The sequence below is a fragment of the Rhyacophila brunnea genome, unplaced genomic scaffold, assembly GCF_057557595.1.
Source record: "Rhyacophila brunnea isolate RB1 unplaced genomic scaffold, BYU_Rbru_1.0 scaffold_9, whole genome shotgun sequence".
In the NCBI taxonomy this organism is placed as follows: domain Eukaryota; kingdom Metazoa; phylum Arthropoda; class Insecta; order Trichoptera; family Rhyacophilidae; genus Rhyacophila; species Rhyacophila brunnea.
In genome coordinates this window covers 19,785,781-19,857,869 of record NW_028233361.1, presented here as the reverse complement: position 1 = coordinate 19,857,869, position 72,089 = coordinate 19,785,781, and the positions used below count along the sequence as shown (strand labels likewise).

The 72,089-nt window shown below is 34.5% G+C and overlaps 2 protein-coding genes across 2 annotated transcripts; one reads left to right on the top strand and one right to left on the bottom strand.

Moving 5' to 3' along the window:
- Positions 1-18,530: 18,530 nt before the first annotated feature.
- LOC147063369 (THUMP domain-containing protein 1 homolog) lies at positions 18,531-19,824 on the top strand. Its single transcript, XM_085959692.1, has one exon. The coding sequence runs from the start codon at positions 18,572-18,574 to the stop codon at positions 19,559-19,561; it is 990 nt and encodes a 329-aa protein (XP_085815818.1). The 5' UTR covers positions 18,531-18,571; the 3' UTR covers positions 19,562-19,824.
- A 14,459-nt stretch (positions 19,825-34,283) lies between these two features.
- On the bottom strand, positions 34,284-70,601 carry scny (ubiquitin specific peptidase 36). The gene is made up of 9 exons (XM_085960124.1): positions 70,129-70,601; positions 69,358-69,582; positions 67,702-67,852; positions 66,523-66,814; positions 59,038-59,202; positions 57,512-58,578; positions 48,193-48,331; positions 44,048-44,215; positions 34,284-37,195 (listed from the first exon to the last, which is right to left on the bottom strand). The coding sequence occupies exons 1-9, from the start codon at positions 70,394-70,396 to the stop codon at positions 36,995-36,997; spliced, it is 2,676 nt and encodes an 891-aa protein (XP_085816250.1). The 5' UTR covers positions 70,397-70,601; the 3' UTR covers positions 34,284-36,994.
- Between the last annotated feature and the right edge of the window lie 1,488 nt (positions 70,602-72,089).

The window sequence follows — 72,089 nt, the reverse complement described above, 5'->3', positions numbered from 1 at the left end:
TATTATTATCTATACAGTGCAAATGTATCGTATACGATGGCATCGCGGTAACGTGTCGGCTTATAATGTCATGGTTTGAATCTCAGGTCTGACAAATGAACATTATTGTTTTTCAATATATCTGTGGACCAAGGGTATTATGCACCTAATAGGTTAAGTAAGTGGCCAACGTATATTTCTCGTAAAAACAGAAATGTGTTAAAACAACCTCTACTCTGTTTAATGCCATATTATGGATCCACTTAGACTTAGAACATGGTGGTGTAATGTAATATATAAACGAGTTTGTGTATTTTTTGGTAAATATATTATTGAGATTAATTCAAGTACATATTATATTAATTACTTTATTATTGAAAATTTCAGGTAGCCAGATGCGTCACCAGATGTTACAATATTATTTATTGGTCGAGAAGAGACCTTTACAACTGACTGTTTTAAATTTATTCAATCTTGACTGTAGCTTTTTGTGGGGTCTCTTGTCTAGTACTATTATTTATAATGTAATATTTTTTCAAATGAAGGCGTACCCCTAAACAAGTGTCAAATTCGACTAAGACAAATAATTATTGGCCAACTTGACTTATATTTATTTAAGTTATCCCAATATGATAAATACCGATATAATAATATACACATTCAACTATGACAATTAAGACTTAATTAATACAATCAACAAGGAGGAGGCTGACAGGGCTCTGGCATGAGGGCTCGGCGTGGTGCGTCGACCACGTAAATGGGATTATTACATACACAAATTTACTCTAATAGTTAATAAAAAAAGTCGCTACTTTACTTCAGGGCTATGATTTGAGTTTTCCTATCTCCACCCGCCATGTATATGCAGCCGCGGTTTGTGCACGGCCACCTTCCATGACGCTATAAACGAGTCAGAATGAAAAGATTTTAGTGCCACACTTCCTTGTCCCGAAGCGATGCTGTACGGGACTGATGTAGCAACCATGCACCTTAGTGCTTAAAGAAAGAGTTTTAGAAAATAAAAATAATCTTGACTTGGCTCTGCCGTCATTTATCTCTAATGACATGAAGTGTCCTCTGTACCCGTGTACTGAAACTCTGCCGAAACAGAGGAGTCAGGAGTTGAAAGTGATGAATCTATGGAGGGTTCGGAATTATTCCGTCCTCCATATGACGCAGCAAATTTATCGAATGCCTCCAAGTTGGCCTTGGTTGATATCAAGTTGGCGTGGCCATCGGGCCTGTGGGTGAACGGACCCTGGCAAACAGCTCCACTCGGTCGGATCCATAAATGACATAATAATGACATAATAAATGTAATAATGTAATAATAATAAATGACAAATGTTTACATATTTTTTATTTTGTTATTATTATAATCCTGTAAAACAGATTACTTTCAAAGATGTTAAATGTAGTTTTAAACAATTTCAGAAAAATCCTTGAAAAAATCATGAACCCATTGTGATTCGTAGTCACTTTCGGGGATAGTGCTATTTTCAATTTTATTAAGTTATCGGTTCAAGTTTTCGAAATAGTTGTATTACAAATATGCATATTATTATATTTGAAAAATCGTTGTATCTAACGGTTGCGTGGGTACAGGTGTTCAATAACAAATGTTACTTTGTTAAATCTTGTCACTTATCTATTATTCATTGAATGAAAAATATTTAATTTAAAACAACATTAGTGCATAAGTACTTAAAATTAAAATTTGTAGATATTCTGATGCCGTCTACGAATCAAAGTTGTTACTACATTGATTCAAATTTACAAAAGATGGTTGCGAATATCCAAATAATTTAAAATAACACCTTTAATATTAGAAAATCTTTGTATTTATAACCTAATTAATAAATATAAATACTAGGAAAATTAATGGCAGTGGATTTAGAGTCTGTCTTCTATAAGCTGGCATGCAGTTCCCCCCCCCCCCCCCCCCCCCGCTTCATCATTCAGCACTACATTCCCTCTCGTTCTCTCTCATTGAAAACATGCAACAGTCGAACGCGATGGCACAATGCTCTCCGTCCGTGAACGACATGATGTCAACGTCAGCTTATAGAGTACAGACTCTAAGGTCCCACTATATACAAAGTTATATTCTGAGATTTTACAAATTATGTACATACATACGTTCTGGAATCAAAAATCAAGTAATGTAGTATAGAAAACCCCAGTCATAGTCATTCAATCACTTTGTTTGTATTATTCAGGGCCATATCTAGGGGCTGGCGAATATGGCGACCGCTCTGTGCGCCGAGTCGCTGCAGGAGCATTGAGGGCGCCAAAAAGATTCCAGGAATTTTAAGAAAACTCGTTCACTTCTTTTTGTAAATGATAAATTAAAATTAAGCGAAACTTTCTAATACGACATGGACAAATGGTAACCGCGATAGTTTCTATACCACCGATGTTCAAAGGCCGAAAGCTTAAATGTATTATTCTATGGCTTGATAACTATTTAAGATCTTGTGACTTATGGGCAGAGTTTTACCATAAACATATGAATTCTATATATTATTCAATTGAAATGATTTAAATGAATAAATAAATAATTATTATACTGTTATGAATCGCTTTTCATTACAAAGTTTTTAATAAAAACTACCGCTCCAGTTGTTCCGTGTGCTCGGCGACCGTCGCACGTCACCAAACGAGATAGCGAGTGTTTACAAATTAATAATAACCAGTTGTGCGCGCGGCGTAACAATAAATTATTGTTACAAAGTTGTTTACATTTAAGTGTCTCTGACTACAGGGGCGCTTATTAAAAATCAAAAATACAACGTTGCCAGCAATGGATCACCAAAAAGAAGCCCAACAAACAATGTCTTATGCATCAGTTGCTCAAAAAATGCAATTTCCGAAGAAGGAGCAAGCCATCGTTTTAGATGCTATCGAGGGCATCTCTATACGAGAATATACACTGTCAATCGGGAATAAGGTAGGTCCATGTCATATAAGATATGTATCTAGGATTTCCCAGGGAAGAATATGTATATACTTGAGTAGTGAAGAACAAGCAGATAAATTAACAGTAAATAAAGAAACAGTTAAAATTGGAAACCACGTACTAGAAATCAGGCCGCTGATCACCAAATCAAAGAGGATAATAATATCAAACGTGTGTCCTATAATCCCACACAGCGTTCTGGAATCAAAACTCAACGAATTAAACATAAAAACTACTTCACGTATTACAAGCATCAGAGCTGGTATTAACGAACCGGGCTATGCACATATTTTAAGTTTCCGGAGACAGGTTTATGTAAACCCAGAAGACACTATTAAACTGCCAGAGTCAATGCAAATAAATTTTGATAATACCCTGTACTGGATTTACTTCTCCACCGAAAAATTGACATGCTTTATATGCAAAGAAGAGGGCCATCTGGCCAAATATTGTAAAACAACTGGAAATAATGAACCTCACACTGTACAATTGCCTGACTCTCTCAATGTACCAAAAGTGTTAACCTCTCTTTCGTTAGAGAGAAAAAATACACTCCAGGAGGATGAACTAGCCGCAGATATAGAGTCGGACAACTCTATTATCAACAAGGATACGCCAATCGGTTCAAAAAGGCCGTTGACCAGTCCAACTGATATCAGCAGCGTAGAATTTGAATTTGAAGATACAGTGAAAAATAATGCAATCTCTCGCATTCCTGCACTCCAACAGACACCAAAAAAATCAAAAAAAGAAAGAAAAAAAGTATCCACTGAAGATACAAATGAACTTTTGTTACCTGCCAAGGAACATGTTGAAAGTAATCGTCATAGATTTCCAATCGATTATGAAACATTACTCAGTTTCCTTGTGAAAACACATGGAAATCCCAATACCGAAATGATTGCTAATGAATTTACTACTGATATAGAAGCTCTTAATAACATGCTAACAGAAATCTATAGTCATTTAAAAGAACGCAGCATTAAAAGTCGCATAACAAAGATCAAGAAAAGACTCAGTAATCCACAATTAAAAGTTTCCAGTGAAGATATTAGTTCGTTGGAAGGACAAGAGGAACAATAACATAATGCATAATTCCAGCAACAAAGTTAACCAATTTATTCAATCTGATATACGTATTGTTTTCTGGAATACAAGAAGCATTCTTAATAGACTAGAGGAGCTTAGAGTGATGCTAGATGAAATTGATATTTTTATAGGCGTTGAAACATGGTTAAACGACACCATTCCTCACATAGTTATTAGCTTCCCAGGTTTTATGGTGCTTCGGCGAGACAGGACGTACGCCAGAGGAGGAGGTATAATTTTCATTATTAGAAATACTATAGCTTACAAAGCTATTAACAACCTCATCATTCCGAACATATCCACTGAAGTTTTGGGCATTACACTGACTAACCTTAAAGATAAAATTAATATCATTGCAGTTTATAGGCCCCCGAGCAATAGCGGAAATAATACAAATCTGTCGCTTCAGGAATGCGACCAAGTTTTTAGTAATACTCTATTAGATGATAAAACCATATTGGTGGGAGACTTCAATGCCCACAATGTCGCGTGGAATTGCAATAGAAATGATATAAATGGTTCTAGAATCATCTATACTTTAGCTGATTACGACTTAATTTTAATAAACAATAATACTAAAACCCGTATTGATCTGCGACGAGGTACAAAATCAAATATTGATTTAGTTTTTTCTTCTCCTAATCTTCTACAACAGATTGTATTAAATATAGATGAAGACCCCCGGGGATCGGATCACTATCCAGTGCGTATTAATTTATCTGTACAAAAAGCAATTTATTTCAAAAAGACTTTCAAGTTGCAGACCAAAAAAACCAATTGGGTTAAATTTAAAAATACAATGGCTGAAAATATTAATGAATTCAAAACAGATTCTTTTCTCAGTTTAAGTTCAGTCTCGCAGTATAAATTCCTCATTAAAAAAATCACACAAGCAATCATAGATTGCACCCCAAAAAAAGGGAATAATCCCCAATTTCACCATAGCAATCCAGTAGAATGGTGGGATTCAGAGTGTGATAAGGTAAAGAGAAAAAGAAAAGCTGCCTTAAAAAAATGGGAATTTACCTTAGATTTTAAAGACTTAATTGAATACAAAAAGAATGCTGCCATAGCTAAAAAAAACTTTTAAAAAGAAAAAGAGTGACTGCTTTCGAAAATTTGCAGAGACCATCAATTTTAGCACAAACCTTAAGTATACATGGGAAAAAGCAAAAATTTTTAAAAACAAATGGATAAAAATTAGACCCGATAGTATTGAACAAAATATGCAAAATAAAGAGAAAATTGAAGCTGCTCTTGAAAGACTATGCCCACCGTGGGTTCCAAGTAACCCTAACATTTTCCCTGTTACCAAAAATAACACGCTATTCGACACTCACTTTAGTTTCATAGAATTCAGCATAGCATTAAATTCTCGTCAACATAATTCCGCACCTGGAACGGACGGGATAACGTATGAAGTCATTAATATGCTTCCCACTCCAATAAAACATATATTCCTTGACATTTTTAACCTCATGTTTCATAGCATGGAATTCCCTGACGAATGGAAAAGCATATTTATACATTTTATTAATAAACCTAATTCGGATAGCTTAAGACCTATTGCACTGACCTCATGTGTCTGCAAAATCTTAGAAATCATGGTCGCAAATAGATTTCGCTGGTGGCTGGAAAGAGAAAAAATTATCCCAGATACACAAACCGGATTCAGGAAAGGTTTTTCCTGTGCGGATAACCTAACAAATGTTGCAATGTATATTGAAAAATCTTTTAATGAAAAAAAACATACGCTAGGTATTTTTTTGGACGTGATTGGAGCCTTCAATAACGTTCAATCAGATATTCTCGTTGAAATATTGGCACAAATAGGGTGCCCCTTTAAACTCGTTAAATTCTGTTTTTTTCTTGTCTACGAGAGATTAATCTATACTAATTCAAACATAGATCTCCCGAGAACACTGTATAAAGGCGTTCCTCAAGGAGGAATTTTAAGTCCGCTGTTTTACATTATATACGTTAGCCACATTGTTCGCAATATACCGAAAGCTATAACAGTCTCCCAATTTGCAGACGATATATCTTTGTTCCTTAAAACTAAAGACCCCAATCAGGATAAAAATATAATGGAATGTGCACTAGAAACAATTAGAAATAATCTATTCAAACTGGGTTTGGATCTATCTCCGGAGAAAACGGTATTCGTACATTTCAACAAAAACAAAATACTGCCGGGAGAATTTCAAATTAAATTTAATGATATGATGATTAAATCAACTGAATCAGCCAAATTTCTAGGTATTTATTTTGACTTCAAGCTTTCTTTTGATAAACATGTCAATTACATTGCCCAGAAAGTCAATAGAGCCACCAACATTATAAAGTTCCTCAGAGGTACTTGGTGGGGATCACACCCTTCCACTCTAATAACTTTCTATAAAAGCTACATCAGATCCATAATGGACTATGGAAGCTATATTTACTTCCCAAAAAATAAAGGAGCAAAGCTACAGTTAGAACGACTACAGAACCAAGCTATCAGATTGGCTCTTGGCCTAAGAAAAAGTACACCTACTAACATACTACTTGCCGAAGCCAAGATAACATTACTAGAAGAAAGATCTAAATTTCTATGTAAAAACTTCTTGGTAAAATGTATGTCAAACCGTACTTCTAATACGAGATACAATGTCAACAGATTTCTACAAACAACTATAACGCGAGATCGTACTCCGAAGAGATTTCAAATTTTAAAAGAAAGTATCCAAGCTGTAAATTGTATTGATCATCTGATTTTAAAAAGAGACTTCTACAACTTTTTTAATTATACATATGAGGATATTATATATAACGTTTTAACTAATACAAAAATAGGAATGGAGCTATCGCACTCCGACTCTCCCGACTTATTATTCAAGTCCAAATTTAGCAATCAAAATGTAGTCCAAATTTTTACGGATGGAAGCAAAATTCCCGATTCACCTTCAGTAGGTGTAGCAGTGTTCTTCCCCCAATCCAACACGTCGGTTGCCAAAAGTGTCCACAGATTCACTTCCATCTATACAGCAGAGTGCTTAGCCTTATACGAAGCCACTAAAATTGCACTTAATTACAAAAATAAAAATATCAACATTTTCACTGACTCCTTAAGTCTGATTCACTCGCTCGAAAATCCAAATTTCAGCATCAAAACTAATGACTACATTCTTAATATTAGAACCAACATTTCCAAATTTAGCAATAGTAACGAACACGGTACAAATATACAGATATACTGGATTCCAGCACATAAAGGAATTAATGGCAATGAAATTGCGGATCAATTGGCAAAAAAATCTGTAAAATACCCATCAGAAAATATAAGAATTCCATACACAGATTTTAAAGCCCAGTTTAAACAAACAATGAGCAAAAATAACGGTAAATATTTAGAAAATCTTGGGAAAGAAAAGGGAACACACTACTATCAAAACTTTTATAGTAGATCTCCTAAAACTTGGTTTAGTAAACATTGTAAAATAAAGCGAGATGTAATAGTGACAATAGCTAGAAGCAGGTCAGGGCATTACAGTCTCAACGAATCATTGTACAAAATTAAAGTGGTAGATAGCCCTCAGTGTCAGTGTGGACATCCCACTCAAGATCTTAACCACATTGTCTGGCAATGTGATGCCTATGACCAGGAGAGAGAAGTGTTATTGAATAAGTTGGGGAAATGCAGGTTATACCCTCCTTTTACGATTAATTCGTTCCTGGCAAAACCAAATATTTCAGTTATGAAAATTGTACATGAATTTCTCCAAAAATGTAACGTAAATGTCTAGTGTATAGTGTAACAAAAATGTAATTCTGTATCATTAACAATGTAACTATTTATGCCTGTCGTTAAAAAAAAATGTATGTATACTTTTGTAAACCATTGTAAAGCAGAATAGCCTTCCATTCAGAGAAGAGCTCAATTGCTTCCAAATAAAGAAAAAAAAAAAAACTACCGCTCAGACCAGTCATGGTGATCTTGGCTGTGTTGTGTCTAAAAGCCGTAGCAAGGTCTTGGATCTCTTAGCTTATTTTTATTTTCAGGAATTCCATTGTTAGTGTTTTCGTGTGGCTTAATATCTACCCTTTTCCTGGGCTGGATGCCAAAAGACCTTGCTACGGCTTTGGTATCTATTTTTTTTAAACGGTATAAGTTTTCATCTGGACCAAAATGATGTTGTAGACACATATGGATCCCAGAAACCCACACAAGAAATTAAAATCGATTTCAAAGAAGTTGCAGGCAGTCAATCTGAGAGACCTTTTTTCCACCAACTGGGAAAAGGTTACAAGTTCTTCACGTACGAAACAACCTGTAAAATAAACAGAAAAATATTAACATTTATTATATGAGTATATTATTATAACTAATAATAATTCACAAAATTTGAGAAAAACCTTGAACAAAATATTGTGCTAGTAAAAAAAATAGTTTATTAAATTATTAGTAAGTGAAAGTACCTACGTTTGGACTATATTTATGGTAATCATGGTAAGTATTTGTCATTGGTACCTTGGATTAAAACCACAAAAGCCAGTCGCCAATTTTAACAAAATTTGTAAAGCGCTTCAATCGCATGACTTTCAGTTAATTTCATCGTAATTAGGTAGGGCGTATGTGGCTAATTTTAAAAAGCATATTGGCTGAATTTTGATGGATACAGGTTCGAGTCATGGAGTTTAATAAGTTTTCTCTGACGCTGTCTTAAGTATTATGAATAATTTTATTCATAATTGTATTATATTTTATTTATATCTGTTATAGCTTTAGTATTGTGACCGCACTATGTTTTTACAAAAAAATTAGAAATGTTAATCTAAACGTCATTAAAAGTCATTTATCCCTTATATAGGAGGGCAAAATTATACATTTGCACCTTTTATACTATACATTATTATTTTTCAACTCGATGATGTCAACAAGTGAGGGTACCAAAGTCGGTTACATCCACATTCTAATATTCTGATATATTCACAAAATTTCACCAAGCATATTTTCTTTTGTTAATACATTAGTTATTCGATAGATAGATGGCTAAATAAAATAACCTAAAAAAATAGATAATAAGTCAATCGAGAAACATAAAAAAAATGGCGTCCCTACGACGAATATAACCAACTTTGCAATCAACATTACGTTTATTTCTATTATACTAACAGTATTACATACGATGGAGAAGTGCTTAAAGAATCATAATCAATATATTTTTTTAATAATAAAAATGGAGGTAGAGTATACGCTTCATATTTTTGCACTCCAGCTCTAGGATGAAAAATATATTTTTTACATATTATTATAATTATAATCTTTTTATTTATTTATTACTACATATATTAACACAAGTGAATATCATGTGATGTAATTGTATGCGAGGTAATAAGGCAAAGTTTAAATATAGTATAAAATAAGGATGTAGTAAAAAGTGCAAAAAGGGTGCAAGTTATATAACGTATAATACTCTAACCGACTTTTAAATCCATAGTCTCTAGTAATACAGCAATTAATAATAATAACACGATAATTATTAAGGAATAAAAGGATACCAATATGTTATAGTGCAATAAAATCAATAAAAATACATTATTTCTAAAACTATAATTATACATGTCTTGCCTGTGCTTGTTCGGCCTACGTCTCTACAGCCTACGCTGCTACGGCCTACGACTTGGCGTAGAGGCAACACTACTAAGTCGACTACGGTTTACATAAAAGGCGTGTATAGGTATGATAGCAGATTTTAGGAAACTTATTATATAAATCAATTATGTTTAAGTAGATACATGTAATATAACAATTATAATTACTATCAAAATGGCTTACTTACTGATATATTTGTTAATTCGTAGTTTAGATAATGTGGCCTTTATTTTTTTTGCTGTATTAAATAATACTTCTGACATAGTTGTGAGCATAATTACACGAGTTGTAAAATGAATGCTCCAACAGATCGAACTGGAAGCTAGTGCATCCTGAAACATTTAAACAATAATTTAACACACCATATCTAACTTGCAATTCAGGGAAATGTTTCCATCTGCCTCCAACCTCTATTAAGAATAACGCATACAAATGTTGTCTAAAATATGTGTACTATAAAATATGGGCTTGAGAGATATTCTTCATGATCGTTCTCTCATGCTGAGGATCATAACCACCTTAAAATTCTGTCATCTTTTGAGCGATCAAGACTTTCCACCCTTCTCGATCCTCTGCTTCTTTCAGGGAAAAATAAATGTCGTCCCCAGTTAACTCATTCACTTGGTCGCTCTTACGCTCTTCCTCTACTTCATCTTCCCTGGAGGCCATTCAAAACCGCTAGTCTCTCCGTGTTGCTCGGTTCGCGCCGAACAATATGTCAAAAAAAACTGCAGAATGTATCTCAGACAAAAGGTACTTAACTTAAAATTGCACTTAACACATAAATTTGTGCACTAAGCCATCGAATAACAATATCTTTATATAAAAATACTATAGTTAGGTACCGTTATATAGTATATAATAATATATATACCTCGATTTACGACCAAAACACGTTCCTGTTAACCGTAAAGCAATACAATTTCCACGGATCCAATTTTAGAAAAAATATAGAAAATTTCAAGGCATTTTATTCGTTTTAAAATCACTTTCCATTACGAAAATAAATTCGTTCTTCGGGAATCAATTTGACGTAGTGTGTCCATTCCTTTCTCGAATAACAAAGCGGTTTTCGCAAACACTTCGAGGTTACTTTATCGATTTTGTTGGTGCATGTTTTCATTAGTAGGTAATTGTTATTGCTCTGCATCCAGTAAAGATATTATGTTTACCTATTTGTATTACATACATATAGCTTACATGCACAATATGTCGAAAAGTTTTTTTGGTACAAGTAAATAGAAACTGCGTCATAATTTTGAAAAGCCGTTATAGTGAAAATCCCAAGGCCAACTTTAGACAGACTGGGGCACAAAATTTACGAGTTGCGATTGTAGTGCTGGTTTTTGATTATTTTCGAATGCAGTGAGGTAAGCAGTATACAGTAAATGAAGATTTTGGATTGTATATTTCATTAAAATCAATTAACACGTATTGCTACGTATTTCAATATGAAATAATCATCATTTTCTGCAAATATTGTTTACCATATTGCACTCAAAGTATTAATGATAATTTAGCACCTGACTATAAACAGGGCCTTGTGAAAAACCGTATAATTGGCGGCCATATGATGAGGTATACCTAAGTACTACTTACTCTTCCAATTTCATCAATGACTCCTCGACGTTGAAGGATGTTCATTTGAATGTAGGCGTTTGTTCCTGACAGAGTTGAAACAAAGCAGCAAGTTGCTGTGAGAAGCATCTGAAAATGACTATTGTTCTTGATATTATAATAAAATGAAGGTCATTTTTATATGTATATTACTTACTTACCTCAATCTATCACATTCATAGTTCAGCATCGGATTGAGACCTGCTGCAGTAGGTGCGTAGATTGTAATACCGCTTCAGGGTGAAGGGGAGTCGATTATGGCAGAATCCGGTAATATCCAGAATACTTCCGTGTCCGAGCTTTGTAAAACGACTATTCGTAGTTACATATGTTGTCAAAAACTGACGAAGCAGCTACAAACTCAATTATTACGGTCGTTCCAGTGTACCCCTAAAATTCGGCGGAGATCGATTCTCAAAGCTCAAGAGTAGAGACTTTTGTACTACGTCTCACAGTCATACAGAGGCATAAAAAATAGCTTACAAAATACAGCATTAACCTTCACGCAACTTATAAACTAGCGATTTTTAGAAGCGCCCTACGTCGCTAAACACCGTACAGCTGGAGTTTCTTTCTTACGGTTCCATGACAAACCAGAACATGACAAAACAGAACAGTGACAAACAGAACAACGATAATTAATATAACTATGACTTTTCAGGTAAAATATAAATTTAATATTGACATTGTCCTATCTCTATTATGTTGATAGATTTTTAATAGCACAGATTTTCAATACGCCGTAATAAATCAAATTATATATAGTGTTGCCGTATAGTATATAGTGTTGCCGGCAAGCTTAGGATATCTCACCTAACCTAACCTAACCTAAATAGATTCCACAAAAATTAATGTTTCATTTTTCTCCTGGCTGTTCTGTTTTGTCACTGTTCTGTTTAGTCATCGTTCTATAGTCCGTGTATAACATCCGTATGGGCGTGGCACTTCTCAAAAAGGCCAGTTTATAAGGGCTCTAAGATGGTTAAATAGATTTACAAAATTACCTGTATACCATGTGTTGAATTAATAATGTCGATGCTATCCACAATCTTATCGAACGCCAACATTAATCGCGATGTGGTGTCAGGACTATTTTGCCAGAAGCTTATAGACTTCCGCGCATAAATTTTAATGAGATTTGAATTGGATATATTCTTAAATAAAATGTGATTATTTTCAAAATCAACCACCAAAGATTCAATACTTTGTATTGTACTTCCTGAACAAATTAACTGTTCAATTACAACTTCAATTTGTAAAACAGATATCGAAATTTCAATGCTGTATTGCAGAATTAATACATCCATTACTAATAAAGTGTAGTGGTTTAGAAACAGCACATTATTTCCACTGCCAAACCAAACGTTAGCATCTGATATTATAATATAAACGGATGATACTAAAGCAAGTATGGATGCCAATATGTAGAATTTGTACAATTTACTGTAAAGTCTCACATCAAGATAAAGCAATTTATTGATGTCATTAAAGACAGTAAACAGTTTATGATGTAATTTTTCGTTGTATGTTATAGACAAAAATATTGAACAAAAGGCTACCAAAAACAGACATAAGCTAACTAAAATATCCGTTATAGCAATCGAAGCATTCAATGATTTTATATAACCGTCCAAATTACTAGCGGTTCCATGTACAAAGGCGGAAACTAAAATTAGTAAAACACAAACTGAAAATATTTTATGAAACTTTTGATTTGTAGAATTTTCACTGTTACTACTATTTATGTTATGAATTCCAAATAATCCGATATATACATACAACGGCTTAAGGACATTATACATGGTACTGAGTTTATTAATAAATTAAAATTTTGATGTAATGTATACGTTCGGTCAGACAAAACTAATATCTAATTAAAATTAGTAAGCTCTGTTACGAAGACATCGCAAATATTGATTGTCTATGTTAGTTGTAGGTAAATACGAACTGGTTGTCACAGTTTAATAATACCTTTATGTTAAGTGAATGATTTACATAAGTACATAGTACATATTATTGTAGTACATACACTGCTAGTAATATACTAATAGATTATTAAGTAAGCATGTTGCAAAATCATTTACAGACTGTTTCATAATATGATAATATTGTAGTTCAATGTTTATTATCTATACATAGGTATTAAAAATATACTCACATGCCAAGGGGCTACAATACATTAAATTTAGAAATTTATTATTCATAGGGCAGAATTTACCATGCGGATAAAGACGATACATCCTAGCTAGACAGTGGTGAGCTGGGGACATCCAGAACCGACACACCGAAAGATTTTGAGATTCAATAAAATAATTCAGATAAAATTAAAAAAAAAATACCATAAATCACACCCTTTTACTTAAGTAGGTACTTACTGATAGTGTTGACACATAATAATATAATTGGTTTATTTTTTTGTGTACAAGTACGTTTCTATTTCAATCGTTTTATTGTGGGCCCTTTTGATGTTATTTGTATAGATTTTGTAATGCTTTGCTTAATATAAAAAATAACACCTTCGAAAAGACTTCGAAAGGAAGAAAATAATAACCGTACAGACTAATAAGATAAGAAAGTAATAATAAGATGACATTGTTTAACCAGCGCTCATTTTAAATGCAAGAACTTTGAATTCAACAATATGTTAATTTATATTTTGAATGTTTTTAGATAGGTAGTAGCGTATTGATACTTTTTTATACTTAATATCTATTAATTTGCTTATTTTATTTTCTGTCGGTCTTAGGTAAATCTACAATAACTATGCACTTCGTGTCAATAAAAAAACCATAGAAAGGTTAGGGTCTTAGAAAATCATTAAATCCGTGGGTCGCTTGCATGGGCCCAATAGATTTATCGAATGCCTATCCACCATTCCCCATATACATATTTAGATAACCTACATACGTGAAAGGTTATAATGTTTTAGTAGTCAACGTTTTGTAATCCAGATGGCTAAAAACCAAAAAAAAAAAATCATAATATTATGTTACATATTGTAACAGAACAATAATATTTTGTAATAACAATAATTAAATTTTAGTTTATTTTAAACATAAAGACGGGTGTTTTTTTCGAGCAACCTGTATTTACCTCTATTCCGTGTGATATTAATTATTTAACAATCCGAGCATTATGATAAACAGTTAAGTAGGTACTGCTACCTCGTACATTTCACCACATTTTTTTTGATACATCTTTCCCGTTATTTCTTAACTCGCCGGGAGTAAGGAAGGGTTCACAATAAATAACTCAGCGTACGTTAAAACTGTTATATTTAAATATAAAATAACTTCACAATAACTTAAATTTAATACAATAGCTTTATCTTTTAACATTATTATCTTTACTAGCAACTTAACAACTCCTTCTTAACATAACGTCATCTCGCTCGAAAGGTCTTTTTTCTACTGCTTTTTTTTTTTGATTTTTTTTATCCTGTTTGCTCCTGTCCTTGGAGCGTCGACAGGCTATGCGACATATCGTATGAGGTATCTCAACCAATCCCGATCGACCTGTATACATCACGCGATGTATCTAACCCTTTAAGGTTGACTGACTAATATTAATATAATTAATACTACTTATGTAATATTATTATTATATTTGAATGGTAGCTAGGAGGAGGGTTACTTACTTATTCAAGACCAGCTGACTAATAGACTGGAGGGCGATGATCCGGTCTTTTCGTACCCTAGAGGGGCCGTTTGCTGAAGGCAGACAGTTCTGTCGGTATTAGTACGTAGTTGGTAGTCACCTTCATACACACATAATAAAATGATTAATCAATAACAAATTTTATTGTCGTATTAATTTATTTTAAATGTATAAAATATATATAATGCCTAATGAACAGATATAACAGAACCTACCTACTTATTTCATGTAATAAAGCAAAGGTTTTTAAAAATTACTTTTTCCTAAAGCTTTTCCAAATTTTCACGTCGGCATGATGTGACTTAGATTAGTATTTCTCAAACTGGGGGGCGCGGCCCACCAGGGGGTCGTGGAGCTCCTGCCAGGGAACCGCGAAATATTTCAGTATTTGAAAAAACCAAAATCATAACGTGATCACTGGACGATACCTGATACAAATCAGTCACAATCTCGAGGTTGAATTTTTACACGATCACAATACTTTATCCGATATGGATAAGAATTGTAGAACTTAGTAAGTAATGAACTTCGCCCTTTCTTCTTTCCCTTTAATCAGATCTTTCTTCCCACTTTCGTGATGAATCGTTTCATATTTTGGCGGATTAGTAAATGAATTGAATCTTTCTCTTCAGGGAAAAGATATCAACATTTTAATTCTGAATATCAAACTTCAAGCTTTCTAAAAAAACTTTCTTCGTGGTCAAAAGGTATTACAATATGCACTGACATGTTTTCATGCTTGAATGAGAGTACTATGTACCCACAAATGAAAATATCACTCTCGACTTCAATTAAAAGTGTTATATCTACTTGATCACATTGCCGAATCACAACGATTTTTCAACATAAATATTTTCCAAACTTAAATGAATACCAAAAGTACAATTGCATAAGAACACCATTTGCTAAATCCTTAAAATATGAACATATTACGTAAGCAGCTGAAGAAGAATATTTGGTTGATATTAGATCAAATAAATTCCATGAAGTCGAATTTAATAAAAGCATCTTGCAGAATTTTGGATAGACAGCAAGAATATCCGTCAATGGCAAAAGCATCATTTGCGACAACATACCTACCTACGCGAGACAGCATTTTCATCATTACTGATAATAAAGAAATAAACACAGGTCGTGTCTTTCAATGAGCAAACCCTACGAATTAGCATTTCAAACACTGTACCGGATATTGATTTACTATGTAAAAATATGCAATCACCTCCCATTAAATAGTTTTTGTATGGTGTAGCTGTAATAAATTCGAAATTTTTTTTTAAATTTTGCTTTACAAGCAAGTACTTAAATGAAAATAAAATGTTCTATTATTTTTAATAAAAATGTACTTAATGATAAATAAAGTAATGTTGTTCACTAAAGACTAAATTTTTTGGGGAGAGGAGCCTTGGATTTATTTTTTTCTGATTTAGGGGGCCGTGATATGAAAAGTTTGAAAAGCACTGACTTCGATGACAATCGAATGTAAATTGATAAAATCATAATCGATAAGTAATATTAAAAATTAGTAAGTAGAGTGCGAAAACTTTATGGTGATGGGCGGCGGCTTGGAGAGCTAGACCCCCTTCTCTCGCGTTTCAGTATTCGTTCCCCTCACCTTGAACGTATTTTTGACGTTTCTTATAAGTGCGCGGTATCAGACGTGTTAATAATGGCAAAAGTTTTGAAAAGTGACAGCAGGAAGTTTATGAGTCATGTTATCTCCTACTGTTAAGAAGAAAAACGACAAAATAGCCTCATTCGGCTCTTCAACATCGTTATCGAAAGAGTTGCCGCGATGACAGGGACAGCTACTGCAGTGCTGCTAAGTCAAAATTTAAAATTTCAGTAGATTTTGACAAAAAATTCAGATTTCATAAAATAGCAGTAGATTTTGGAAAATGTAGTATATTAGATAAGTATAATTAAAGACTAATAAGGATAAAAATAGCTAATAATATTAATGTATTGTAAACAATGATGATATTAATGGGTAAAATGGCGCTCTTGGGTAGAGTTACAATGCTTTCTTCGTCAATTTAGAAGTGTAACACATTAAAAAAGATCGTGCGTAAATCATTTCAAGTTTCAGTTAATCAGTAAACTTACAATTACGGAGAAACACAACTATCAGTAGATTTCTTGAATTTCGAAAAAAAATCAAAAATTCAGTGTTGGCAAAAAATATCAGTAGATCTACTGAAATTTCAGTAGACATTTTTCGAACTTGATATTATGTGAAAATAATACGATTGTGACGTTGTAAAAGAAAATATTTTACGAAATAAAAATATTTATCGAACATCTGCGTATACTTTCCTCAGATTGAGTGTGAACATTTTGAATCTTTTTGGAAGGTTTCATAAAGATTATATAATAATTAACTAAATAGTTCACGGACATCTTTATAAGTTTTAATTGTTTGAACAATAACAAATAACTTGATTGTGACACTGTGAACATTGAACCTGAATAAATTTGGTATCACACCAACCAAGAGTTTTATTTACCGATAATCAAAAGTTGTGTTACCACAAGGGAGCTCCACCCTCCTAGTTCATCCCTAGTCTCCTTAGTGACGGCCCGGTTACATTAATGAGCTAGCCGCGAGCCGGGTCACGTCAATAACCCTAGGTATATAAGATTTCGCAAATAATTTAACATACAGCACACGACTGAATTGCATGTTATATTGTAATGTATGTGTGTACACAGTATATGACGACATGACGTATTGAAATAAATTTAGTTAATTTTCCACACACCGGGCAGCTCTGTATTACGAAACAAACCAAAATTAGGCATTCAAGATATTTCGACGAGAAATTTTAAATAAGATTAATCTACCATTGGATTTTAACCAGAGCCGTTAAAACCCAAATTTTTTTAAAGGATCGGTTCCAGTAAGTCAAAAATCTATATATACTTACTTTATAAGTAATTAACTACCTTGCGCGAAACGATGAAAATTTTAATGTTGCCATATAAAATTTAAGAAAAAATGAATTATTTGAAATTTGCGAAAATATAATATACCTATTTAAGGAAGTGGGAAATAATATCGTCTAATCCTGGCAATACTCACAATACTTCGAAATCGAAAACCATAGATCAGATCAACACGAGCGCCGCCGCCGGGTCTCACGTTAAAGTTTTCGGACACTAGGTACAGATATACCTACATACTTATCCGGAGAATGGCCAAAAATGGAACTATGAACTACCGTAGGACGCCATATTTGAAAACCTCATTAGAATGTTTGATTATTCCAGTTACGGGTCGTGATTGGATAGTTTTCGACAGTGGCTCCCCCATCTCATTCTCCAGATAAGTTTGTAGGTCTGTACCTATTCCGTTCCAACACTGTAGCATGACTACTAATTACTAGCTAGTAGCTAGTGCAGCATAGATCTAATAAAGATGAAGCTTAAGATATGAAATAACTGAAGTAAATCCAGAGATCTACTATTTTTTTGATCAGGAAGATAAGAAAATATGCCTTTTTATCAAGTCTATTTATTTATGTGATAATTTTATATTAGGTAAAATTATAAAAAGTTTTTTTTTTAAATATTTAATTTATTTTACTTGACAACTGACAAGTGACAACACTGACTTCCATAGACACCTTCTGAATTCTATGTTCTGTATTCTCACAATACCGGCAAAAACATCGGAAACGTCAATATTACCATTTGAGATTGTGTATTTTAATACTGTAAACAACTTGGTCAGAATGGGTGATAATAAGAAACGAAGTTATTTTAAAGAAAAGAACAATTACCATTCCCAGAAAAGGAAGAAAGCTCTTTCGTTAGAATCCGGCTTACGAGGATTCTTTTGCACGTGTAATTTCCAAGAAAAAAATTGCGTCCGCGAAGCTTATAACTTGCTGAACGAATATGCAGACAAATTATTCGGTTCCGAGAAACACGGCGACGAAAATGCTGAAGAGATGCGAGATATCGATGACTCGACAGTGGTCGACGAAGATATATCTGACGTTTTAGAAAAGCAAATATCGGAACTGAAGTCGGGCAGCCCTAAAACGAATAGATTTCAATCTGTCGCTACGTCTGCGCCCAATTGCCTGTTTATTAGGACTACCATTGAAGATCCTGTCAAATTAGGCCACGCCATAGTTCAGGATATCGCGACAACCAAAAGTCAGAGGACGAGATTCCTACTTCGACTCGTTCCGATCGAAGCCACTTGCGGCGTTAAATTAAACGACATAGTCGACACCGCCGGACGGTTATTCGACAAGTATTTTCTGGCAGAACCCACCACATTCTCCATTGTATTCAACAGGCGATTCAACAACTCACTGTCGAGAGATGTAGTTATAAAAGAGCTGGCGGACTTGGTTGTATCTAAGAATGTTGAGCACAAAGCCAATTTGACTAATCCCAAATTATCCGTGATTGTCGAAATTATTAAGGGGATATGCCTGCTAAGCGTTGTGCCTGATTATTATCAATTGAAGAAATATAACCTGATAGAATTGTGTGCACCGCCCGGTGAGAAAGGCGCCAGTGCGCCAATCGAAAAAGAAGAAACTACACCAATTGATAATGAAAAAAATGTCGATATAAAACCGACTGAAAAAGAAGATGATCCTGTGACTTAAGCTTTGAAATGTATTGAAGAATGATGGAGAAAGAAAGTTGAAGTGTCCTTTCTTGCCATGGCGGAGTTTCTATCACATAAGTTAAAAACAACGATTAAAATTTGCATTATTGCTATACAAAAGCATGGCTTATCTATTTGCCATTCTCAAGATTTATTTTTAATGGAATATAATATTATGGCTGAAATAATGAATACTGTAAATCCTGTACACATAAGTACACCAAGCTAAGATTTTTGTATTTGAATAAATTTCCAACTTAATCGCCTAAATTTTTTGATTTACCCTTACATCTTGATCAATAATTCATACAAATATTCAAACGTACTGAATGAATGTAAAATAGAGTATTGATTTTCAGATGCATTAAGTATTTATTAAAACCAGTTATTGTAACATCCGTGATCCAGTCAGGAGCTGGTTTTTATTATGCACAACTCATTGATTTACCATTTCTAGGATAGGCCAGGCCAATCAGGTTTGATTATTTTGCTTCATTCGTGGAGACATTCTTACAAACGAAACTTGTACATTGCCCACCTCAAGTTTGGGCAAACTGATATGAAATCTTAAAACCAATCCATACTAACCAGGCGATATCTCATTGGCTGCATACTGTTTAACACCAATATGCCGACCATTGAATCGCTCCGAATGCTTTAAGAATTAACAGAAATTGTGAAAAGCACTGAAGATTTTGGTTCTGTTATAGATTGTGATCCATTCGGAAGGATTAGTTCAAATTAGCCAATAATTTGGAATTATTAATTTTGAAAACAATGGTGTCACATAATAACATGCGAATTAGCACTAATCGAAATATATATAAATTAGTGTTATAAATTTCAAACTGGCTTGTACTTATTTCAAATGACATAATTCGTTCCACGCATTTTCAATTACATGGTTGAAAGCGTGGTAGGCCTAGGTTTCGAAGCTGAAAAGTCTCGGATCGTTTGTACGAATGTGCGCAAAATTATAGGCGGAGGATAAGGAATCGAAGATGAGGGGTCTCGTTCGATTGTATCACATAGTCCAGATGCACAGCAGTGCAAAAAGGACTAAAGACTAAGAGGTCTTGTTCAATTCCAGGCTCCAGATGGTAAGTGTATGAGTATAATGTGAATATTTCGTTTGCGAATGACGCATGTCTACCTCGTTGGCTTACCAGAATTGTCAGTTATTAAAATTTGGTTGAACGAAAGAATATATTAATGTGTTATTTTAGTGTGGTGTGAATATTTGACTAAACTGTTAACAATACTCACCTTGCTATAATGCCTACGCTAGCTATGGTTTTGACTACCTTTGAATGCAATGTGGTAACCTGTTCGCAGTAAATGAAGATTTTCGATTGAATATTTCGTTCAAATTAATTAACACGTATTGCTATGTACTTCAATATGAAATAATCATCATTTTCTGCAAAAATTGTTTACCATATTGCATTCAAAGAATATGCATACAGCAGCACTAATTAATAAATTTGCACTTTCGTGCCCCGGCCTGTTTATAGTCCTTGGCCATCTATCCAACAGCAGTGATTCCCAACCAGATTCCGCAAGAATTCTCAGGATCGTTAAAAAAGTACAACTTAAAACCTTAACCACAATAGAAATAAAAAATGTTATGATAATTCATATTTTAAAGTAATTATTGACCACTCCTATTGGCAGTTATAATCCCGTCAGGTAGGTAGGTGAAGTGCTGCTTAGAGCTTGTCCACATGGCGCGATTTACGCTCGAGAACCAGAAATGGTTTCTGTCCAGAAACGGCGTAGTTTGCGCGTTTGAAACTCGGTGACGTAATTCATTTTTGAATCAGCATAAAAAAACAAATGCGAGCGTAAAAAAAGTCGGTTTCTATGAGATTTTATATTTCACGATTACTTCCAATACCTATCCTCGGCACTTTACAACCTAGGTGACGTAATTTATTTGGGAGTAGCAATAAAGTCTCGCGTTTGAGCGCCAAGCGGTCGTATTTCATTTTGTAATGGCTGTAAACGCCGCGATTGTCAAGAGTCTGGCGTTCATTGCCAAGAGTCGTCAAGCGCGAGTACTTGTGGACAGCTGAATTGGGTCACTTGTACCTTGAGAACACGCGATTTTTTACTCGCGTGCAAAAACGCGCCATGTGGAAAGGCTCTTAGCAGCGGTAAAATAAGAAAGGATTGCAAATACAACTTTTTATAGTAGATTCTGTGGAAGATAACAATTTATTAATAAACAATTCTCCTTGCGAAGGGTGGATAAGGCCATGCAATATGGCGTTAGCGACCATTTTAGCGAAATGTATGTTTTGATACCATTCGATTCTAAATCTACATCTCCACATATATGCGTTCACAGAATGCTGGATATTTGTTTAAATCAACGTTTTTATAGGCAATTTGTAACACCGTGTGTGTGATTTTGCAATGCAACACCGCGAATGTGTCACGGCTACCATATTAGTTTGTTCTGACAATACCCGCTGGTTAAAAGCGTCGCCCCTCGATCTCCCTTTCCCATGCGAATCAAGCATAGTCAAATATAATTTTTTGTTGATTACACAGATAAAAACACCATAATTTATCTCTCTAAAAAGCATATTCGCGGCGTTGGATACAATGTAACTGACAGAGTATTGTTATATCAAAAATAAAATAATACAATTACTCAAAAATCGGTCTCATGATAACTCATCGCCCAAGAAGTTTATTCATCCTCCATCATTTCCATAAATGTCAGACAGTACGTTTGAGATTAAAAGGACAAAATACATCTTCAGAAATTGAAGAATTTTTTACCTGTTGACTGTCAACCATTTTATTCGATCAGCTACCACATTTAATAATTACCCTGCGTATATATTTTGGCAACAATTATTTGTACACATATTTATATTTTCTCAGTTTCATAATTTGTCTATACCTATACTTAGTAAATAAAATAAATTAACTTCGAGATCTAGAAACAGTGGAAAAGCTTGTATTTCGGGCAGAAATAATAATGCGCATAGATTTCATTGCAACATTGACATCAATTACTAAATGGAACAAGGTGTCTCAATTGCCGCGAATATTATGTTTATTATGGACCCTGAAAGCGAGTGAGTGGAAGGCAATCGATGACTTCGAAATGCTTCGTATTTCCTGAACAGAACGAACAAGGCAATCGTTCAGAGATGAGAGACTCCAAATATAGAGAGGGCTCTGGACAGTGTCTCTAACATGCATTCTGCAGTTTTTTGGATGTATTGTTAGACCATATAATCTATAATAAAGACCATAAAAAAGGACTGGTAGTTTTGGGTAGCCTCCAAGAAAGGCGAACCAGAGGAAGAACACCGGTGCGCTAGAGCGACCAAGTGAAAGAGCTTACTGCAGGAAGCCTTCACTCTACCACGAAACAGGAGGACCATGAGGGGTGGAAAATCTTTGTCATTCAGAAAATAACTAATAAATAAAAGAAAATAAACTAAAAAATAAACTGTGCTTCACGGTGGTTATGATCCTCAGTCATGAGGGAACGAGGAAGAATAGTGAAATAAAAAACCTTCTTATTCATATTGTTGAAAATTACTCGGTTTATTATGTTTGTAGTTATCAATTAATTTTTGTTTTTGTTTTTTTACAATTTTGAAATTTGGTTTCAAATTAAATATTTTTGTTTCTTATGCAGAATCAGAAAAACCGGTATCAACTTTTTTTTGTAATATAAGTAACTACATGGATACTTTATTATTCGGAAAATAAAATAGAGCAAAACCGCGAATGAGCAAAAACTTGACCGAAAATAAATGGCAAAACCGCGAATGTGAATCTTAACTAAAATATTAACATTTATACTAATTTTCTTTAAAATACAATTAAGTTGACATATTTAATTATAGAATTAATTTTTTACGATATATTTCATTCACAAATATAAAAAATAACACGTTTTTTCTGTCTCCTGCACAATTTGGTTTTTGTTGCTTATGCGGTATTGCATGCCGAGCGACGATATGTACAAAATGCTTTAAGGTTTCCGACAAACAAAAAAGGTTAGGAATTACTGATCTACAATGATTTGCTACGCATAATGAACATAGCTAGTGGTAATAAAGTAAGGATCATGGTCAGGATCATTCAGATATTATGGTAAAAAAAGAAAATTGACAGACAGTATTGTATACTTTTTTGTAAAATATTGTTATTGTGAATTTTATTTTATTGAATGAATCACAATAATGAATAAAATAGTGAACTTAAAATAATTATAGAGTAGAAAATAGTTTATCGTAACATTTCTTTCTAAATACCTATCTATGTATTAGCATTTCCCACATTTTTACACAATAAAACTAATATTTATATAGAGCATAACTATTACATTCGAATCGCATTTAAAAATATATAAAATAAGGTATCCAATTATTCTCACGGTCAATTACACAGGAGTGAAAAGAATGTATTGAAATAATTACTAAATGAGAATAAAAGCTATCTACACGGACGGTTGTAGACTGAAAAATCCAACACACAACATCTATGATACAGTATCCATATGCTCTTACAGCCACATTGTATTTTAAAAAGTATCATAGTACGGATGCTCTTGTTAATATCAATTTTGACTATAGATGATTATAATTTCAATAAGGTTCACTTAATAGTAAAAATGATACTAAATTAAAAATGCGGAGATAGCGGTGCCTTGGAAAACCAGTGAAAAGGATGAAAATTGCGCATTATATAAACTGAAAATATTAAACACACATAAAGATCAGTCATTCGACAATAATATTGAGGAGTCCACTACACTGCATACAATGTCAGTCAATAGTCAGTAATTGTTATTTAATCACTAAATTTGCCTACTTCTTAAAACTAGGTTACACAGCTTGACAGTTAGTAGTTAAAAAGAAAGGTATGATAATACACAACAGCGCGTCTATATAATATTATTATATAACTATATACAACAGTTTTATAAGAATTCACGAGTCAACATAAAGCTCTGTCAAATAGTTTACAATAATACGTATTTACAAAGTTACAAAACAAGAGAACTGTCATCGTAACCCTATTTGATACGAGGGTGGGTCAATAATTCCTTAGAAAAAAGCATTAAAACAGTTTTTATTTTTGTATTTTTTTTTTATTTCTCAACATAATCTCCTTGGAGCTCAATACACTTGGTTAAACGTTTCTCAATTTTTTTTAAACCGTCAGAAAAATAAGTTTTCGGAAGGTCCTCAAAATAAGCATTTGTCCGATCGATGACTTCTTCATTTGCAAAAAAACGTTGTCCACTTAGCCATTTTTTTAAGTTTGGGAAAAGGAAAAAGTCACTGGGGGCTAAATCTGGCGAATACGGTGGGTGGTCGACCAATTCGAACTTCAATTCTTCAATTTTAGCCATTGATCGTAAACATGTGTGAACACGGGCATTGTCCTGATGAAAGAGGATTTTTTTCCTGTTTAAATGAGGCCATTTTTCTTCAATTTCGTTTTTTAGCTGGTCCAATAAAGATGCATAATAATCCCCTGTTATTGTTTTTCCTTTTTCCAAATAGTCAACGAAAATAATTTCACGTGCATCCCAAAATACAGTAGCCATAACCTTACCAGCTGATTTTACGGTTTTCGCCTTCTTTGGACATGGTTTGTCTTCGCAATCCACTGCTTTGACTGTTCTTTCGTCTCGGGAGTATAGTGGTGTATCCATGTTTCATCTACAGTCACAAAGCGACGAAAAAAATCATCCGGATTGCGTTGTATGAGCGACAACAGGGCTTTAGAGACCACCACCCTATTGCGTTTATTGTCGACTGTGAGCAAACGCGGCACCCATCTTGCAGATATATTTTTCATGCCCAATTTGTCATGTAAAATAGAAATGACGCTACCTTTTGAGATCCCTGTAACCTCAATTATCTCACTCAACTTTAATCTTCGGTCACTTAACACCATATCGTGGATTTTATTGATCATTTCTGGTGTAGTCACCTCTACAGGACGTCCTGAGCGTGGTTCATCTTTTGTTGATGTACGACCACGTTTAAATTCATTTAACCAGTTATAAATAGTTGCGAGTGAAGGAGCAGATATGCCGTGAACTAAATCCAACTCATTTTTTATTTCCTTTGCTGTTAACCCTTTTATATTAAAATGTTTAATAACAGCTCTAAACTCAATTTTCTCCATTTTCCATTTTCCACAAGCAATTTTTTTTTTAAAATGTACGAAAAACACACAACAACCCGACCAATCTGATTGAAACTTCGCAGCATACTGAATCGGTAGTGCCGCTGCATGAAAACAAACCGCTTACAGTACTAGTCGCGCCACTTGTCGGCTTTTCTAAGGACTTATTGACCCACCCTCGTACAATAATAACTATCAAATTCTGCTTTATTTCACAGCAACTATAATATTATATTTGCAATGTTCTAATCCAGGGGTGGGGAACTAAATCCTAATTTTACAGAACAAATCATGTTATTTTTATTCATCGGCATCAGCAAAATCTCTGTGGCAAGGCTAATATTTTAAGTGGCAACTTGTAATAAGTTATAAATGAGTACAGTAGAACCTCGGTATAATGGACAAAATATCCGGTCAAATGTGAAAATTGTTAAAAACATCTTGTTAATGTTATACATGTTTAAATCCAAATGTCACCGCATGTAAACAATGTTCTGCGCATGATAATCATGTCATACCTCTCACACTCGAATTCGAGTCATAATGCTGTCCTGCTCGTAACACTGATGTTTGCAACGCTGGCCTCTAATTCACACAGCTGCAAAGCAGTTTAATTTATTTACTCAAAGTGAATGGATGCATTTATTACTTCATTCAATAAGTTTACAATGGTTAGAAGTACATGAAGGTGACCCTGGGATCACATCATGACAGAAAGTGAAATAGCAGATAAAGTTATGATCTTGGAAAATGAGGATGGAAAGTGAAGATTGCGAGGAAGAAGAAACAACACGCCCAAAAGCAAAGTTATCAGTGATAAGATCACAGCTCGACGATCTTATAACATTTATTGACTATTCGTCAGATAATGATATTCAACTATATTACACGTATTTTCGTAATTTAAGAGTTCATTATAAAAAACAGCAGACTTAAGTGCAAACAAAACTTGATTATTCATTTTCAAAGCAGGATTGAAAGCAAACGTGTCGACATCAAACATTAATGTCACTCCACAACGGGTGTCTGGATATATCATCCGAAGACATATAAGCAGGATTAAGTTTGTGTTTTTATATAACGAACATGCCCTCACCTGCATTAGTCCGTTATATCGAGGTTCTACTGTATTGTTAACTACATATATCTGTGAAAATGCAACATGGCATCGTCACTTTCATAACATGCTCAGGTCAAACGATGAGATATTCAGTGTGTATTTGCTTTTTGCCATATGTCGCAAAAAAACCCCAAGCATTTAAAAAAAAGCAATCTTTTTTTTTTAAAAAGAAATTTCAGATGCCATTTACAGAACATTTTGCCCTGTTAGCGAAGGTCATTGATGAGTGTGATTATCTATGCGTATCGTTTGAAGAATATGCAACTGTTCACTAACTTTGAGAATCATGAAATCTCACTGAAATTAGTATTTCTGGTTGATTTCATCAAAGCACCTAACAAAGAACTGCAGATGGAAATGATAAGAGCTCTCAGTATATGAAATTTTAAAGGTGTTATTTGATTTTAACAGAGATCCTATTGAAAAATGCCATAGAAGTTTCTTGAGTGCGGTCTTATTTGATTGCAGATGAATGAATGCGGCGGCCATCCAACATGAAAAGGTTCCCCACACCCTGTTCTAGTATATCGTCTCTGTTCTGGCAGAACACACTAACTGGAGAATACTAGTTTTGAGTAATTTGACTTTGAAGTTGTTAAAATGTTTGAAATGGTCTATCATGTGAGTTTATTAAGTAATCGTAAAAAGGATGACTTTAAAATAAAGACTGTTTATTTATTAAGAAGGTTTCCAGACGGCAGTGGCGAAGGCTCCATACTAAGCGATTATTTAAAGCCTACCTTCTAAGAAAACTATATCTTCAAGTATTTATTTCAAATTGCAATAAAAAAATATATAGAAAATTTTAAAATATTAAGAGTCATCTATTGTGTGAATTTGAATGTAGATTGGCCCGACTATGTAAATTAGCCAAGTTTAGAATCAAACAAAAAATTACAAGCGAGTAACGACATCTGTTGTTTTTCTTTGAATGACGATTGTCGATTATTGACTTCATAATCGAAAATTGTTTTCTATACCTTTTATGACTCATCTCTTCGAGCAAGTCTACAAATTTTATCACGTCTTGGAAGCGTTCGAGTGACCGCCTTCCAACTCTTTTTGCAAAGTTTATTGTCTATGCCTGCCGCTTTAAATAATAATAAATAAATAAGATGATTTAAAAAAATAATGTCTATTGGGTTCAATCAGATATAATTATTAATTGATTTTAAAAATAACAAATAATTGTATCTCATGATAATTATTTAGATTAGTTCAGTCATAGACAAACATAATTTATATTGTTTTAATTCAGTCAGATTGTTGTTCAAAACATGGTGGTATAGTTTTATTTTGTGAGACAATTCTGTGATTTATTGTATTCTGAATGTGGATAGATTATCTTTTTTTGTACCCTAAGTCATTCGTCAGTGCTTCAAATACAAATTATTTGTAAAAATGTCTAGTTTTCCAACTGAAATTGGTCATTGCTGTAGTACAGATCAAATTTTAAAAATATCATTTTCAAGTTTGACGTTTATCCAAAAATCAGAAATTATCAAAGCTGGAAGATCAACCGTTCATTTAAATTTGCATACAGCAAAAAAAACTTATGTTAGACATTTCCACAACAATTTATATGACAAATATTCGTTTTTGACTGGCAGTTGTCAATTAAATAAACTATATTGTTGGCCATGTATGCTATTTGCCACAGATAAGTCTGCGCGGAATTATTCTGGTATAAGTGATTTAAATAATTTGACAAATTCAGTGGTAAAACATGTGACTACAGAAAAACATTTACATTCAATCGTAAATCTGGAATCTTTTGGTAAAACTAGAATCGAATTTGCCGTTGATAAACAACAAAAGGCAATTGTTAGAGTACACAATGAGAAAGTCGACAGAAACCTTAATATAATGCGTAGATTGATAGATACAACAATTTTTTTGGGTAAACAAGAATTATCTTTTCGAGCACACAATGAAAGTGAATCATCAAATAATCGTGGAAATTTCATAGAATCTCTTCAATTTTTATCATCTTACGATTCTGTAATTGAAGGACATTTTAATTCATTAAAATCTTCGTGCGCCTTTTCTGGATTATCAGGTGAGATTCAGAATGATTTAATTTCGTCAATATCATCCGTAATTATTTCAGAAATTAAGGCTGAAATTGCAGAAGCTAGTTTTGTTTCTATAATGATAGATGAAACACCAGATATTAGTCGCCGTGAACAGTTAACAACCATTTTGCGATACGTTTCAAATAATTCTGTAGAAGAACGATTTTTAGGTTATGTAGACGTAAGTTCAGAGAGAACTGCCATTGTTTTGAGTTCACATGTATTCTCCATATTAGAAAAGTTTAATTGTAGTGAAAAATTGGTAGCGCAAAGTTATGATGGGGCTGCAGTAATGTCTTCAGAACTAAACGGAGTTCAATCAAAAGTTCGAGAAAAATGTTCTATGGCCATATTTGTACCGTGCCATGCTCATATTTTAAATTTAGTTTTATCTAGATCCGTTGAAAATGTTGCGGAATGTAAAAAATTTTTTGGACACATTAATAAATTAGTGAGTTTTTTTAATACATCTACAAAGAGAAGTGCATTGCTCAATGAAATAATGGATCGCCGTCTTCCAAGTGTTGCATCGACCAGGTGGCACTACCACTCTCGTATACTTAATGTAATACATGACAATAGATCTGATTTCATAACGACATTCGAGACAATACAGAATAATTCTTCTAAATGGGATGAAGATTCTTTAACCTTTGCAGATGCTTATGATAGTAAATTTAAAGAATTTGAATTTAACTTTTACTTAGGAATATTCTCCGAAATCTATGCCCGAACGGATATTTTATTTAAAATTATTCAAAGTAGAACTGTAAACATTTCTTATTCCATTAAAAAAATTAACGAATTTAAAAAATGGTTAGAGACCGACTTCCAAAATAGTTTTAGTAATTTATATAATAAATATAAAAACCTCTGTGAACCACCAAAAAAACGTCGCAGAAATGAATTAAATGATGAGCAATATTTTAAAATCTTTTTTAAGGAGGTTTGCGATAACATTTTAATGCAAATGAACGATAGATTTGTTTCATTTGAAAAATTAAATTTTTTAGAATTACTTGAACCGACGCTATTTAAATCGTTTAAACGAAAATTTCCAGATAAACTATTTGAATCCCTGAAAAACAGTTTTTCTGGTATTTTTGATTCAAGTCAATTGAAAAACGAACTTAAAGTCATTTATTCTTTACCAGAATTTCAAGATTCAAATTTAACCTGATAGCTGCCCGTAACGTAACGTTTACGTCATGCACTGCGGCGATTCAGGCGCCCATACCGTACGATATACGCCGAGCCGTTCTACGCGCTTGTATGAGTCAAATATTTATTTATTTAATTTTAAAACGTGTAACTACATTTCTGATCAGACCTTGCAAGCAAAAAACATTTGTACGGCGCATACATCGCAAGAATAAGGGAATTTCCCGAGAGGCCAAATCAGGGTTAGCTCAAAATTCCCCTGCACACTGGGATATCTTGTACAATAGGCAGTTGGTATGATTCGATAGTGATGCGTCAGTTGTCGCCGGAATATCATTTAGTCGGGATGCTAATTCGGAATGCTTTCTTATTCAGATTTGCATTATAATTGGAATGTTTTCAATGTTTTTACATTGAAATTTAATTTCTATTGAGTGACCAAGTGTTTTTATTTATATTTCATATACAATTTGCGTATAAAAAAGTGTTATATTTACGAGTTTTGTTTTAGATTTTACCTACTAAACTTGAATGAAAAGAAAGATTTTCGATGTTTTTAGATAGAAATTGACAAAGGACTAAGTGTTGTGACTATTTTTTATTTGTATTTCGGATTCGATTTGCGTATACAAAGTGTTTTATTTACGAGTTTAGTTTTACAAATTTTATTATTCAAAATGGATGAGATCGACGAAGTTGGTGAAATCGATAACCTTATCGAAACAGTTGAATCTGAAGACGATGGAAGTGATGATTCGGATGTCGAACTTGAGGAAACTTTGGAAGTCGATGAAAGTGAAATTATCACACCGGAATCCACTGAAAGACCGACATTTGATTGGAAATCGGATATGTTTGAGCCACGCGCATTTTCCTTCAATGCTAACGTTTCGGGATGCAAAGCTGATAATTTGACTTCGGATGCACTCGAAATGGACTATTTCAAATGTTTCATCGATATTTCTTTTGTTGAAATGTTAGTCCGAGAGACCAACAGACAATTTGTATTTGCCACAAAAAATATCACAGTTTTGAGTGATCGTCTACGGCGATGGGTAGACTGCACAATTGATGATATGTACACATTTTTGGGGCTGTGTATGCTAATGTCAAGGAATTCACGGAATAAAATATCTGAACACTGGTCTATCCACAGATTGTTATTTTCACCATGTTATTCCGAAACCATGTCCAGGAATCGTTTCGAACTGATGCATCGAATGTTGCATTTTTGTGACAATGAAACCCAGGTTCCCGGAGATCGACTATATAAAATTAGACAGGTCCTGAAGGAACTGAAAATTTCTTTCAAGCAGTACATGTGTCCATATCAGAACATATGTATTGATGAGAGTCTTCTTCTTTTCAAAGGCAGACTTTTATTCCGCCAATTCATCAGGACGAAGGCTAGTCGTTTCGGAATAAAAATTTTTGTAATGGCTGATTGCAAAACTGGTTTTGTCTTAGATGTAATCATTTATACCGGAAAACAAACTGAAATTGAGAAAAATAATTACATCGGTATATCGGGCAACGTGGTGGTAACGATGCTTGGACCATACTTGGAACTAGGGCATACATTGTACATTGACAACTGGTACAGCAGCCCAACGTTATTCAAGTATCTTTATGATCACCGGACGAATGCCTGTGGAACCGTAAGGAGAAACAGAATTGGGATGCCCAAATTTACTAAGAAATTGAAAAAAGGGGAAACCGATACATTCCATACTGACGAAATTATGGCTTTGGCGTGGAAGGATAAAAAGGATGTTACAATGTTGTCCACAATTCACAACAATACTTTCAAACCTACTGGAAAAGTAGACTATAAGACTAAAATTCCGATTTCCAAGCCGGAATGCATTGTTGATTACAATAAAAACATGGGTGCTGTGGATCGTAGTGATATGATAATTTCTTCTGTAAATTCGACAAGAAAAACTGTCAAATGGTACAAAAAACTTTTTTTCCATTTGATAGATTTATCTCTGCTGAATGCCCATGTATTGTTCCAACAAAAAACTGGAAAAAAACAACCGCTGGGTGAATTTCAATTGAAAGTCATCGGACAACTGATCGAAAAACATAAGTTAGAACCAAAAACTCTTTTGAAGCGAAAAGCACCCTTACCCTCTAGGCTAACAGAAAGACATTTTTTGGGTAAAATACCACCTACTAACAATAAAATTAATTCGGCAAGAAGATGTTACGTATGTGCCAATACAAAAAATCAGAAAAGACGGAAAGAAACTAGGTATTTGTGCAAGCAGTGCGACATTGCTGTGTTTTGAACCGTGCTTCGAAATTTTCCATACACAAGAAAGTTTTTAGTGATTTTAATGTGTTTAGTATACTTCTTAGTGCTATAAGTATTTATGGTGACATTTTACAAAAATACTATAAAATTTATTTTTCAAAATACTTATATTAAAAAAAAAAAAAAATTCAACTAATTCTTGTAAGTGCAGTGTTGTGACAACCCTACCATACCTGAAAATTTTCAGACATTTTCACGAAATTGTGTATGAAAAACTTTTTCGCCGAACTTCAATTGAGGTCTCATATATGTAAGTGCATTATATTAAACTTTTCACTATTCTTTTAATTTTTTTATAATATAATTAATTCCTGGGCCCTGGGGAGTATACCTAGTACTTTCAGCTGGGCTGTTAAAAGGTTAAGAGAGTTGTTCGAATATTTTAAAAACAAAAAATGTCTAGTGGAAGCTTTCTCAGACTTATAAACTAGTCAAATTATTTTTAACGCTACCGACCACGACAGCGACGGCAGAAAGGAGTTTTTCTACTCTAAAACGTGTCCACACATATTGTCGAAATACTCAAAATCAAACTAGATTATCGAATCTTTCAATTATAGCTATTGAAAAAGAATTATTAATTAAATTAAAACGTGGGCAAACATTTTATGATGATGTTTTAAAAAAGTTTCTGCAGAAAAACAGACGAATTGACTTAGAGTACAAATGATCATATAGTAAGCCTTTATATTAATTACCTACTGAAATATCTTGAAGTGTTTTGAATGGCAAAATGACATCAACGGCTTTTTTCAAAGCCACCAATGATATATTTTTGGGCGTATGTTACGTGTATGAATGTTTATGAAAATACATAATTTAAACTCATCGCTCAATTTTATACCGTCGGTGAGCTATTGAATTTTCAACGATTCAGTGTGGCGTTGTCATTTTTTTCTCCGACCATGCCCGATCCTGATAGGATCATATGGGCCTCCACAGAGTGGAGGTTTGTATTGACAGATTTTTTTGTTTTTTACGAGAAATGGATGTCAGCCACTTGCTCAACCTATTAGGTCCATACCCTGACACACACAAATTGAAAAACAATATGTGTACTTGCCAGACCCAGGATTTGAACCTGGGACCCACGGTTTTATAGTCCAACGCTTAAGCCGCGCGGCCACCGTGGGTGTTGTCATTAGTGTGCACATATTATTATTCATCAGTACTAATATCGTAAGTATTATCTTCTTATTTCCTGTAAGTATACCTTACAAGTGTGCTATTTTTCTCTGATCTCTACAGCTTACCTCTTCCCAAAAGTCACCCTTCGCCACTGCCAGACGGTAAAGTTTGAAATAAGGAACATTTTGGTATAACTATCTCAATGTCATTTTTTCGAATTAGTGTCTTCTGCCAGAACACTGACGATATTATTCTGACCATTCAGGACATATCCAAACATCCCACAGTATCATTTGAAAACCACATGCCATATCTGACATGTAGGGGTACATTGTACGTACTGGACTTCATCCAATCATCACTACATTATCCATAATATATGTATACAGAAATTAAATTTATGATAAATTTAAAAATAAATTACAAGTTATAAAAAACCAAGTCATTCAAATCGAGTTACACTAACTAGTGTACCAAAAGCAAATTTGCAACATTCCATTGGAAACAAATTCTAGTCACAGGCAGTGTTTTGCAATTAAAAATTTTATGACAGTCACAAATCACAGTTGAAACCTTGTCATATTAAAACTTAAATCATACCAATACATAGGTAGCCGTTTATATTTCGGGAATTGGTGTTGCTAGGTGCAATTTGAATTCTGTATTTTGAAGTTTGACATTTTTAACAGCAAAAGTACTCCGAACGTTTTAACAAACGGACGCTTTTTGTTTTTTTTTTTTTAAATTCATTTGAAAAATTTATCTCAGCCAAAAAAATGGAATTAACTCGTGAAAATTTTTGTGCGATTATTTTTCACAACTTTCGATGTAGATTATCGCGGGAACAGTGCATCGCTGAACTTAGCACTTTTTACGGCGATAAAGCACCATCAAAAACTACGATATATCGCTGGTTTAACAAATTTTATCGTGGCCGTCGTTCGCTCACAGACGAGTCGAGTGAAGGTCGTCCAAAATCGGTTGTTTCTCCAGAAAACATTGATGCTGTGCATGAACTGATAATGCAAGAGCGTCACGTGATATACCGTGAGATTCAAGCATCCTTGGGCATTAGTAACACCAGCGTGAATACGATCTTGCAAGAACATTTAGACGTGAAGAAGCTATGTCCGCGTTTAACCCCGCATAATTTGACAATCGCAAAAAAAAGGCGCGTGTCGATTGGTGCAAGAAAATGCTCAAAAAATATGATCGAGGTGCTTCAAAAGACGTTTATAAGATTGTTACAGGTGACGAATCTTGGATCTATACGTATGAGCCCAAAAGTAAACAGCAGTCGACCGTATGGGTCTTCCAAAATGAGCTTAAACCAACAAAAGTTGCTCGCGCTCGAAGCAAGTGGTCGCCTACTTTTTCGGAAAAACGGGCCATGTCGCAACTGTGCCTTTAGAGAATCGTAGAAGAGTCAATTCTGAATGGTACACAACCATTTGTTTGCCAGAAATTTTTGGTGAAACAAGGAAAAGCAACCGTCGGCGTCAAATCACCCTTCATCAAGACAATGCGAGCTCTCACACATTGGTTCAAACAAGCGCCTAATTGAGCACTCAAAACATTAAATTGATGGGTCATCCGCCGTACAGCCCCGATTTGGCACCAAATGATTTCTTTTTATTCCCGACAGTCAAAGATAAATTGCGTGGTCAACGATTTTCTACACCAGAAGAGGCGGTTGATGCATTCAAAAACCATGTGCTGGAGTTACCTTCTGCAAAGTGGCAAAAATGCTTTTCAGATTGGTTCAAACGCATGGAAAAGTGTATAAATTATCGTGGAGAATATTTTGAAAAACAATATAAGTCTTTTCATTTATAAAAAATTCGTTTTTGTTGTTCCCGAAATATAAACGGCTACCCTCATATAATATTTACATGATAAAAAGATAAAGCCCATTGTTATTAGGATTCTTGCGTTTGGTAACTTCAGACTTAATGCAGACACAACTACTTGCGCCTGTGACCGGTAACTGACGGTAAATTACATCCCAACCGGTACGGCAGCAAATCGCGCGTGTTCGACAGTGTCCCACACAAACAGGGTGAGAAATGCAATTGTCACAGATGGCAACCACAGGTGACTGTGGTTAGTGGTCGTGTCTGCACACGGTCTTATCGAGGCAGCACCAGACGATGAAGATTTATAACCATTCAATAGCTAATGCTTGAAATGGAAAATCCTTATTACTATACAAGGCAATTATATATTTTCACTATATTTTTTTTGTTATTTACCACTATAAATATTATTATTATATTAACCTACCATATGACATCTATTCAAAATTCGGATCATATTCTCATTTCACAGTGGCTAGATATAAAACTGATTAAAATCCGTAATTCCTGACTTTATCGTGAATGGCAGATATCGTCCGGCGCTTCTCAATGGCGTTACCTTAATAAAGCACAAAGTACAATCGCAGACTCACGTGGACCGTTTTGACCCGGTCAAGAAATGTTCATGACTCGCCGAAAAAAAATCAATGTTGTCCGGTTCAACTCGACGATTGGAGTGACAGATTGACTTGAAGGCATGAACTTCTGCGTACAGCTACACATGGCGCGCCGGGTCAATGCTGTTATTATTTTGCGGTAACATTTGAAGTAAGAAACTATGAAGAAAGACTGGTCTGTAGCCACTATGCTAACGAATATATCGTCTATATAAGTTCAAGCGGAAGAACCATTTGTCAAAATGTTCAGCAGGGACAAAAAACCTCGTCAATAAAAAAGATAAAAAATAAATTTAAAAGCAGTTTATTGTGTCTTCCTTTCAGCATATCAGAAAATATATTTTCACTATCGTATGTGTCTGTGGCCATATATTGCCATAGGATTATTTTGTAAATCAGTTGGACCTTACGCGGTATTGCCGCAACTCTCCGCTCGTCTGCTGTATTGGATCTAGGGATATACACGGTCTTGTTTGCTTCTTTAGTATGGATAATTCATGCGCAGTATTGATTTTCACCGAGTGCAAGTAGTCTATTGGTCAATTTCAAAATTTGAATGCACCAATCAATGCGGCTTGTGCTGTTTAAACGAGAGCGCCAAAAATACGTATTTTGAACATATTGGCTCATACGCGGTATTGAACTTACATAGACGATATATATTTTTTATCTATCTGTAACACTAGCAACACAGCGTATATTATGATCCAATCAAAAAAAAAGTGAAGAAGATCAAATTGGTATCTTGAGTTATATGCAAATTTATATAACGATTGCTTATGACGATCGGCGCAAGTCTGCTCGTGTAATTTGAGCATTACAGTGAAGTCAATAAAAATAAATGGACAACTTATTATGGAAACGTGACATAGTCACTATTTTGTACAATTAATTTAGGTAGGAGTGTGATTGCGATGAATATATATTTGGTGATAGCGAGGTCACCGCAACGTACAGAGGTGGGGGCGCGGTTTTGCCGGTCAGCGATTTCGGTTGTAATGGTGGCCGTGGCGGTGGTGGTTATTGGAGTGGTGGCGATTGTGTGAGTGGTGATGGTGTGAGTTGAATCGGCCGCGCATGCCGTGCCGGAAATTGCGATTGTAGTGGAAAAAGCCACGCCCTGAACCGCCGCCCTTTGAATTGTTGCTTTCATTCCATCTGATGCTCTGATTCTGGGATTCCTGCAATACAAAAATCATCAAGATGATTAACACATAGGCATGTTGAAGAAAAACCTTTTTCTATGAAGCCGAAGCATTTACATATAAAAGTGAAGCTGATTATTAACTGTTGACCGTGGAGCATTTAATTACTATTTAATTACCATATTTAAATAACATGCTAATTATATCGAATGGCCAACTATTGAGGGCACAACAGGTGTGCCGTCCGTGTTGAAAGGATTAAGGCTAATGAATAAATTAACTGTCTATCATGTCAAGTTACATGCTCATTTTTATGGCAAACTTCACACTTGTAACCTACAATTATTTTACAAGACACGCTGAGAGAAAAAGATTGCATTATGGTCAGAAGTCTAAAAGATGTTATTTCACTACCATTTAATAAGGTCTAATCTATACTATAATTTGTTGTCAGTTTTTCTTTATACAAATACACACGCGCAGTCGGATTTCGACAAAATTTGGAGGGTAAACGGAGGCCGACGAGCCAGAGTGCGTGGTGGGGGTCTCGAATTTCAGATTTAACCGGCTTCTTCTTATTCTTCATTCTATCTTCTTTTATTTATATGGTTCCTATACCATTCATCCGATTGCGATGAAACTTTGGTGAGTTATTGACCGCACGCCCGCGAAAGATTCTGAATTAGTACAACCATCTTCTTCTTCATCATTCTATCTTCTTTTATTCGTATGGTTCCTATACCATTCATCTGATGGCAATGAAACTTTCCTCAGTTGTTGTGCCAACACCCGCGAAGGTTTCTGAATAAGTACAACCATCTTCTTCTTCTTCATTCTATCTTCTTTTATTCGTATGGTTCCTATACCATTCATCCCATTCCGATGAAACTTTCGTCAGTTGTTGTACCAACACCCGCAAAGGTTTCTGAATCAGTACAACCATCTTCTTCTTCTTCATTCTATCTTCTTTTATTCGTATAGTTCCTATACCATTCGTCCGATTGCAGTGAAACTTTGGTGAGTTGTTGTGCGCACGCCCGCAATGGAATAAATATTTTTAAAAAACATTGATTTTTATAAAAATATAAATGTGTATAACTTGAAATAATTTTTATTTATATTTTTTAACCCGATCGGCGCGTAAAGTTTCCATACAAAAGATGTACTGTCCGCGGTCGGTTTTTCGAAATGTTATTCTTCGCTGTATTATAATAAATACGGCAGTTAAAAATTGTGGCTACAACTGTTATCATGCCTAGATACATAAGGATCCAAGTGCCACACTAAAACACATAATGGAGTGTTGAATTTAGCAGTGTTTACTTTAACAAAACTACCGTATTGCTTTGTTCCGATAAACTCTGTAGCCATTTTCGATGACATAACACTCAACTTCAAAACAAGTGTGCGATGAAGACAATTAATCACTGACTAATTTTATTTTACTCATGTTAAAAACACTTAAAAATGCCATAAAAATTATTGAAAATAATAGCTTTTATTGGTGACATGAATTATTGTTAATTAGTGTAAGTTTTATTGATGACAAATCCATTAAAATTGGATGGTAGTCCCCATGCGCGGCTCCCTCCTTAGGTCAATTAGTCAATGACCTCCCAAAATAAATACCTTACAATCGACAGAATAATATTAATAATATCTACAATGTCATATATAATAATAATCGGTGGATTTGAAATTATAAGGCGTACGCTTGTTTTTGTTTTGTATTCTCGATAGGCGAGAATTCCCCGCCAATTGCCGGACAATTCAATTCTTGACCCAAAATTAATATTTTTATAAAATTTTCTCTCTCATTTCTCATACATTAGACAGAGAAAGATAAATTCAATATTTGACGCTTTGAGTTCCAAAGATCCGTGCATTACAGGCCTCTCGCCCATTGTCCGAGTGTGAAACAAAACATATTTTCAGCTAATTTTGCGAAACAGAATGATAAAGTCGACTGAATTATGGAGTCCCATGCTTCTGCCACGCCGAAAATTATTGTATACTGTATTTTGTTCTGACAGTTGACAAGTTTCGGCGAATGTCTTTTGGTTGTTTTAAACGTATTTAAATAGTTTTTGGTGTAGTTATTATACGAATTTACACACAAAGTTTGGTTTTTAGTGATTTATTACATTTTCGTGAAATTTACGACGGTTTATTTGTTTGAACTGACACAAAATGTCTAATTCAGTGGATTATATTTTAAACGAAATAAAGAATGGGACATTTAACTATGATAAACGTCTACAAGCGAAGATATTAGGCAGGTACATGCCGGATATGAAAATAATTCAAACAACAAAAGAGAAAAGCAAAGATGTCAACAGATATTTCAACAAGAAAAGCTATCATTTTTGTGAATGGATATGTGGTTGCAATGAAAGGAATTTATTTTTTTGTTTTCATTGTTTAATTTTTGATTGCAAAAATGAAAAGCAATGGACAGAATTTGGTGTTGGTGATCTAAAACATCTTAAAGAAAAAATAAAAAAGCATAGCAAGTCAACAGCACACATAAATAATTCTATGAGTTTTGTTTTATTAGGAACAACAGACATCCGAATTCAGTTAGATAGTGCATACCGCAGATCGATTGCTGATCACAATGAAACTGTCGATAAAAATCGTTTAATTTTAACAAAAATTTTAAAGTGTATTCAATTTTGCGGATCGTTTGAGCTGGCCTTACGAGGCCATGATGAGTCTAAAGAGTCTGATAATCCTGGTATATTTCGTGGATTAATAAATTTCATGCAGGAAATAGATATTGTTATGAAGGAGCATTTAGAAAGGTCAACTTCATTCAAAGGAATTTCGAAGACTATCCAAAACGAATTGCTAGATTCAATATTAAAAGTCACTCAAGAAGAAATTAGATGTGACATAAAAAAATCTAATTACGTAGCTATTCAAGTTGACGAAACGACAGACAGCTCTACAAAAACGCAAATGGTTTTCGTTGTTAGATATTTAAAAGACAATATAGTATGTGAAAGATTTTGGAAGTTTGTAAATCCAGAGGTGTGCACGGCAACAGGATTAACAGAAGAAATTTTAAAAGAGCTGAGAATCTTGGAAATTCATCCTCGACAGCTAATAGCGCAAAGCTACGACGGAGCGGCAATAATGAGTGGAAAAACTGGAGGAGTTCAGACGAGAGTCCGCGAAACTTTTCCACTAGCACAGTACATCCATTGTTATGCTCACCAATTTAATTTAGTTATGCAAAAAGCATCCACCATAACCACTGGTCTGAAAGTTTTTTTTGCCACCGTCCAATCATTTTCTGTCTTTTTTTCGAGATCACCAAAAAGAACGAAAATATTAGATGAATTCGTCAAAGTGCGTCTACCGAAAGCAGCTCCAACTAGATGGTGCTTCAATGCTAAATGTGTGGAGACAGTTTTTTTGTACCGAGAAGACATTTTACAGTGCTTAAATTCAATACTGGACAGAGAAAATGACACCAATACCCTAAGTCAAGCCCAAAACTTAATAAATAATTTGGAAAAAAACACTTTTATTTATTGGTTGACTTTTTTTCACAAAATAATGCCTCATTGTCAAATTTTATTTAAACAAATGCAAAAAAGAAACTTAGACGCTATTAAGATAAAAACATACATCGATAATTTTAAAAAATATATTTCCGAAATCAGAAATGAAGCTAGCACTAATCCGAATTCCAGCTGTGCAACGGGTGACCATAAAAAGAGACGGATAGATGACAATAGCAACGCAGTAGCAATTGAAGTCTGTGATACAATTATAGTGGAAATAGAAGCACGATTCACATCCAACGATCATCTCATTATATCCGATTTGTTCAATAAAGAAAATTACGCTGATTTTAAAAATAATTTTCGCACAAGTCAAGTAAATTTGGTAAAACAGTTAGAAGAAATAAACATAACCAAGTTAAAAAATGAATTATTGGTGTTTTATCAACGAGATGATTTGCATGGCGCTAATAGTGCAGTTTCTCTTCTACATTTTTTACTCAGCAATAATTTCAATGAAACATTTTCCGAGTCGATCAAAGTTCTCCAATTTATTTGCGTCATACCAATGACAACAGTTGAAAGTGAAAGATGTTTTTCCACTCTCAATAGAATAAAAACCTTTCTACGCAATACGATGGGCCAAGATAGACTGACCGCTCTTGCAATGCTCAGTATTGAAAAAAAATATGTGGGAAAAATAGACAATTTTTATAATCGTGTGATTGATGATTTTTCAAAAAGTAAAGAAAGAAAAGTGGACTTAATTTACAAAAAATTATAACGCGTTGTGTGCAATTTCGGTTAACAATGGGTTGGCGTTATGAAAAATGGACATTTTTTGAAGGGTAAGTAGGTACCCACCTATAACAATTTTTAGCACTTATTATATAATGAATAAAAAGTCAATTTGCAATACGTCTTTTAAGTATACAACGAAAAGGCAAATTGAAATAATATATTCAAAATTGACCTACCAGTTTTTCGGGCCTAAGGCCACCAATGGTAGTCCCCAGTTTTATTTCGTGGCATAGATTGTGTCAGCATTTTACATGTTTTATGGGCTATTCTAATTTAAGCGTTAAAGGTGAGTCCACACTGGTTGAAAATATTATAATAATTTTTTTGTTATTTTTTTTTTTAGTGAAACTTGGATTTTGTAGATTACTTTTCAGTTTTATTGAGCATTGTGTTATGTTAGTGATTGTCATTTTATGTTTTGTAAAAAAAACAAAATTTATTTTTTAAATTGCGTAAATTTTGCTTGTGCTATAAAAACTTTTTTTTGGGTAAGGTTTTAAAAATTTACAAGCATTAAATTGTACGCGAAGATAATATGTAATATAGTTGAAAAGTCAATATTCCATGATTTATATTTTATATTATATTGTATACCTACCCGTGTGTATTTTTTTATCAAAAATTTATACGTTTTATATATTCCTTCATAGTAATTCGTAATTTATTGGTAAAACTTGCAATCCTCTAAAATATAATAATATATATTTTTTCATTCCGTGTGGACGCATCTTTACTAAATATTTACGACTTTCAATAATGAGCTCGATTTATGACTTTGAAACAATTGGGGAGACACATGAGTAATAAATGACATAATCCAGAACACAAGTTCAAGTACATTTTTAGAAATATTACGACAAATTTCTTTTCGTTTTTTGGTTGTCTTTTTCGTATTCCCGCACATGATGTAAAAATCGCGGTGAATTCAACTTTACACGGTAAATACTCGGCGCACACTCAACTCGAATGAAATATATTTTGTATACCTACTGCGCAGCCGCGAAAAATACCGCGTAGATTTGAACTGATGCAATCGTACCGGCGAATCTCAATAGATCGAGGGGGTTCGAAAGATCGATGTTTATGAAATTAAAACAACATATTTTTGACAAAGTTATTGATATGGCGGTACGAACACGAATCAGAGCATCTTTCAATACAAAAATCAATACTATGCGTGAAGTATTTCCTACTTTACCGACATTTCAATTTTCGATATCAACAGTTGCGACATCCGCCCAGTATCAGAGCTTATGTAGAAAACAACATATGTCCCATCCGCGGCGATCGGGTTAATGTTTAAAATTTAATATATAAAAATATTAAAACTATGAATTAGTCAAAAAATCTTTTAATTTATTATTATTGAAGAATATATTTGGATGTTTGTACGTTTGTACTGTCCTTCGGTTTTTCTTTATACAAACCCACGTGCGCAGTCGGATTTCGACAAAATTTGGACAGTAGACAGAGGCCGACAAGCCGGAGTGCGTGGTCGGGGTCTCGAATTTCAGATTTAACCTGTTACACCCCGGGGACAGTTTTTGCGGAAAAAAGGTCCCGCGTACAGGTCCTTGAAATGCGGAAGTTAATGCTGCAACCCCTATTTTTTCTTGTAAATGTCGCTAGAATGTGTACATTTAAAAAATATTGGCGTTTATTTCAGCTCGATCGGAGGTCAAATGGCAAAGTTACATGCAAACAATTGTGTTATTAGAATCGCTAATCGGTAGGGAGCCAACAGAGCCATCGCAGCGCGGGTGACGCAGTGCTGCCAAATTTTGTAATTAATCCAATTCAAAAAGGCTCAGCGAGACTAACCCTATGTGCAATTTTCAGCTCTGACAGATTGCATATAGATATTTTGATGATTTGGAGTCAACATTTCCATCGCGTTTCCGTGTTTTTTAAATTCAATCCTTTGCATTTAATACATAGTGTATTAAATTTAGAATTTTTAATTTTCAAATATCAAACCATTTCACCCCCGTTCAGCGCCGGGTGATACGTACCGCTAGTACTTCTTATAAGACAAGGCAATTCAATATACCTACATATATCGCAAAAGATTTTGTTTTAATGTTACATATTATGTGAAACCAACATCGTAAAATTAAATTAGAAAACCTCTAATGAATAAAAGAAAATATAATTCTATAGAAACGTGGATATCTTTCTTGTTTATGTTCTCAACTCATGTCAAAGGGAATATTAAACGTTTGCATCGAAACATTGAAAAAATGCGAGCATATGAAAGATGACATGTACATATTATAGAAAGTATGTTTTGTTTATATCGTAATAATATTGAAACATCTATGACATTATTTAAATTTTTGATAAATAGCTGAGAAATTGATTATTTCAATTTGCCCGGGTTATTCTCCTTGATCTTCGAGGGAAATTATCTGTGATACTGCACCCAGCTTAGTGGGAGGACGTTAGTTAGTTAGTTAGTTTGGATTTAGTAGACAGAATATCATAATTAAACACACCAATACATTTGCGCCGATCCTTTACATATCATAATAAATTATTAAGATGTAGTAGACAGTTTTAAAAGACAGTTGCTAACCTGGAAGGGGTTATTATATCTAGCATTATTGCCGCCATTATAGTATTTGTGATTATTTCCATTGTGGCTGTTGTAATCGTTGTGGCGTACTTTCTTCACCCGACCGCTGTCCATCTCATCTTCTGCCTCTGCGGCTCTCTTCAGCTGGACTTTCTTATCTTCAAAAACCTGTCAACAAAACACACATTACTTCCACCATTCATCAACATATTACGTACTAAGTATTATAATACGAATGTTGCCTCTGAGAGGACAGAAATGTCAATATACGGTTACGTAGCCAAATAGAATGAACCATCTTTATTTATACATTATGTAGACAGACAATCACAAAAATCGCATTAAAATAGGTGCCATATTTCAATGCTTAACCCGGCCGGCGCCGATGTCACACACCTTGTACAAATCAGGCAAATTTCGCAATGCGCATGTGTATAAATCGATGTCACCGCTTCCATATTTATCATACGGGACTGATTTTTTCACGTAAATTTGGCCTGATTTGTCCTTCTCCTGCCACCTATGACATATTTTAAAAGCATTGGTTCTAAATATAAAATAATCACCAAAGTTTCGAACCAATTCGTACGGCCAAGTTTTGCCGGTCGACAGAAATCAGTTTGAATTGAGCGCCGCGACTGCGCAGAATACGACAGACTTTCAACCGAGCGGGCCATTGCGCGGGATTGTATTTATCGCATATAAGTTGAATATTTACCGCAATCGTTGATAAATACTTTTTTTGCTGTCTGGTGTACTTATCACATTAAAACTGGCATGATTAACTATTGAACGTATGATTTTATTTTACCGTGATTTTTAAAATACTTTTTGTACTGTCTACCGTGTCCCATTTTAGTGAATGTGAAAATTAATACTGATATCAATAACTATTGTGTGTGAGTTTAATGGTTTCTGTGATTTGGCGTTCCCTAATACTGTAGTTAAACATTTTAAAAACATTTCGTAGTTTTATAGTGCGTAAATATGGAGGAAGAAAATGTGCGTACTAATGAGGAATTGGACTCAGATTATGATATGTCGGAAGAGGAATTGGAACAGCATGAGACTGATCATGACGTCGACGATACGGACTCTGACGAGCCAATTGAATTTTTGCGGTCGTGGAGAACTGGCCCGTATATTCCAATAGTTCACGAATTCAATGATTGTCGATCTGGCGTGACATCGAACGACTTGAACGAATCCTCTCCCGAATGTCTTTTCTTTGAACATTTTTTGAATAAAAATATAATGTCGGAAATAGTGAACCAAACGAATACATTTTTTAACCATTCGTACAGTGCGGGAGACCTCGGACCGAAATCGCGGTCACACAATTGGACAGACACGTCAGTGCCGGAGTTGTATACATTTTTTGCCGTATCAATGCTGATGACTCGAAATAAGCACACGTCGATAGAGGAACATTGGAGTACCGATCCTTACCTGCATGCAGACATTTTTGGGAAAATAATGGCTAGAAATCGATACCAACTTATTTTACAAATGCTTCATTTTTCTGATCCTAGTGTGACCGCCTCAAATGATAGACTAGCTAAAATTAGATTACTGTTAGAACACACAAGAACAATTTTTAGGGAAACGATGATACCGTATCAGAATCTTTGCATAGATGAGAGCATAATCGTGTTTAAGGGTAGGTTAATTTTTAAACAATTCATTCCTTCCAAAAGACATCGATTTGGAATAAAAATGTTTGTGATGTGTGACGTAATGACAGGGTATATTATTGACTTTATAATTTATTGTGGGGAAGGGACTGACATACAAGACAATGAAAATCTCGGTATTTCCGGTGCGGTAGTGACAACGCTAATGAAAGACTATATCGGGAAAGGTCACACCTTATGGTGTGATAACTGGTATTCGAGTCCGGCGCTCTTTAAATACCTTCACTCTCACAAAACAAATGCTTGCGGTACAGTGAGAAAAAATCGTAAAGATATGCCAGAGTTCAGCAAACTGAAAAAGGGAGATACCGAGGCTAAGTACAATAGTCCACTTTTGGCTCTGAAATGGCACGATAGGAGGGATGTTCACATGCTATCCACCCTCCACGATGCATCATTTGGACCAACGGGAAAAGTGAACTATAGAACTGGCGAAAACATTGAAAAACCAAAATGTGTTATAGATTATAACAAAAATATGGGTACGGTAGATAAGTCCGACATGATGCTTAGCAATTTGTCGTGTATGAGAAAGTCGATCAAGTGGTATAAAAAGGTCGCATTCCACATGATCGACTTATATTTATTAAATGCTTTTTATTTATATAAATTTATTAAATGTGACAAAAAAACATTGGGCGATTTTCAACTCTGCGTAATAAAACAACTAGTGGACAAATATTGTGTGAGAATTTCAAATGCACCCCTGCCCAAGCCGACAGCGTCAACTAGCGATAATCCCGTACGATTATTGCCCAAAAGTGCAACGGGACATTTGCCAGAATACATTTTACCGACACAAAATACCGATAAGCCTAGAAGAAGATGTTTCGTATGCGGGAATTCTAAAAAAAATCCAAAAAAAACAAAACTCTCTCGCTATATGTGCCCAACGTGTGATGTTGCGTTATGTCTGTCACCTTGCTTTAAAATATATCACACATCAAAAGAATTTTAAAATAGGTTTATTATTGTATTTGTTTTTTTTTTAATATGTGAGTTCGTGTTAATTTATCAATAATATTCAATAAGTTAAGTGTTTGTGTAGTTTAAATATATTAAAAGGGTCCCCTTTATATTTGTTTACGACTCAACCCGAAGACATTAATATGTGATTTATCGATATGCACTTGAAAATTAGTAACACCAATTCGTGGGAACGTAATGCACAAGTGTCGAAATAGTACACACCGCGCAGAGCTCTAACTATTGGATACAAAATGGCGTCTTGCGGTGAGTTCTTTCAAATTTGGATAGCATTCGTTTGTTCGAGTGTTTCTGATATTATAACTGATTTATTACGGTTTTTTAGTGTGTCGAAATTATCTTAATGGCTTTGGGTTCTCGACTGGAGCTGTGACATATTTTTTATTGCTTTTTTTAGTATAGAACAAAGACGATAATGAAATTCATGCGTAGTTATGGTGCGTCATACGATTTTTGAGGCAGGTGCCGGGTTAAGGCCATGCATTAGTTGAGGCACGGTCTAAAAAGATCGTTGCTAGGCGATGTGCGGATTGCGGGTCGCGGGTGCAAAAGACGCCTGTCAAACGAAATATTATTTCTCATATAAATCCAACATACGTCCATTTTATGTTCTGTTTATTATTCTATTAGTAACAATAATAATATATTCATTGACATGTTTTCTTTTTAAAGTAAATGGGTAACGTTTTTAGTCATCTTTACACGATTTTAGAATTAATTGGCCCGTCGCCATCACGCAGCAAAATGACGTATGTCTGACTCGACGTTCTCTCAATGAATGCGAAGCGAGTACAAAATTTCGTCGCGCGTACAGTTGAAAATTATTTGGCGTTTCACTGATGCGTCACCTTAATCACAATAAAAACAATGTGAAATCGGCTTGAAGGACATTGTAAACCAAATTGGTCCAAATCAATACTCTAAATGCATACGGTATCATTTGACGTTAAAATAAAGGATATTATCTGAGGCGTCCTGCAAATAGACATGCGATATAATCCAAACCCAGATGAGAAAATAATTGCATTCCTGACCACATAGATAAGATTTAATCCACACCATCAGCACCACAAGCGGCCACAAAGATCAGAAAACATAACTGTCAAATATTCAAAACATTCAAGCTAAATGTTCTTGATTTTGTATTGTTGCTTTTGGTAAAATAGGTGAAAATATAAGGGTGCATCCATCAATTAGAAATATACCATAATGCATGTTTTAATTGTGGAATATTTCTGAATCGCTTATACATAAAAATGTCCTTGACATTTTCGTGCTCTGTGATTTGGCAGGCGTGCACGGACATCTGACAGCATAATGTCAACTTAATCAAATGGACAAAACTTTAGTTGCAATTGAAATGAGTTTGTATGTGCCACTCGAGTGTAATGTATCAATGGATTTAACGACGTAATAAATATGAATGAGTAGAATTTTATCAGAAAATACAGATAATTTCATTACTTGTCTACTGAGCTGGGCATGAGTTCCGTTCCACGTGTCAACAGAGCCACCGTAGCCACGGTGTGAAAGTCGCTGCAATTGGCTAACGACATCCTTCTGGGCACCATTTGATTGCTCAAAATCATTGCTGCGGTATCCCCTGCAAAGTAACACAATAAATTAGTATAAAGTAGAAAAACACCCATCACCTTGGTGAATATGAATGAATAATTTTGATTGGACCAAACAAAAATTCAAGAAAATAGTTAATTATATCAAAATTCATTTGTTTTATTCATTAGTGATTAGACCAAGGGTCGGCATCATGCCCAAGATTTCGACTTCTAAAATATAGAAGAGAGTATTTTTAACGCTCCGTCTTCAAACAGAGCAATCTATACAGGACATAATACTTACTCTGGTGACCACACGAAATTAAACAACATGACACAATAATATCTTACATAATTGCGATCCCGATTTTTCGAACAATCTAACAAGAGTCTAACCACTTTAACCCCACACCTATTTCATTCACTGTCATTAATTCTTAAAGATGCACTTAACTAAGACCAATACAATTTAACCTATGCAGTTGTAATGTAATGTGTTCAATGCAGAAATACGAAAAATCTCCATGCTCCCCCTATCAAAATTTCATAGTTAACTAATAAATTCTAAAAAAAATGAATTGCTTAAAATAAAAAAATGCACATAGGTAATAAATACTATTTACAATTTTACTTTCGTAAGTAAGTACCTACCTATGTATAATAAATATTATATTAGATGTACAACTCGGAAAAAAAATAGTGCGATCCTTATGCTTGATGTGAGCTGCAAAGAGTTTTTATGTGAGGACTAATTTGGTCAATTTTAATCTTAAATCTCCAGTTTGTGAAAAAAACGATTTTTTTCGGTAACATATGATTTACAGCGCTAAAGCGCCGCATTCAACTAAATATTATGATGGGAATGGCAACAGTAATTTTCGCGAGAAGTCATGGTTGCAATATAAAAAAAATATTTTCAAAAATGCATTTTTAACAAAAAAAAATGTACCAAATATTTAATGATTTGCACATTGCTCCGCAAAACATTCAAATTGCCCCCCGGTGGGGCGTACACCCCACATTGGGAAACACTGGATTAGTGCATACCGATTATGTAACATGCGGTATAAATAAACTGAAATTAACTTTTAACAGAACTGCTCACAAACAATATATTTTTGCACTGGGGGGTTACCCTATTTGGCCTATTTCAATACACAATACTTCTTTTGTTCTTAGCCTAACTTAAATTTTGTCTTACTCATAAAAAATGAATATGCGTGGCGACGATATACAAAAAAAATGTGCTAACTAATAAATACATATTTATTTTGTTTGGTAACTATTTTATGATGTTTAATTACGGTATTTCGTATACTTGTTATAATTATTTTAGTATACCTATCTATTATAATTAAATACTATAATGTTCCTCAGAAATAAAACATTATAAAGGAATCACACGGAATAAGTAATTACAATCATATTAACGTGATGCTATAAATGTGAATAATGACAATTTTAATTGAATCTAAAAGAAGTTTGTGTTTCGATACCTCACTAATCATCTAATACTGTCAACTTCAGTTTTCCCTCTCCACTAAACACTTGCAAGCGGAATGATTTTGTTTACTGAAAATTCTGTGGACAATTTCTAGATTAGCGTAACTATTTGAGCTCGTAAAGTTGTTTCATCAAATTTAATGTTCAATGAGCTACTGCTGCAGCTTTTTTAGTCAAGAGTATGCAGTATAAAAACGAAAAGTATTAACGGCATTGTTACTTACCTATGTTCTTTTCTAGATTGAAAATTTCGTAATTTGAGTTAGAATTAGAAACATACGATTTTTACAAAATACTTATACTGGGTGGGAAATGAACCCACCCGCAATGTTGTGCTTTCAATACAGATTACTACATTCTTAATTCTTGTGCATTATTTGTTGAAGAAAACATACAATGATGTTCCTGAGGTAAATGCAAAGTGTGTCAGTATTGTAGAAGGTTGTTCACTTTACAGGGATCTGTGAACCTTTACTTAAAGATGGTAGCAAAATATGGTCTATTGCCGTGTGTACGTCTGACAGTTTTTGTAGTTGATTTATTGCACCACCTTAAAAGACAAGGTGGACAAAGATTTTGATTCAAAAATAGATTGTGTACAATCTCTATATACCAAAGTACGATCAAGCACAGCGATTATTATAGAACAGGTTGTATCAAATTTTAATATAGGAGTATCAAGTATAATATCGTCGCCTTAACTAGAAAACTGCTTATCTACAGTTTAGCAAAATGTTCAGGAGAGCATAAAAACTGAATAAAATCAGTTGTAACCAATATCATGTTGTGAATTTTACATATGTTACGTAAATAATAATTTTTGTTGATTTGGCATTCAAATATTAAGAAAAATTTCAACCTGTCTCCCAAAAAACACAAAAAATGCAGATACGTATTATTCTCTTTTCCTTACCAACATAAAATTTGGAGATACGCAGTTTGCGTAACTTATTTTAAGTATGCAAATTTAGTGTGAGGATACTAATATTACCCAATTATCAACACACAATGAATGTAACAGCATGATATAACAAGCTGAAAGAAGTACCTACATAGCAAGCTTTTCTCCTACCAAGTATAATCATAGGAAAATAAGTTTGAACTATTAACTTAGGGAAGAATAATATTTTATTAAAATGTTTACATATAAAATTTTTACAAAAATAGTTTCTTGCACACTCTGACATATCTATTTCTGCATTTTAAGGATAGCACAGTGGAAGTTGATCTTCTTGATGCTTTTTTCGTACTGGTTTTTCTATTTGTTGCGTTAACTGTTACAAGCGTATTAACCAACACTTTCTTTTCTGCCCAAGATAACTTCCAAAAATCATTAAAAATAACTCTCCTCTCTTCTGATATCGACTGACATTTTATAACAGAGCGATCTTTGTTTGAGGAACTGCAATTACACCTTTCTTTCAGTGTTCTTTTCTCTTTGCTGATGCCATACTTCCATTTTCCATTTATTTTCTTTTTTCCTTTGTAAGATTCACCTTTTTCTCTCTTTTTTGCGATTGCCCATTGGTTTTTATCCATCTGACCCGTTTGAGATCTTCGTTTATCAACTGTGTTATCTTCAGTTGACAGACTAGCTGTACCTCCTTTTTTGTATGTATTCCTTCCACCTGCTCTGCAAAGACTAACACATCGTCTAGCGAATTGTTATTCGAATCCATTTGGATGTAGTTTTGAGTCTCCACTTGCTCAATCAAACAATGAGTTGTCTCTAAATTGTTATTTGACTCCATTTGGATGTAGTTTTGAGTCTCCGCTTGCTCAAACAATGAGTTGTCTTTTCTTCATAACCATTTTCCACCTGTGCTACCGAAATGCAAATTTCACCTAATTCAAGATTGTTTGAATCAATTGTATTTACAGTCCTTGTCTCCACTGGTTCAATTTTCTTTGTGAGACTACCATCATCATTGACGTCGTAATTTTTAAGGGCATTCATAATTTTATGGGCTCTTAACGACGACATGGTTGATTTCTGTAACATAAAAATTCAATGTGTCACTAACCCCTTCCGTGAATTTTAATAAAACAAGTAAATAACCATAATAATATTTATTATCAAACTGTAAATTATTTTTTATACTTTTGTAGTGTCAGTAATTAAGTTTTAGTACAAGAAATGGGATCAACAAAAATAATAATAGCATATTAATCGTATTACAAACGCCCGCAAACTGCGTATCTACTGACACACTCTTATGAGAAAAGTAGGTATCTACCACAGTGAATTTAAAGTTCATTTTAAACATGTAAACAGCACTTTTTTATGTAAACTTAATATTTAATGATATTATAATGACATAACATACCTCGAATAATGTGAAGATTCGTTTAAAAACACCAAATTTGAGCAATTGAACTAGTCTGAACAGGAACGTTGCTCGCTGCTCGCCAAACTTAGAGCGAATGAAAGCAGATACGCACTTTTCTTGTCACTAATATGATGTTAGAAGTTACGCATTTTTCTAAAGCGAAGATTGTGCAAATGCCATATTTTTTTTAACTATACGTAGTTTGCAGTTCGATGACGTACAAAATTCTCTACAAAATGGCGTTCTCAACTTTTTTTCGACCAAATACGTAGATAAGCGGTTTTCTAGTTAAGCCGACGATATACTGTTCGCTATACATCTTTAATTCACTTCAAAATTTATTTTGAGTTGATTGTATGATGAATAGATATCGAATCGATGTGAAGTTATTTCTTACCAGTTGGACCAGCTTGGGAAACTTCTTCCGCACCTCTGTGCCAAATGTTGGAAGTCAAAATTACAATTTTAATAAAATTATATATTAAATCTTAAGTATAAGCAATTATTTTGACAAATATTTTTCATTTACGTCAAATTTCGAGTTGAACATGTTCTTGTCAGCCGGCTTTTAGTGCAACTACATAAGTTTTATGGTACAACAAATACGTATATTCAATATCAAATACTTGCGAATATGTTTTAAATAAGATGATTTCGCTTTTTTGACAGAAAAAGTTACGTTTTCCACACCTATACTCTCGAATCCAGTGCTGTTGACATAAATTTTTGTTCAGACAAATTAATTTTTTAACTTTAAGAATTTTGCAGTTTAATATATTATATTGATAGACACGAATAAATTTTGTGGTTTGAATACATTTTTTGTTACCCCGTCTTATCTGTTATGCGTCATGTGTTCACACTCGACTTTGAAAATTTCTTCATCGATACGTATCTCTGTCTTATTCCTTCATTGACTTATGCAATACTGTAACATGCGTTAGAAAAGGACCGACGTGTATAATTGTGACATACCATATAGGACAATTTTATTTAAAATACTCTATTTCACCTCTCATTTCATAAATAGGTATGAATTCTGGGCATGGTGCCGACCTCTGGATTAGACCAATCATGTACCCCTCCCAAGGACAGAAAAAAGATATAGTGCATACCCTCAATAGATTAGTGGAATTCAAGAATTTAATTATTTCCATTTGAAACAAAAGTGAAGCTTTTTCCAACTCATGCAAAAAAAAAATTGCAGCGAACTTGATTTCATTCCATCGATTCGCATACCTCAATGGATCAACTCGCGTAAACCCCCTTTCGAGACTACCGCATTAGACGTTTGCTATGCGAAAAAGTTTTCATTTAATATTCTCCCAGTAAGTAATAAATAAACTCATGGTACATAAGCCTCACTTACATTATTTAGGAATTATTACAAGCAAAGACAACCTAATGTTTGTAAGCAAGGGCATTGAGTCATAAACTAGTAATATTAACCTTTTAGCAGCCCAGCTGATAATACGAGGGTGGGTCAATAAGTCCTTAGAAAAGCCGACAGGTGGCGCGACTAGTACTGTACGCGGTTTGTTTTCATGCAGCGGCACTACCGATTCAGTATGCTGCGAAGTTTCAATCAGATTAGTCGGGTTGTTGTTTTTTATTTTCGTACATTTAAAAAAAAAATTTGCTTGTTTACAAAAATGGAGAAAATTGAGTTTAGAGCTGTTATTAAACATTTTAATATAAAAGGGTTAACAGCAAAGGAAATAAAAATGAGTTGGATTTAGTTCACGGCATATCTGCTCCTTCACTTGCAACTATTTATAACTGGTTAAATAAATTTAAACGTGGTCGTACATCAACAAAGGATGAACCACGCTCAGGACGTCCTGTAGAGGTGACTACACCAGAAATGATCAATAAAATCCACGATATGGTGTTAAGTGACCGAAGATTAAAGTTGAGTGAGATAATTGAGGTTACAGGGATCTCAAAAGGTAGCGTCATTTCTATTTTACATGACAAATTGGGCATGAAAAAAGTTTCTGCAAGATGGGTGCCGCGTTTGCTCACAGTCGACAATAAACGCAATAGGGTGGTGGCCTCTAAAGCCCTGTTGTCGCTCATGCAACGCAATCCGGATGAATTTTTTCATCGCTTTGTGACTGTAGATGAAACATGGATACACCACTGTACTCCCGAGACGAAAGAACAGTCAAAGCAGTGGATTGCGAAAGGCGAACCATGTCCAAAGAAAGCGAAAACCGTAAAATCAGCTGGTAAGGTTATGGCTACTGTATTTTGGGATGCACGTGGAATTATTTTCGTTGACTATTTGGAAAAAGGAAAAACAATAACAGGGGATTATTATGCATCTTTATTGGACCAGCTAAAAAACGAAATTGAAGAAAAACGGCCTCATTTAAACAGGAAAAAAATCCTCTTTCATCAGGACAATGCCCGTGTTCACACATGTTTACGATCAATGGCTAAAATTGAAGAATTGAAGTTCGAATTGGTCGACCACCCACCGTATTCGCCAGATTTAGCCCCCAGTGACTTTTTCCTTTTCCCAAACTTAAAAAAATGGCTAAGTGGACAACGTTTTTTTTCAAATGAAGAAGTCATCGATCGGACAAATGCTTATTTTGAGGACCTTCCGAAAACTTATTTTTCTGACGGTTTAAAAAAAATTGAGGAACGTCTAACCAAGTGTATTGAGCTCCAAGGAGATTATGTTGAGAAATAAAAAAAAAATACAAAAATAAAAACTGTTTTAATGCTTTTTTCTAAGGAATTATTGACCCACCCTCGTACTAGGTATAATCTCCAGGGCCCAATAATTAAATAAAATTTAAAAAAAAAAAATTATCAGTGGAAAATTTTATATCTAGCACTTACATATTATGAGACATCGTTTGAAGTTCGTCGAACGGGTTTTTCATTCATAATTTCATGAAAATGTCGGAAAATTTGCACTAAGGTTAGGGTTATCACAACACTGCGAATTTACAAGAAATAGTTCAAAAATATTTTTAAAAAATTCAAAAAAAAAAATTACTTATAAAATTTATAAATTTTACAAATACACATTTTTTTTGCAATATCAGTATTATTTTCACTGTCCACATAAACATCTCTAAAAGTTTTCTTCCGTATGGTAAATTTCGAAACACGGTTCAAAGCATAGTGCAATGTCACATTGCTTGCACACAAACCTCGTTTCCCTACGTTTCTTATTGTTTTTTGTATTATAACATACGTAACATCTTCTGGTGACACTAATTTTTTTTCCGTGGGTGGTATTTTACCCAGAAAATGCCTCTCCGTAAGCCTGGTGGGTAGCGGCACCTTCCGCTTCAAATTTATCTTTGGCTGTGTCTTGTGTTTTTGAATCAGTTGATCGATAACGTTCAACTGAAAGTCACCTAAGGGCTGTTTTTTACCAGTTTTTTGTTGGTACAATATATGCGCATTCAGTAATGATAAATCTAATAGGTGGAAAAAAAGTTTTTTGTACCATTTCAGGATTTTTCGTGATGAGTTTACGGATAAAAGCATCATGTCACTTTGGTCTACAGCACCCATGTTTTTGTTGTAGTCCACGATGGACTCGGGTTTTGAAATAGGAATTTTTGTCACATAGTTTACTTTTCCCGTCGGTTTGAATACATTCTTGTGCACTGTGGTCAACATCGTCACGTCTTTTTTGTCTTTCCACGCCAATGCCATCATTTCGTCAGTGTGAAATGCCTCGGTTTCCCCTCTCTTCAATTTTTTTACAAATTTCGGCATCCCAATTCGATTTCTTCTCACGGTTCCGCAGGCATTTGTCCGGTGGTCATACAGGTACTTGAACAATGTTGGGCTGCTGTACCAATTGTCGATGAAAAGCATATGTCCTCGTTCCAAGTAATGTTACCACAACGTTGCCTGATATTCCGATGTAATTTTTCTTCTGAATTTCTGTTTGTTTCCCCGTATAAATTATTATATCCAAAACAAAGCCAGTTTTACAATCGGCCATTACGAAAATTTTAATCCCAAAACGACTTGCCTTCGTTCTGATAAATTGGCGAAATAAAAGCCTCCCTTTGAAGAGAAGAAGACTCTCATCGATGCACCAATTTTGATAAGGATACAAGTACTGTTTGAAAGAAATTTTCAGCTCTTTCAAGACCTGTCTTATCTTGTACAATCGATCTCCGGGAATTTGAGTTTCATTATCGCTAAAATGCAACATTCGATGCAAGAGCTCAAAACGATTCCTGGGCATTGATTCGGAATAATACGGTGAAAACAACATTCTTTTGATAGACCAGTGTTCAGTAATTTTGTTGCGAGAATTACGTGACATGAGCATGCACACTCCCAAAAATGTGTACATATCATCGGTTGTACAGTCTATCCATCGTCGTAAACGATCACTCAGAACCGTGATATTTTTTGTAGCAAATTTTAATTGTTTATTTGTCTCTCGCACTATCATTTCAATAAAGGAAATGTGGATAAAACACTTGAAATAATCCATTTCAAGTGCATCCGAAGCTAAACTATTTGCTTTGCATCCCGATTCAGTATCATCGAATGAAAATGCGCGCGGGTCAAATAAATCCGATTTCAACTCAAATGTCGGTCTTTCAGTAGCTTCGGATGTAGTTGGTTCATTTTCTTCAACTTCCAAAGTATCGTCAACTTCATCAACTTCGGAATCATCACTATCGTCTTCAGATTCAATCGTTTCTAAAAGATTGTCAATTTCACCATCTTCACAATATTCATCCATTTTGAATTGGAAAAATTGGTAAACTAAACTCGTAAATATAACACTTTTGTTTGTCCAAATTGAAGGCAAAATATAAATAAAAATAGTCACAGTACTTAGTCACTCAACACAAATAAAATTTTCAATATGAAAACATCGAAAATGTTTCAATTCAATCTAAAAGTAAACTCGTAAATATAACACTTGTATACGCAAATTATACGCAAAATATAAATATAAATACTCACAACACTTCGTAACTCAACACAAATTAAATTTCAATAAGAAAAAATGCAAAATCTTTCAATTAGAACGCAAATCAGACTATCATCCCGACGATAAATTATTACGCGAACGCGGTGCGAACCAATGAGTCAACAATTTCTCAGTACATGGGAAGAAATCGGTAACCCTAGTGGGCCTCTCGGGAATCCCCTTTATTCTCGCGATGTATTTGACTTTTCAAACGTTTTTGACTGCAGAGCTTGCCCATAGATGTCAATACACGTATTAAAATTGAAAAAATAAATATATGACTCATATTAGGCGCAAAAACAGCGCGACAAGTTTCGCTCGTCACGGGCGCACGAAAGTAGACGCCCATGACGAGAACCACTCGTCAGTGGCTGTTAAAGGGTTAAGTATAATACGAATACAGGTACAATAAGACTACTAACTTGTTATTTGCTACTCCATTGAGGCTAGGACTGTGCTGAGAAGGAGGAACATCGGAGGAGACTCGCCAACCCTGCTCGGTGGCCTTAGAGGCAGAGAGTGGCTGAGAATTAGTGACGGGCCGCTCTTGCATGCATTTCTTGGAAGACGTTGTGTCACTATCATCGTCGTCATCATTATTATCGCCGCCCGACTCGGAATCATACGGAACGAGACCGCGGATACATTTAGAAGAGCCGTTGCTTTTGTTAAGAGAGGTGTCGTGTTGGGAGCCGCTGGAACTGAGGGGACTGCTCACAAAGGAGCTGGAGCCACTGCCGGTTTGGCATTTGTCATCACCGTCACCGTTGGACGATTTACTCTTCGACTTAAAACTAGAACACCCATTTGTACTTTTGCCTTCCTTATTAAATAAATTTCCATTGCCATTCGACAAGCTGTACCCAGAATCGGATACTGTCGATTTGCCCGATGATCCATTTTTACTAATATTCAATGACAAATCCGGCATAGAGCTCCAATGAGACCCGTTCTCATTATACGACCCTTTCCCGTTAGTTTTCCCATCATAATTGTCTTTCTTGCCACAAGGAGAAGTAGTTAAAAGTGACCCGACAGCCGTAGTATCATTCTTGACAACATGCTGTTTATCACTGTCGAAGGATGTTGACATCCTGTGAGAGGTTTCCGAATTATTCCTCTCGGGCATACAGTTGACTTTCAGTGGGCTAAGTTTGGGTCTCATTGGGCTGTTTTCCTTATTCTTCAACCCATCAGGCAAGATGGGTCCAATGAAAGTAGAATTTCCATTGGTATCTCTCTTGGAGAAGACAGACGATTTGGCGGGAGAGGAATGATGAGAAAGTCTATTGCCGTTGCTGTCAGATTTTTCCAGCTCGTAAAACATGATGTAGGCGTTGGTTCCGACAACATTAGAGACTGGGATGGCTCTCACACAGCTGTCATCGAACTGATAGAAACTTCCAGAGGGTCCCAACCCCACAGCCGTATAGTGACCATTGTTCTGCGAATGTCCGAGATGAGTCACCACTGATACTAAACGATAATCCTGTAAATATACAAAGAAGAAAACTTCAGATCAATCAAAAAAAAATTACTAAGTATTATATAATCATTTAACATTGTTAGAATTTGTCAGACGTCTTGATATGATATTTCAGGATATAGCAAAATCATATTAGTTATCCTCTCAGACAATGTTTCTCACGAAAACACCAAAGATTTGAAAGTGCATGTGGTTTCACTAGTTTTCATAAAAATATTTGACTTAGTGATTCAGATAGTGTTGCCAACCGTACTACAATAATAATTATCGTAGACATTTGCACTATAATTTTGGTCTGCGTACTATGTTAGATAGCATGTACCTATATAATAATATAGTATGCCAATAATTTATTATTAATACAAAATAAAGTTTGCAACACAAAATTCAACAATTCCGATAATAATAAGTAATAAGTAGACTATTGATTATTGTTATAAAACAATGTAAAAGGCGTCTTACCAAAGTGACCTGGCTATTCTGATGGGACATGAACTTCTTGAGTGATATCCTGGGTCTAAATTGAACATGCTTTGAAAGTTTTCCACCGGTGACGGAGAACCTTTTGAGAGCTATACACAGCACCATTGGAGCCCTCTCTATGAAGAATTGCTTCGTAGCCGACACCTAAGAATTACAAGAATGGTGTCAAGTCTTAATCTCCATAATACACATCAGTGAACAGCCTACAGTGATCATAGATACTGTACGAAAACATCTTCTTGGCTACGCTTCCAGGCGATGTTGTTTACTAAATGGGAGGAGCTTATTAATTTATAATTGAAGTGCGGTTAAAAATGGGTGAAGCATGTTAGTTCACAGTTTTAACACGTAGCCAAGAAGATGTTTTCGTACAGTAGTTCTTATATTGAACAATTGGGACAATCTCGTATCAGCTGCCTGTTTACCTTGAAAAATTATCCTACTGTACCCAGTTCAGGAACTGTAAAAACAATTACATTGTATGTTTTTCCACAGAACAATTTTAATTATAAACAAATGAACCCAGTGTGGACAAAAACAGAAATATAAAGTAGGTACATATTATTATAGTAATACTAATATTACAATATATTGTTTTATTTTAATTAATCATTGATATACAGAATACAGTAAAACCTCGTTAATACGAATTCCACGGGACCGAAAATCGAAAAAAAATTCGAATTACAAATTATGAAATGTATGGGGAGGAAATATAAAAATTTTGAAAAAAAAAAAATTTTTTGATTTTCATTAATATGGTTTACGATCATAGATGTGCCTACTGAGATGTCCGGGGTTCCAGTGGCTAGCTCAGGTGTCCATCGAACCCCGGATTCACAAAAAAGAACGATATATTTGTTAGGTTAAATAAAACACTAAGTCTTTCTTGTGCAGGTCTTAACGTTATATATTTTAATATTTAGTTGGACAACGTTATTTTGTAGTCTTTTACATATTTTGTTTTTACAATCAGTTTCGCAGGTCCGTACACGGTTTACAAAGGACGCTTACTAACTTTCTTTTTTTTCTTTTTAAATTTCCCGTACCCACGCCGACTAGTAAAAAGGACTCATGATTGGCCAAATCTGATCGCATGATCTTTGATTCGGCGAATCACGAGCCTGACCCTGGTGGCGGGGCGTGAGGATTTCACTGTTGCGCAATGCGCGGCAAAATTTATTATATTTGAATACTTATATTTAGTCTTAAAATTATCTCTTTCATCCATCATCATTTACACTTTTTAAATTAAATTAAATTTATCTTAATTACACATCCGCCCAATATGTGATTTTCACACACCGTACGGGCCTTTACTTATGAATAAAAAATACTTACGTGGTTGAGCAAGGAATCAGATTAGATGTTTTATGAAGCCGTTTCTAGAGGTCAAGGTTACGTTTCGACTTATAGCTACTAAATGATTATTTTACACCGGGAGAAGCCCGCCTGTAACAGGGGTGTATCACTACCACATTTCCGGTTCCGTGTGTGTTAAGACATTTTGAGCGGGAAGGGTATTTCTACCCGCGCGCCGTACCGGTGCTTGTCGGCGGGACGGGTAGAAATACCCTTTACGCCGGCTCCACTTGAAGTGCAGGAAAGGTATTTCTACCCGATTATTGCATACGAATATTTTATGTCAACGGCTTGAAAATGTTTCAAACTATAGATCTACCATCATAAATTGGCAGCCGGTCGAATTTGAAACTAAAGTTGTCTATCGAGGATAAATTTGTCACAAACGCCATTTAATTTTACAACATGTTTCTCGAATTATGGATTGCGCTCGCGTTTATTTAGCTCTCATGGCGTCAAAATATCAAAATCACATTATATTTAGTATTGATAAATAAAATATACCTACAATTTATTAAAATATACCTACAATCTATTAAAAAAAAGAGATCAACAAGTGAAAAAAGCTTTTTCCTTTTAAATAAGGAATGTACCTACCTAATACATCATTTTATATTTGATATAGTATTTTATAATCGAATGAGTGTTTGTTGCTAATTTAGGTAGGTACGCTGTTTTTCTTGGTCGCAAGATTTTTATTGTTTGTACATTTGAAAACATAAAGAGCATTTTAGATTATTAATAAACGAATGTGACCTTTTAATATTTGGCATTATTCGATAGCTACTTAGCACCAATTATTTGGTAAGTATTTAAAGTAAGCTATATTTTTATATAATCAACAACGAATTATGTCTCCACGAAGAAATTAATGTAGACATCCGAAAATAACTCCGGGCGATTGGGCGTTATGACAAATTTATTCCAGACTGAGTCAAATGTTTACATTTTGAAACGTCAGCGTGCAGAATTCGGGATATATATTGTGTTATTGAAAATACAGAAGAAATAAGTATAGTGCATAATGGCAAGTAGTTCTAAAACAGTTCGTGGAAATGTCAGAGACATCATTCTAAAAGTATGGCAATTCTGCGATGACGAAAAAGGACAAAACGAAATGATTGTTTATATCGATAATGGAATACAACGGCCAGTCGCCATGACAGTTGAACATTTATTTTCAGTGTTACCAAGTTGCATTTATATTACGACGCAAGTAATTTCTTATTTTTTTTAGTTTTGTTCAAAGTTATGATATAAATAAAAATTAATGCCGGATAGCAATATAAATGAATACTTACTTATTATTTGTGTATGTAAACGGATTTATAAAGAAATTTAGTATATTAATTAAACTGACATTTAAGTTTGAATTCCATAATATGACCTCGACTGGTTTTATTTTTACTGTAAATGGTTCTAAGAGTGACACAGAATCGGATGATAGTCTATCTGGAATTGAACCATTATAGTAGTTATATAATTTCTACATTGTTTGTGTAATTTATAGTTATCGGGTTTCATTTAAAATTCCATTTATGTTGCTACTATTTTACTGTCTTTAGAGTTAATTTAATTTACTTTCTTTTTTTTTATTATATTTTTTTCCATGACAAAAATACTACGTTATATTTTCCAATTTCTGATTTTTCCAACTATGCATTTCTTCCTCGTGGTTATAAAAAAAGTAACACGTTTTATTTTGATTGTGTTAATTTTTATTTTAATAATATTTGTACCTATATCTACTACCAATAAAAAATTATAAATTACCATTTTTTGTTAGTTATGGCAACATTCTCAATGTCATACTAGCGCCCTCGCTGAAATGCCAATTTATGTTGGTAGATCTATACACACATCTACAAAAAAAAATAATATACCGTCGTTTCATTTACTTACACACATACTCTTGCGCAGCCCATATGAGAGCTTGTGCGTGATTAAGAAATTTGTTTAGAGTCGATAAATCGGCGAACTATATTTCTGTAGACGATAAGAATGCTAAAACTATATCTGTCTTTTTTTCACACTTGTTTATTTTTTGATGGGTGAGCAGGAAGACAACATTTTGTGAAATATCGATGTATTTTTTAAACATGGTTTGTTCGCTGAACTCTGAATGCGATTATATGAATATTTTTATGATGTGTGATAAATACATGTCTCTTTCTCAACTATAATAATACCCTTCGTGAAAAGACGACAATTTGTGATCGACGGAATGTATTCTTCGCACTTGTTGTAATATTGTGCGGTAAGATAACGCTGGTATGCGAGCGGAGCAATAAATTATTACATGGGTGGAAACCAATGTTATTTAGATGTCTGTAATCTACTATGATCTATATTGAATATCAGAATTTAATTTTCAAATACGGCGCTATGGAACGGGTATGTTTTTACAACTGAAATATATTTAAGTAAAGATCTACCATCATGAATTGGCATTTCAGCGAGGGCGCTAGTATGACATTGAGAATGTTGCCATAACTAACAAAAAATGGTAATTTATAATTTTTTATTGGTAGTAGATATAGGTATAAATATTATTAAAATAAAAAATTAACACAATCAAAATAAAAACGTGTTACTTTTTTTATAACCATGAGGAAGAAATGCAGAGTTGGAAAAATCATAAATTGGAAAATATAAAGTAGTATTGTGTATAGGTATTTTAGTCATGGAAAAAAATATAATAAAAAAGCGAAAGTAAATTAAATTAACTCTAAAGACAGTAAAATAATGTACAAATGTACAAACAATAAAAATCTTGCGAGCAAGAAAAACAGCGTACCTACCTAAATTAGCAACAAACACTCATTCGATTATAAAATACTATATCAAATATAAAATTATGTATTAGGTACATTCCTTATTTAAAAGGAAAAAGCTTTTTTAACTTGATATCTTTTTTTAATAGGTAGGTATATTTTATTTAGCAACAATAAATATAATGTGATCTTGATATTTTGACGCCATGAGAGTTAAATAAACGCAAGCGCAATCCATAATTCGAGAAACATGTTGTAAAATTAAATGGCGTTTGTGACTAATTTATCCTCGATAGGCAATTTTAGTTTCAAATTCGACCGGCTGCCAATTTACGATGGTAGATCTATAATCGATATTTTATTTAATCTTTCAAAAATGGCTTCAGACAATTATGAAAACGATGACGAAATATTCGACGATAAATTGTCTGCCTATTCCGGCGAAGATTTACCTGAATTAGGCAGCGACAGTGATAGCGACAGCGATAGTGACTACACATTTGGAAACCGTTGTGTGTTATAGAATATAATAAATATATGAAAGGGGTTGACCGTGAGGATCAGTATCTCTCTTACTACTCGATCATGCGAAGAACAAAAAAATGGAAAAAGAGAGTTGTCATATGTTTGTTAAATTGTCCATTTTTTAATTCTTTTAAAGTTTATATATAAGGTATTAAATCCGACCAAAAGACTAACTTAAGCAAATTTTGGACAGCCGACCATATCGTCGAAACCTACGCAATTTTGGAAGAAGCAGGGCCATCTACATCACGATTACCGAGAAGAGTGGTTAAAAGTGATCATCCTCGGAGGTTATCACTCGATATGAAGAAGCATCGAATGATAAAAATTGTTACCGGTGGTAAAAAAAAAATACCCACAAAGACAGTGTCGAGTGTGTTTGGTGCACAAAAAGAAAAGTTTGACTAGTTATATCGTCGGTGTTTTGTAAAAAGGGCGAATTAACCAAAATGCTACTTTACAGGAGGAGAGTTTTTAACTTTTGACATTTATTTGTTTTTTACCTGTAGATGATTATAAATATTTCACAAGTTTATAATAAAACTTAGATAGAATACTGTCATTATAATAGGTATTATTATATAATATTTTAAAAGGCCTAATATGTCACATTTGCTTTTTATTTCGTAATTTTAATTAATTTAATTTTAGTCGATTATCGTTTTTAACCTTTTTACTCCCAGCTGATTTAGCCTAGCATATGTGAAAACTCCCAAGCGTTTTTTGATAAAAAATCGTCGATTTAGTTTTTTTTAAATAAATAATTCTACACATGTTTTAAAAATTTGAAACTTTTTTTGTGTGTTGTCAATGGTGTATAAAGCAATAATAAGTAATAATATTGATAGTTGACATCAATAAAACAAAAGAAAAAAATAATGTATCAATATTTATTTAGAAATGAACGGATAAAACTATGTTTGAACTACAAAACAAGTGTGACAACATTTTTTTATTTATAATTGATATATCAAATTTTATAATATAATCTATTCTTATCTAGTAACAGAAAAAAAAATAAACATATTATTATTTCTCTATGAAATAGAATTTTTATAAAGTAATCAAAAAAAATCGTATAGTGTCAAGGTATTCAAGAATGAGGACTAACTGATATGGGAATGAAGTAATTTCATAAAATATGTTTCAAAGCACTAAATCATTTATAATAATATTTATTCATGTATTTTTTCACCATCCTACCAAAAGTACAGTGGCATCCATTGTTTGTTCCTGTCAGTTCATAAAAATTACAAAATTCATTTTGTAATGTGATATATGAATCATAAAACAACTAAAAGAAATATCAGAATTTAAAATATGTCATAAAAATAATGTTTTATTATTTTTATGACTTGTGAGTTATTAGGGTGTGACATAATTATAAACAATGCCTTCACTAAAATAAATGTTACTCACACCCAACACACAGTGAATATAGTGCTTTGTCTACACGAGACGAAATATGACAGGAAAAAATTTGGTTCCAAACTTTCGACCGATGGATTGGCCCAGATGGAGTTTTCGCATAGGTATGGTGGGCCGAAATATCAGCCGAATGGGAGTAAAAGGGTTAAGTACTTTCCTGTGGAGATAAAAATTCGCCGTTTTTACACAACAAATCTAGTGGGGTACATATTGTATTTTCATTAAAATCTCGATTTCGCCAAAATGGTTGATTCGCCCTTTTTACAAAACACCGACGATATGTGTACATTTTGTGACGTCCCCCTACACGGGGTGAGTGTTTTAATAAGTATCATACTTTATCCAAATATTAGAATAATTATTTTTGTGTGGGAATTTATTTATAGTGAATGGAATATTTTTTACGAAACCTATCTGTAAATATGTGATTAGCACCATGTACTTACTTTATTTTAAACAATTTGTTCTAAAAAGAAACAAAGTACTGGGGAGCAATATATAATGAGTGTGAATTCGAAATTTCATCAAAAAATAACTGATAGTTTGGAAGATAGAGCGATTTTTGTAAAATTCGATTTTATTTCAATTTCCGCTGGTTTTCACCCGCTGCGTGTACCTGTGCCTTTGTACGGGAGCCCGCGCAAAATGTGTTAATTGGTCATAAAATGTCCAGATTATTTTTATTACCTTCAGTAATTTATGATGTTTTAAGAAAAGTCTGTCACAATTTTCAACGACTGGCTCATGAAATAGAGTACTTTATTACGATTTATTGAATATTTTTATATGCCAGGACTCTGAAATAATTTCGAATTACGAAATTCGAATTAAAGGTATGGTTTTATATGAAAATAATGTTCAAGGGAACTTCATGAAAATTTCGAATTATGGCGAATCTCAAATTATTCGTGTTCTTATTAGCGAGGTTTTACTGTACACCATCGCAACATAAAAGTGGCCACGTTTTCCAGAATAGGTCAAAAACATATTCTGACAAAAATCTGTAAGAATCAACATTATTGCAATGTAGGTACATAGGTAACAGTTCATTTTTAAATACATCCATATGTATGTGTTTTTACAATAAACATCTGGCGGTATAGCCGTAGATGCATTCCCAGAATAGAACAATAATGCAATTTGCATATTGATCCTTATTACAATGCAGGTAGAGTTCATTTTTCAATCACTTGTATTTAACAGTACACGAAAGAATAAAATTTGTTTTAGCAGACCGGAACTGGAACAAACTAAGACGCATTATAGGTCATAGTTGTCGTTACGAATGCCCTTTTATTTTTCACACACTTTTTCCATTTAAGTATTATATAAACCTAGAACCAAGAGTGATTAAGTATGGTGGTCCGAAATGTACCTTTTTATCGCACGATTCGCACTTATAGCCGAGGTCTTCGAGCCTCTCCCTGGAGAAGAAGGCGTGGAGGGCCTCGTCCAGGGTATTGGCCTTGCGGGCGTCCACCAGCAGATCCTGGAAGTGCTGGAAGGTGGTGGAGACGTGTGCGCACGACAAGCACCGCACTGCCGACCGCAGGTATCCGCCCAGAATGCGGTTCAGGGGAGTCGTCTCCTTACTGAACTGGTCTAAGCGCTCGCCCGACGGTCCCAGCAGAGACAAGTATGCTTTTTCCATTGATTCCACCAGATACCTAAATGAGTTTATTTTGTTACATACCTACTTTACTGACAATAAAATTTCATTGATGAATTTAAAGATAAATAAAAGCTTTTACAATAGGGGATTTCAAATTTTATTTGTAATAAAACACTGTAATTTAGAAAATAAAGATAGTCCGAACACTAAACATAAAACTCCCACTCTATGCTGACATAATGTCTCCTCCATAGAAGTATCTTCTTAGAATTCGAAAAGTACAGTAGAAGAGCTGCTTCAGACAGCGTGAGCAAGAGGATGCCCGGCGATGTAACTGGCTAGCATCGGGTATGAAGAATTCCTGTCCAATTATGAATCCGCTGGACAAGCTTACTGGTTTTAGGCTTTCAGGTAAATATAGTCTGAATCGAATCCGGTGTGGGCATTCCAGATGTTTATATGATGCATAATGGGGATTGAAAGAATCACCGGAGTATATCACGGTGTCATGCAACATGTATATCTTACCCAGAAGAATTTGTCAGGCCAAACCGGGGAGTGTTGCATGGATTGATGCCTTGCCGATTCCACTATGACTTGTTTTGTGTTTTCGTTTGTAATTTAATTTTTATGGTTTTGTTTTCTGTCTTTTTCTTTTTCAACAAAATGTTTTTACTTTTTTACCATAGCCATAATATGATTGTATGTACATATTATTAGATACTCTTTATGTAAACCATTAAACTGATAAATAGTTTTTATAATATACGACTCAGCTTTAATATTTATTGACTCATAATTATCTAAAAGCTCATGGAACAGGCTAATTCACTGAAATTTTAATGTAGCATGAATAATAATATGTAATAATAATATAAGTTTTTTTCCATGACCCAATTAATTGCAGTAATTGTATGAATTATAAAAGAAGAAAGGTTTTACCTGAGAAATTCGTGAGCATCTTCCTGCCTGCCAGGTGTCAGATGTCGGCAGATCATTCTAAGTTTGGAATACACCTGCCACGGCTTGATTGCACTTCCTGAGTTTTGGCTGTCCATCAGAGTTCTTCTCATTCCGCAGATTACACAGCCACCTGCCGACCAAACAAAATCTCTCTGAGCATTTTAATATTAACCATTGATTATTGATACAATGCCATAAGTACCAAAAAATACATAATTTTGAAATTTGCCTTGGGCAATTCCCAAGAGTGCCACATGCTGTTGAAATCATGATAGATTCGTATACATGATAGGTTAATCTGATCTACCCTAGTATCAGACGTTACGCACAAATGCAAAATCGACACCCTTTAAAAAAAAACTGATAAATGTAATTGAGGGGAAAATATTCAATTAATACGGAAAGGCTAAAAAAAAATCTCGAAGGTCTTGAGAATTCCTGACCTATGCTATCAACACCTCATACGTAAGCCGGCTCGCATATCAAAACGCGTATCATCTGCAACGTGTCGAATAAGTCGATGTCGTCGGTGTTTTGTAAAAAGGGTGAATCAACCATTTTGGCGAAATCGAGATTTTAATGAAAATACAATATTTACCCCACTAGCTTTGTTGTGTAAAAACGGCGAATTTTTATCTCCACAGGAAAGTACTTAAAAACGATAATCAACTAAAATTAAATTAATTAAAATTACGAAATAAAAAGCAAATGTGACATATTAGGCCTTTTAAAATATTATATAATAATACCTATTATAATCACAGTATTCTTTCTAAGCTTTATTATAAACTTGTTTGATATTTAAAATCATCTACAGGTAAAAAACAAATAAATGTCAAAAGTTAAAAATCCTCCTGTAAAGTAGCATTTTGGTTATTTCGCCCTTTTTACAAAACACCAACGATGTGATGTCATCAAAACACACATTGCCAAATGGAGCTTCACAGATTGGTCGAATGCGACTTTTTAGTTTGAAAAAACATCTAGTGATGATATCAATAAACCGCATACATTTCGGGCTGCGAGTCGAAGATGCCAGAATGCATACACACATCTACAAATTGGTCATTCCTATACCAGCTCACCGGATCCAAATATATATATGCTTCAAGAGATTACGTCTTCATATGCAACATTGGATCGACGTTCCTAGAAGGTTTGATTTATGGCTGTGCGGCAGACGAGGCGAGTTTAGATGTGAGAGCCGGCTAAAAGGTCAGAACTGCATTTTTGGCTATTTTGACTTAATTGCCTTTTATTAAATAATTTTAAAGACAATAAAACGATGATATTGAAAACAAAAAGACAATCAATATTTTATAGGCATAACTAAAAAATTATAATTACAACATTTAAATTAACATTGTGGTGTCAATCGCAACATCAAAATTGCTCTACTGAAAAGTTACCAGTATGCAGTTCCAACCTTATATGTAGGTGTCGCTATAATCTTATACTTTAAAAAACCACAGACAGTTCTATATTTAGACAAATTTATTGACTCACAAAATATGTGGTCAAGTGTATTTTAATGATAATAAAAACACTATGTTACAGAATACTTACCTATCAACAATAAGTACCTGTGATAGTGATCAATACATGGATAAGATAAAAGTCTGTTTGTTTATTTACCATTTTGATAGCATTTTTCAGCATGGTGATCTTCAGACATTAGCCAATTGGCAAAAGCAGGCACATGGAACAGGGCCTGAAGAGTGGAATTCAGATAGCAGGTGTTGCCAACATTTTGCATGCCGGCCCCCACTTGCCAACCCGGCTCCCATCCCAAATGCACCGATGACAGAGGAAAGAGAACCTTTTTTGGCGAAGGAAGGGATATCTCTTGCTTGGGACGACCTAAAAAAATTCAATAAGCCCTTAAATTAGTATTTTGCCACTGAATTGAGTACATTCAAGAGCTTCTCCATAAATATGTCAGTATCTACCAGTTATATATTGTTACTTTGTTTAAAAATCCTATGTAAATAATCACTGTTTACAATTAATATTAAATACCATTTATTCACAATTTATGTCAACGATGGAAACATCCCAAAACAGCAGAAAAAGGCCCATACAAAAACAAAAACAAATTTGAAATGAACAAACATTTAAAAAATATATTATTAGATGAGAAATAAACTTTTACTGGAATATAATATCAAACAAACATTCACAGTAATAATTAACTTTAAGTTGGTTGACAAAAATATTTTTTAAATATTAATAACATCGTGAGCTACTTAGAGAATACGTCAGTACGATCATTAACCTTGCTTTTCGATAAGACAGATTGCATATCAAGTATATCAGTATTTAAATTCTTCTTATTAATAGTTCATCGACAAATCGGTAGGCAATTAGAAGAAGTAATGGATAAAACATTGACTTGAGGGTTCTTACCGCAATTGTACGAGTTAGAAGTGTCTTTTTTAAATGTTTTGTCATCGTTCAGTCTTTTCTCCGGTTTCAAAACAACATATTTTGATTTGAGTCCCTCCAACAAATTGGATTGGTAGTTCCCTGCCTCTTCGAATTCGATTTTAGTTAATAGAACACTTTTAGCTGACGATATTAGGCGATTGTCCAATATATTGCTCGGATTTTTGTCGTCAGCTGTCAAGGATAAGCGCAGAGCGCTCGACACGGGGTCGACTATGGAAGCGGGCATCTTTACCTCCAAAATTACACAACGCGGTATCAAGTCCGCTGAACATTAAAACGCATAGTATTCTATATGCGTGACACAATATAACAAATATAATAAGAATAAACCACTAAGAGCGCAAAATTACAATAGTTAACCGGGATACCGATGAAATATCGACGCCGCGCGGCGAAAGACCATAAATGCCAATAAACAACCATGTGCTGTCGTTTCCTCTATTGTCTATGAATTTATTTTATGGCTGTTCAGCTCAAAATGCCGGCGCTCCATTGGCACGCAAGTCAGACGATTTACAGTCTTCGGACTTTTTTTTCGCGTGGAGCACCCCAGGTCTGCGGACTTTTTAATCCGCAGACCAGGCTCGTTGGATTTCAAACATGTTTGATATTTTACTCGCCGAGCCGCTGAAATTCGTACGTTCACCACGCTTTACCGTCACATTATTTATATCTATGCCGACGGACGACAGCGCCATCAGGAAATGAGTCACTTAATGAGGACTCCGACCGAATAGGTTAATTACGGATAGTGATTTGTTCGGACAGATTAGGTCAATTGTGTCTTTTGTTGCTGTAATAAAATGTATAGTACCTACTAGCGCGTACGAATTACGGAATCTCGTCGCAACCCCACACGTTTCTTCCAATACTGCGCGCGCACTCTCGCGAATCTCGTTCGCCTCGAACGACATATTCCGTTCGCCGGGCAGCGTATCCTTCGCACCCACGTTTCTTCCTATACTGCGCGCGCACTCTCGCGAATCTCGTTCGCCTCGAACGACATATTCCGTTCGCCGGGCAGCGTATCCTTCGCACCCACGTTTCTTCCTATACTGCGCGCGCACTCTCGCGAATCTCGTTCGCCTCGAACGACATATTCCGTTCGCCGGGCAGCGTATCCTTCGCACCCACGTTTCTTCCTATACTGCGCGCGCACTCTCGCGAATCTCGTTCGCCTCGAACGACATATTCCGTTCGCCGGGCAGCGTATCCTTCGCACCCACGTTTCTTCCTATACTGCGCGCGCACTCTCGCGAATCTCGTTCGCCTCGAACGACATATTCCGTTCGCCGGGCAGCGTATCCTTCGCACCCACGTTTCTTCCTATACTGCGCGCGCACTCTCGCGAATCTCGTTCGCCTCGAACGATATATTCCGTTCGCCGGGCAGCGTATCCTTCGCACCCACGTTTCTTCCTATACTGCGCGCGCACTCTCGCGAATCTCGTTCGCCTCGAACGATATATTCCGTTCGCCGGGAAGCGTATCCTTCGCACCCACGTTTCTTCCTATACTGCGCGCGCACTCTCGCGAATCTCGTTCGCCTCGAACGACATAAGCGCCACGTGACTCGGGACCGATTTGTTCGCTGGCTAAAGATTAGTTTTAAAAGATACGTTCGTTCGAGAACGACGCATGTCTAGCCATCATTATTTTACTGTCATTCAAAGTGTTCGGACATCTCACATCGATAACAACAATGGTAGATCTACGAGTGCATTCGAAAAGTTTCTTGGAAGATTTTATTAGTTGTTTTAAAGACAACCCATCGTTGTGGAAGACGACCAGCCCACTATACAAGAATCGTGATGCCAAGTCCTTGGCGTATGCGGAACTTTTGGAGATTTTAATCAAGGTGGAGCCGCAGGCAAGGGTCGACGATGTTAAAAAGAAAATACAGACATTGAGGTCGGGTTA

Excerpts from the sequence above, each read along its gene's own strand:
- LOC147063369 (XM_085959692.1), top strand. The coding sequence starts at position 18,572 with ATGTTCTGTATTCTCACAATACCGGCAAAAACATCGGAAACGTCAATA.
- scny (XM_085960124.1), bottom strand. The coding sequence starts at position 70,396 with ATGCCCGCTTCCATAGTCGACCCCGTGTCGAGCGCTCTGCGCTTATCC. Across the intron at positions 69,583-70,128 it reads TTCTAACTCGTACAATTGCG|GTCGTCCCAAGCAAGAGATA; the intron begins GTAAGAACCCTC and ends GAATTTTTTTAG. Across the intron at positions 66,815-67,701 it reads GATGCTCACGAATTTCTCAG|GTATCTGGTGGAATCAATGG; the intron begins GTAAAACCTTTC and ends AAACTCATTTAG.